This window comes from Ovis canadensis, chromosome 9 (genome assembly GCF_042477335.2).
Source record: "Ovis canadensis isolate MfBH-ARS-UI-01 breed Bighorn chromosome 9, ARS-UI_OviCan_v2, whole genome shotgun sequence".
NCBI classification, from domain to species: domain Eukaryota; kingdom Metazoa; phylum Chordata; class Mammalia; order Artiodactyla; family Bovidae; genus Ovis; species Ovis canadensis.
In genome coordinates, this window is record NC_091253.1 from 36,464,923 (window position 1) to 36,537,011 (window position 72,089).

Sequence of the window (72,089 nt, forward strand, 5' to 3'; positions counted from 1 at the left end):
TAATGAGTAGGTGTAGGGCCCTGGATCCATTTCCACAGGGACCTGTTTCAAAATCCCTGCTGATTGCTCTATGTTGAGTGTGTGTATGAAAGAGAAAGGCCCACACATGTTTCCCACTTGAACCTCCCGGCCTGAATTAGGTCATGCAATCATTGCATTTTTCACCATTTCACAAGCTGCTGTTATGGCACAAAGAATAAGGCAAGAGCAGGGAGTTGCTTAACCTTGCCCTGTATTTACACATACATGTTGGCAGGGAAACCATGACTCATTCCCCTCACTGGAATACAACGGGGAGGCCGGCTCTTAATGACTTTATTTTAAAAGACTACTTTCCCTCACCTTCAGCTAAACCCTCTACAGCTGAACTTAATCTCTGGAAGTACAGGGCATGTTAGGAAGAGTATTAACCTGTTCTACCCCCTAGGGTACCATTGGGTAACATTTAGGGAATACACAGGCAGTATCCAAGGAACCCTCCCTAAAACTGTGGGAAGTGAAATTGACAAAAGCTGATGATTCAAAGACTGGTGATTGGTGACAGTGTCCTATAGAAGTTTCTACATACTATGGGCCAGGTGCTTTGTCTACATTTTCTCTAATCCTCATGTCAACCCAGCTCATCTTGTAACTGATGCTCGGTCATGTTAGGTAATTTCTCCAAAGTACCAAGGTTAATAAGCAGCAGAGTTGGGACTCAAATCCAGATACATCCAGTGCCAAAGCTCCTGCACCTTGATCTGTGTGCCGCACCTCCTTGAAGTTGAAGTTGGGTGTTTTACTTCCCTATCACACATCTCCCTAGAACTGCCACTAGGCGTGGACATACCCCTCCTCTCTCTGCCACTTGTATTCTCTATTCTAACATTCTGGACTTTAGCAAAGTCATATTTGTACAGAAGGCAGTTGAAAGAACATCAGCTTTTAACACTCCTTTTAAGATTCTGTTTCCTTGGTTACTTTTCCTGAGGTCTGGTTGTTTCTTTGATCTGGAAATTACCAATACAGTACCAATGCAAGAAGTATTTTACTTCTATTTTTAATTTTTAACCTAAGTCAGCCTAAGACAGCTTCTGTTGCATGCAACCATGGTCCCTAATGGGTGGACACTTTGCCCACAGATAATAACTCGGCTGAATGCACAAGTTCTACATCTTAAGACAGTAGTTCTTAAGTTAGCAAGCCCTAGTATCACCTGAAAGGGTTCAGAACACTGACAGCTGGGTCCAGCTCCAAAGTTTCTGATTTCAAAGATCTGAAATAAGGCCTAAGAATTTTTACTTCCAAAAAGTTCCTGATGCTGACATGGCTGGTTCAGGACCACACTTTGAGAACCACTGACAAGACATACAAACAAGTGTGCTCTGATAGTCTAGTGACTAGAAGTAATTGACAAGCATAGTTATGTTTCCATAATATCAGTTTCTTGAAAACTCTCAATAAATATGTAATTCAGAATCTAACTTCCAGAACTCACATCCCCTCTATTCTCAAACTTATATATCCCTGGTATCTTTGAATATTTTGTCTTTTTTTGTAGAAGGCAAGATCCAAAGCTTTCTTTAAAAGTAGGATTTTTAAAATTGATACTTGACTTTTTCGAGCAGTATTAGGTTCATGGCAAAACTGAGAAGAAAGTACAGAGAGTTCCCATACGCTCACTGTTCCCACATATGCACAGCCTCCACCACTGTCAACATTTCTCACCAGAGCAGTACATTTGTTAAAAGCCATAAACCTACAATGACATGTCATTATTGTCCAAAGTCCACAGTTTACATGAGACTTCACTCTTGGTGTTGTACGTTTTATGAGTTTTGACAAGTATATAATAAAATATATCCATTATTACAATATTATATAGAATGCTGTTCTATAAGCCCTCTATGCTCTATTCACCCTTCCCTCCCTGTTAACCCAGTGAAACTACTGATCTTTATACTGTCTCCCTGGTTTTGCCTTTTCCAGAATGTAATTTAATTGGAATCATCCAGTAAACAGGCTCTTCACTTAGTAATATGCGTGTAAGTTTCCTCCGTGTCTTCTCGCAGCTTGATAGCTCTTTTAGCTCTGAATAATTTTCCATTGCCTGGATACATCAGTTTACTTACCCATTCACTTACTGAAGTACATCTTGGTTGCTTCCAGGTTCTGGCAATGATGAATGAAGCTGTTATAAACAGCTGAGGATTTTTGTATGGATAGAAGTGTTCAGTTCTTTTCGGTAAATATCAAGGTGAACCACTGCTGTATGGTAAGAGTACAGTTAGTTATGTAAAAAACTGCCGAACTATTTTTCAGAGTGGCTGCACAAACTATTGTGTTCCCACTGGAAATGAACGAGAGTTCTTATAGTCTCGTATCTTTGCCAGCATTCAAAGTTGCCAGTGTTTTGCGTTTCACTCATTCTTAGAGATATGTAGAGTTACCTCATTGCTGTTTTAACTTACAATACCGTAATGACATACAATGTTAAGCACCTTTTCTTATGCTTCCTTGTCATCTGTATGTCTTCTTTGGTGAGGTGCCTATTAGGATCTTTAGCCCATTTTTAAATTGTTTTTATTTTATTATTGTCAAATTTTAGAAGTTTTTGTATATTTTGGATAACAGTTATTTATTGATGTGTCTTTTACGAATATTTTCTCCCATTTGGTGTCTTCTGATTAGCTTAACTTTGTCTTTCATAGAGCAGAAGCTATGAATTTCAATGAATTCCAGCTTATCAATTATTTTTCTCATAGGTCATTTATTCAGTGTTGTATCTAAAAAGTCATCTAAATACCCAAGGTCAATTAGGTTTTCTCCTATATGCTGTATAAACTGAATACTTCTTTACCCTAAAAAAAATTTGTATATTGAAGTCCTGATCCCTAATATATTTGGAGTTTGGGCCTTTGGAAATTAATTAAGTTTAGATCAGGTCATGAGAGTTTGGACTCCTATACTGGGATTAGTGTCCTTATATGAAGAGGAAAAAGAGACCGTGTCTCCCTTTCTCTCTCTAACATGTGAGCAAACAGCAAGAAGGCAGCTGTCTGCAAGCCAGGAAGAAGACTCTCTCCAGGAACTGAATATGCTGGCAGCTAGTCATGGACATTCCAGCCTCCATGATAAATAACTGTCTTTTAAATCTACAATATTTTGTTCTAGCAGTCTGAGCTAATCTTCTAGAACTTCTATAATTTTGAATTTTACATTTGAATTTTGAATTTTACATTTAGGTCTACATTTGAGCTGATTTTTGTGAAATATATAAAGTCTGTCAAAATTATATTTCTTTATATATTTAACATAGATGTTAAGTTGTTCCAGAACTGTTTATTGAAAACAGTACTTTACTCCATTGTATTGCCTTTTATCCCTTGTCAAAGATCAGTTGACTGTATTTATGTGGGTCTGTTTTGGAGTTCTCATTCTGATACATTGATCTATTTCATCAATACCACACTGTTTTCATTACTATAGCTTTATAATTAGTCCTGAAGTCAGAGAGTATCAGTCTCCTGGGCTCTTCTTCAGTATTTAGTTAGGTTATTCTGGGTTTTTGCCTCTTCATGTAAACTTTAGAATCAATTAGTTGATATACACAAATAGTTCTCTGATATTTTAATTAGGATTTCTTTAAATATATAGTTCAGTTTAGGAAGAAATTACATCTTGACATTTTGAGTCTTCCTCTCCATGAACATGGAATATCTTTTCATTTATTATTTTTTCCTTAGTAGCTTTCATCAGAGTTTTGTAGTTTTCCTCATATGGATTTTGTACACATATTCTTAAATTTGTACTTAAATATTTCAATTTTGGGGGGTTGCTAATGTGAATTATAATGTGTTTTAGTTTCAAATTCCACTTTTCACAATGGCATATAGAAAAGTGATCAGCTTTTGTATACTAGCCCTGTATCCTGCAGCTTTCACATTATATAATCACTTATTAGCTACAAGTGGGTTTTTTGTCAATTCTTATAGATTTTCCACACAATCATGACAGAGTGCTCAAGAAATGGAACAACATAATGGTTGAAAACATTAATTCATGCTAAAAGTAAATTAACGCATTACAGAAAACTTGTAACATTTTTTTCCTTTTGAGTACTTGCTGTGTTCTGTGAACTACCACTTTATTAGTATCTTCCAACTGAACCCTGTTGACAACTCTCTGACATGTGGCTGCTATTGTCTTTGTTGTACATGTAATAACTTGATGAGACAATAATTAATATGCCTCAAGACACAGAATTAATAAGTGTAGTATCAAGAATCTTGTTGGGATAATCTGATTTCAGGGCTATACTTCTAACAGCTGTAAAATACTGACTTTCATCATACCCATACATCTTTCTACCCCCCCCCACTCCACCCCATAAAATAATTAACAATATGTTATTTATGTGCATGTCCTTAGTCATGTCCAACTCTTTTCAACCCATGGACTGTAGTCTACCAGCCTCCTCTGTCCATGAGATTTTCCAGATAAGAATACTGGAGTGGGTTGCCATTTCCTTCTCCAGCAATATGTTATGCTTCCTCTAAATCTTTGTTTTCCTGTAACCAATAAAAGAGATGATGAAGGAAAAGAGTACCTAAAATGCCATTAATAGCATTAATGGGCATGATGAAATCCTTTTATGTATTTAAAAATATATATTGAGCATCAACCTTGTGCCAGGCACTGTTGCAGGGATGAAGCAATAGACAAAAATCTCTTCCCTATTGGGCTTGCATGCTTAGTTCCTTTAGTCTTGTCCAATTCTTTGCAACCCCAGGACTGCAGCCCACCAGGCTCCTCTGTCCATGGAATTTTCCAGGTAAGAATACTTGAGTGGGTTCCCTATTTCCAGGGGATCTTCCCAACCCAGGGATCGAACCCACATCTCTTATGTCTCCTGAATTGACAGCGTGGGGGGCAGCTGTTGTTTTACTTTTGGTTTTTAACTTAGAAACATTAAAAAGTTGTAGCCTGGGTGGTTATCAAATTCATTTTGAAAATATACAGTTCAGTTCAGTTCAGTTCAGTCACTCAGTTGTGTCAGACTCTTTGCGACCCCAAGAATCACAGTACGCCAGGCCTCCCAGTCCATCACCAACTCCCGGAGTTCACTCAGACTCACGTCCATTGAGTCTGTGATGCCATCCAGCCATCTCATCCTCGGTCATCCCTTTCTCCTCCTGCCCCCAATCCCTCCCAGCATCACAGTCTTTTCCAATGAGTCAACTCTTCACGTGAGGTGGCCAAAGTACTGGAGCTTCAGCTTTAGCATCATTCCTTCCAAAGAAATCCCAGGGCTGATCTCCTTCAGAATGGACTGGTTGGATCTCCTTGCAGTCCAAGGGACTCTCAAGAGTCTTCTCCAATACCACAGTTCAAAAGCATCAATTCTTCAGCATTCAGCCTTCTTCACAGTCCAACTCTCACATCCATACATGACCACAGGAAAAACCATAGCTTTGACTAGATGGACTTTCGTCGGCAAAGTAATGTCTCTGCTTTTGAATATGCTATCTAGGTTGGTAATAACTTTTCTTCCAAGGAGTAAGCATCTTTTAATTTCATGGCTTCAGTCACCATCTGCAGTGATTTTGGAGCCCAAAAAAATAAAGTCTGACACTGTTTCCACTGTTTCCCCATCTATTTCCGTGATGGGACTGGATGCCATGATCTTTGTTTTCTGAATGTTGAGCTTTAAGCCAGCTTTTTCACTCTCCTCTTTCACTTTCATCAAGAGGCTTTTTAGTTCCTCTTCACTTTCTGCCATAAGGGTGGTGTCATCTGCATATCTGAGGTGATTGATATTTCTCCCAGCAATCTTGATTCCAGCTTGTGTTTCTTCCAGTCCAGCGTTTCTTCCAGCCTAGCGTTTCTCATGATGTACTCTGCATAGAAGTTAAATAAGCAGGGTGACAATATACAGCCTTGACGCTCTCCCTTTCATATTTGGAACCAGTCTGTTGTTCCATGTGCAGTTCTAACTGTTGCTTCCTGACCTGCATACAGATTTCTCAAGAGGCAGGTCGGGTGGTCTGGTATTCCCATCTCTTTCTGAATTTTCCACAGTTTATTGTGATCCACACAGTCAAAGGCTTTGGCATAGTCAATAAAGCAGAAGTAGATGTTTTTCTGGAACTCTCTTGCTTTTTCCATGATCCAGCAAATGTTGGCAATTTAATCTCTGGTTCCTCTGCCTTTTCTAAAACCAGCTTGAACATCAGGAAGTTCACGGTTCACGTATTGCTGAAGCCTGGCTTGGAGAATTTTGAGCATTACTTTACTAGCATGTGAGATGAGTGCAATTGTTGGGTAGTTTGAGCATTCTTTGGCATTGCCTTTTTTGGGGATTAGAATGAAAAGTGACCTTTTCCAGTCCTGTGGCTACTGCTGAGTATTTCAAATTTGCTGGCATATGGAGTGCAGCACTTTCACAGCATCATCTTTCAGGATTTGAAATAGCTCAACTGGAATTCCATCACCTCCACTAGCTTTGTTCATAGTGATGCTTTCTAAGGCCCACTTGACTTCACATTCCAGTATGTCTGGCTCTAGATGAGTGATCACACCATCGTGATTATCTGGGTTGTGAAGATCTTTTTTGTACAGTTCTTCCATGTATTCTTGCCACCTCTTCTTAATATCTTCCGCTTCTGTTAGGTCCATACCATTTCTGTCCTTTAATGTAATCCATAAAGGTAAATACTGTCACTGCCAACTTCTCATTCATACATTCAACAGTTATTTCTAAGGTTTGCTATGTGCTAAAGCACATCAGTTCAGTTCAGTCGCTCAGTCATGTCCAACTCTTTGCCACCCCATGAATCACAGCACACCAGGCCTCCCTGTCCATCGTCAACTCCCAGAGTCTACCCAAACCCATGTCCATCGAGTTAGTGATGCCATCCAGCCATCTCATCCTCTGTCATCCCCTTCTCCTCCTGCCTTCAATCCCTCCCATCATTAGGGTCTTTTCCAATGAGTCAACTCTTCGCATGAGGTGGCCAAAGTATTGGAGTTTCAGCTTCAACATCGGTCCTTCCAATGAACACCCAGGACTGATCTCCTTTAGGATGGACTAGTTGGATCTCCTTGCAGTCCAAGGGACTTTCAAGAGTCTTCTGCAACACCACAGTTCAAAAGCATCAATTATTTGGTGCTCAGCTTTCTTCACCATCCAACTCTCACATCCGTACATGACCACTGGAAAAACCGTAGCCTTGACTAGATGGACCTTTGTTGGAAAGGTAATGTCTCTGCTTTTTAATATGCTGTGTAGGTTGGTCATAACTTTCCTTCCAAGGAGTAAGTGTCTTTTAATTTCATGGCTGCAATCACCATCTGCAGTGATTTTGAAACCCAAAAAATTAAAGTCTGTCACTGTTTCCACTGTTTCCCCATCTATTTGCCATGAAGTGATAGGACCGGTTGCCATGATCTTCGTTTTCTGAATGTCGAGCTTTAAGCCAACTTTTTCAGTCTCCTCCTTCACTCTCATCAAGAGGCTTTTTAGTTCCTCTTCATTTTCTGCCATAAGGGTGATGTCATCTGCATATCTGAGGTTATTGATATTTCTCCCGGCAATCTTGATTCCAGCTTGTGTTTCTTCCAGCCCAACGTTTCTCATGATGTACTCTGCATATAAGTTAAATAAGCAGAGTGAGAATATACAGCCTTGATGTACTCCTTTTCCTATTTGGAACCAGTCTGTTGTTCCATGTTCAGTTGTGGCCCTAATTAAAAAAATAATAATAATAATACAAACTATGTACCCTCAGGCAGCTTACAGTGAATGTTAGGGACAAGTTAAATCAGCAGTAATTTATATAGTGCTGTCTTCTGGGAACAGATATGAGGATGAGATTGCTTGGAAAATACGTTGCTGAGAGAACTACAGAAGATGTGTTTAACCATGATGAGTTGATGTCAACCTTTAAAAATCTATAGAAAAATAAAAAAAATCTATTAAAAAAAGGACAAACAACTGACCACTTCAAATATCTCATACTTCATTACGTTTGCAGAGAGGGCCCCATTCTAATTTCTCAGTAACTATTCCTCCAATACCTAGTCTTACTGTTTGATCTCTCTAGCTTAGTCAGAGCCATCAAAGGATGTAATTCTAGACAACAAGTATATTTCAGACAACCAACAGAGCTGGGAAGATGACTTCAGCTTTAAGTTATCTTTGCACTCACCAAACATCCTGTTTCCTGGGGTAGAGCTTAAAAAGGTCTCCATAACTTAACAGTTATTTTTCTGTAACATTTTTTTATGTGGGTTTCCCACTAGTAAATTCAGTGGCACAGTGATCTGGGGAATGATATGGATTCTGCAGGAACATCACTGCTAATGATAACAACCAATCAAAATCAGCAAAGACAAAACACCAGTCACTCCAGATTACATCCTAAAAGTAAAGGTCAGGAAAGAAAGATGTCTCTGGATAGAGTAGAGTTTCCTGTATTGAAGGAAATACGTCCTCTGAGTTGAGTATATTATATTAAAAAGTTACCATTGTTATTGGCATTAAGACTGGCAAACCCAAGATCATTTCAAGGCATCTGTATGCTGGGGGAAGGAGGGCAAGAGGAGAATGTGAGTTATTTTTGTTTGTTTATTTTAATATCTGTGTATTAAAGTCAAGAACAGTAGGTGATATAAGTTTAAAAGATACATTAAAGTAATGAACCAACTATTGTATCCCAATCGATTCATGTTAAGGACATTATTCTATAGCAAGAAACAAAAAGAGTATTAAGTAGTCTGTTGTAGCATTATATATAATACCACAAACTGAAGGTTCTAAGTAGCTTACAAATTATGGTAGACTATGTAGTTTAAGGAAAATAGTCACGAAGACTATGAAATCGTGAGGAAATGTTTGCAACACAATGTTAAAATAGCAAATCATATATTGAAAATAAGTAAAATGGGATTACATTCCAACATTGAGATACAAATAAACAAAGACAGTAGCATTAAGATGGTGAGACAATGTCTTCTTGCTAAAAACATCTCCTTAATGCTATTGTTTTATATTTTAGAGACACATAAAGAGGGAGAAATAGAGACATACTGACTGAAACAAAGTCTTGGAGGGAGAATTCAAATTTCATTCTCCCCTAAAATGCACCACATGGAGCAAAATAAACTTTTCAGAGCTAAGGGGAAAAATGGCTGACCAACGTAAAAGTCACGTAATTGCTGGAGATGTTCAATTCTGGCATGATTAGTTCTGTATTGAGATGAGAAAACACTCTTCTGCCTGCCTCAGAAATTCAGACACTTAGTGTGGACAACTATTTCTCAAACCATATGGTTCTGAATGAGTCATCTTAGCCCAGGCCTTCAGCAGCCTTGGAGTAAAGTGATCTCATTGCAGCAAATGTCAAGGCCAGAGCGACTGAACAATTCACTTGTTTATGTCATGCTACATCATCCCTGGATTGCATTAGTTTCCTTCTCTCCACTTAGGGTCTTGAGATTAAGGTTCTACTCAGAAAAATAATGAGAAATGGGAATGGAGTATTCCAGATGGCACCATTGTTATTTTATTTTTCTTGATAGTGAAGCAAATAAAACAAAATGCTTGTTTCTGATGTGATTTTCTTAGTGGATCCAGATGTCAAGTGCCAATATTTCGGGTTACTGAGGTCCTCCTGTCCTTTATTGCCTTCAATAAAATCAGCTCAAGACTTGACATCTCACAGAGATAGAAAGTCAAAGTTCTCTCCACCCTTCCCCAACTATTTCTTGGACCATCAAGGGGTGATTAGGTCTTCAGAAATTACACCTCTAATCGCCTTAGTCCCATTTTCTGTGATTTTTTTTTTCTCTTCTACTCTGTGTCTTACCTCTTTCTAATGATGTCTCTTTTGGGTCCTGTAGAATTTAAATGCTCCTCCCTTTCAATAGGCTTAACTGAGATTTTAGTGCAGTAGACACAGAAGCAGGAAACATCTCACAGACACGACTGAGTGAGTGAACTGACTGAAACTCACTCGCTCAGTCGTGTCTGACTCTGTGAGCCCATGGACTGCAGCATGCCAGCCTTCCCTGTCCATCACCAACTCGCAAAGCTCACACAAACTCATGCTCATCGAGTCTGTGATGCCATCCAACCATCTCATCCTCTCTCATGCCCCTCTCCTGCCTTCAACCTTTCCCAGCATCAGAGTCTTTTCCAATGAGTCAGTTCTTCACATCAGGTGGCCAAAGTACTGGAGTTTCAGCTTCAGCATCAGTCCTTCCAATGAATATTCAGGACTGATTTCCTGTAGGATGGACTGGTTGGATCGCCTTGCAGTCCAAGGGACTCTCGAGAGTCTTCTCCAATACCACAGCTCAAAAGCATTAATTCTTCAGTGCTCAGCTTTCTTTATACTCCAACTCTCACATCCATACATGACTACTGGAAAAACCATAGCTTTGACAAGATGGACCTTTGTTGGCAAAGTAATGTCTCTGCTTTATAATATGCTGTCTAGATTGGTCATAACTTTTCTTCCAAGGAGCAAGAGTCTTTTAATTTCACGGCTGTAGTCACCATCTACAGTGATTGTGAAGCCCAAGAAAATAAATTCTGTCACTGTTTCCATTGTTTCCCCATCTATTTGCCATGAAGTGATGGGATCAAATGCCATGATCTTTGTTTTCTGAATGTTCAGCTTTAAGCCAACTTTTTCACTCTCCTCTTTCACTTTCATCAAGAGGCTCTTTAGATCTTCTTCACTTTCTGCCATAAGGGTGGTGTCATCTGCATATCTGAGATTATTGATATTTCTCCTGGCAATTTTGATTCCAGCTTGTGCTTCATCCAGTCCAGCATTTCACATGATGTACTCAGCATATAAGTTAAATAAGCAGGGTGACCTTATACAACCTTGATGTACTCCTTTCCTTATTTGGAACCAGTATTTGTTCCATGTCTAGTTCTAACTGTTGCTTCTGAACCTGCATACAGATTTCTCAGGAGGCTGGTCAGGTGGTCTGTTATTTCCATCTCTTGAAGAATTTTCTACAGTTTGTTATGATCCACACAGTCAAAGGCTTTGGCATAGTCAATAAAGCAGAAATAGATGTTTTTCTGGAGCTCTCTTGATTTTTCTTTGATCCAATAGATTTGATCTGTTTGATCTCTGGTTTATCTGCCTTTTCTAAATCTAGCTTGAACATCTGGATGTTCTCGGTTCACGTACTGTTGAAGCCTGACTTGGAGAATTTTGAGCATTACTTTGTTAGCATGTGAGATGAGTGCAATTGTGTAGTAGTTTGAACATTCTTTGGCATTGCCTTTCTTCAGGATTGTAATGAAAACTGACCACAAGAGACAGCTTAATGTAGGCTATTAGCTACCTCAGTTTCTCTGTCTCTGGGTCAATCCAGCCCTGGGGAACTTGTTACTGGCTACTACATCTCCTCAGTGCGCGACTTCCCACTGTTTTGCTTTTCTACCTTAGTTTCCACATTCCTCATCTTTCTGGGTCCCTTTAACTGATCTACTTGGAGTCTCTTGAAGTTAAAAATTCTTATGTCAACTTTACACAACAATTTGAATTTCTCTGTATTACTGTTCCACCCACTAGATCATTCCATAAGCTCTCTTACATAAGTAGACAGGCTGAGAAAGTCCCAAATCACCAAGTCCTGGAAACTGTTTCCTTAAGAGTCTTCCTGCAATCTCGCTCTCTCCTTTCCCCCACATTTTAATATGAACAGCAAGATAAAACAAAATTAAACTTTCAACATTTTGCTTGGAAACTTGATCAGCTAAATTTCCAAGTCAATTATTTGCAAGTTTTGTTTTCCATGTAACTTTAAGGCACAACTCTGCTATTAAACATGTTCTTATTTTATAGTTCTGAAGGTTAAAAATCTGAAATGGTCTTATTCAGCTAAAACCAAGATGTTGATGGTGATGCATAGTTTTTGGAGCTTTAGGAGACAATTGAGCTCTTTGCCTTTTCCAGTTTCTAGAGGCTGCCCATATTCCTTGGCTTATGGTCCCCTTCCATCTTCAAAGCCAGCAATGGCTGCTTGAGTCTTTCTCCAGCCCTCTGGCACTGCCTCTCCTGCCTACCTCTTTCACTTATGAGAACCCTTGTGATTATATTGGACCCACCCAGATAATACAAGACTCTCTTCCCATTCAAATCAAACATTTAACAACTTTAATTCTATCTGCAACCTTAAAACTTCCTTGCCATGTGACACAAGATCTCGACAGGTTCTAAACATGGATATTAAGGGAGACCAATATCCTGCTGACCACACTAGTCTCTGTATAATTTCTGGAAAAACAGTAATTATCTAATAATTGATGGTTATTGTCACTATTATTTGACAAATAATTATTGAATACCTACATAGAGCAAGCAATGAATTAGAAGCACAGCAGAGACTTATATTTTATTCTTGTCCTCCTGAAGTTTACAATCTAACAAAACATGTAGCTTATTGAATAAACAATTTAAATACAGGGTGGTTAGGACTGAAGGGTGGGGAGAACCATGGAAACACATAGGGAAAGTATCTCATCTATGCAGAGCTGCTAACAGTAGAGTTTCAAAAGGTGGAAATAAAAAGAATATACCTGAAGGTTAAGTTAGGTAAAAGAGGGCATGATATGTGGAGAGACAATAATCAAGACCAACTTAAGTAGAGAAAATTAAAGAAAAGTGGGGCTAACTTATAGCAAGAGGGTGTAGGAATGGTAGGGGAGAGGTAAGCATAAGCCATATCAGGAAGAGCCTTTAAATTTCATTAAATACTTTAGACTTCAATTTATAGGCAATAGGGAAACCTGTATGGAGTTTTAATCCTTGATGTGAATAGGTTTCCATTTCAAATTCATCAATTTATCGACAAACTAGGGGACCTCCTGAAGATTCTATTAAATAAGAAATAATAAAAATATAACTACAAAATCATATATGCATGAATATTTAGAAACCCACATTTAATTAACTCATAAATACTGATACTACTGATGTACTGAACTGATACGTCTACCAATAAAGATATTATACAACAAGACTTGTTGGATGCAGGTAAAGCAGCATTCAGAGGAAACTTCAGCCCAAAATGCTTGTATTAGAAAAAAGAAACAGTAGAAAATTAACAAGGTAGATATCTAATTCAAGAGTCTAGAAAGAAAATGAGAAAATTAAAGAAAGAAAATAATAAAGATGTGTCAATGAAGTGATGCTTCAAGGAAAGATACATTTTCTGGGAATATGGCTATCATCTTCTATGGCTACCTACACTGCAGAGATGTGCTTCACCCAAGGTCATGTACCTTCTTGGGCAGCTCACATCCAATGACTACAGAATACATAGACCCAGCCATTTTGGTCCAGTGGACTACTGAAGGACTCTGAAAGACCGCTTTATCTCCCTTTGGGGATGGTGGAGTCTCTGATGAAGCTGGAATTGCTTCTGACTGTCTCCCTTTGCCCAATCCTTCTTCTTTTCTCCTTGCACAGAAGTAGATTCCTAGGTTACTCCCTGGGAAATTTTGGCACAGTCAATTAGGAAATTTGTAAATAATAACAGGACTCAATGAAGTCAAAGGTGAGTCATTAAAAAAAAAAACTAATAAAATGAAGAAACGCCTAGCAAAAATTGGTCAACAGTGAATAGGGGAATGCATGTCCCCTCAAATTTATGTTAAAATTCTAATTTTCAAGGTGATGGCATTAAAAAGTGGGGCCTTTGAAGTGATCAGGTCATAAGGGCAGAACCCTTATAATTGAGATTAGTGCTCTTATGAAAGAGAACTCAGAGCGCTCCCTTGTCCCTTCTATGATATAAAGATACAATGAGAAGCCTGTGACCCAGAAGAGGCCCTCACCTGACCTTGCTGGCACCTTGATCAAATTCTCAGCATCAAAAACTGTGAGAAATAAATTTCATTTCTTTTATAAGCTACTCAATCTATAGTATTTTGTTATAGCAACCCAAATGGATTAAGACAAGAGGACACAAATGCAATTATTAAAGAGATATAAAAGATAATGGGAATATTAAGAGAAGCTATATATTAATAAACATTACAGTCTAGATAAAATAGACATATCCTTAAAATATGCATAGATAAAACCCCTATAATATATCCCTATAAATGCATAGATAAAAAAGACATATATCTACAGAGTTTATAAAACCTTATGCAACAAGCAGAAAAGTTAATTATTTCTATAAACATTAAAGAAACCAACCCAGTAGTTTCAAACCTCATTACAAAGAAAACATCAGGTCAGTTGCTTATGTGGATAAATTTTACCAAATATTCAAGGAACAAATACTTCTAATCTTAAACAGTTTCTTCAGAATAAATAAAAATAAAGGCCTAGAATAATGTTGATAATGACACAACAAAACTAAAAGAATAAAGAAAAATTACAAGCTATGTCATTCATGAACATAAGCGCAAAAACTAAACAAAATACACCAACCTAATTCAATAGTATGTAAATAAAAGAATATATCATGATGAACTAATTTTTTCCTCTGGAAATCAAAGTTGGTTTAACATTAGAAATTAATTAAATACTATATCATATGACTAGATTAAAGGGGAAAATCCTATGATTATCTTAATGGATGGAGAATACTTACTGATGTTTTAAAATCCATTCATGACAAACTTAAAAACACAAAAGAGAAGTTTCATATCTCAGTAAAGGGTATTTACCAAAAATGTAAGGCAAACATCAGGTCAGGAGCTGTTTCAATTATATACATAACATAGTTGCTGTCTTACATTAGGCTGATGGCTTGTGTTTGGGGTGGTGACAGAAAATGGGGAAAAAATGGACATAAGGAAATTTATCACCTCCTTATTGGAAAAGACTCATCCTGTATATTTTCTGAGTAGCACCTCACCCAGGGCTCTGCACATAATAAATTTCCAAGACATGACTATTGACTGATAGGTGAAAGAATGTCATAAGATACTATGATCATTTCAGAATGGTGTAGCTTAGGGATTGCTATACCTTCCAGCAGATTCTTGCTTGCAGTTGTATTATGGTCACAATCCAGCCAAAGTGCTCATGTATCAATCATTACACCTTTTACATTCAGCTGCCGAAAGAACTCATTTGTCCAAAAACTCAAACTAGCTTTCCCTAAATTTGTTCTGGATAATTGCATTGTTTGAATAGTACCCATAATAACAGATTGCTCTAAATGATATATTTTTTCCAGTGATTAAAAAATACTAGAAAAGCACTTGACTTTAATGGGCCTTATGAGATGGAGTAATCAAAGTACTAGATAAAGTCTGAAGGGGATGGGCTTTTATTCCTGCCCTGGTTATTAATAACCAGTAACGTGACTTTTGATGGGATTCAAAATTTTAGGTCCCTATATTCTATTCTGAAATGTACTACATGATTTACTTATTCATTCAACAAATTAAGAACTTATTACATTATATCAGGCATTATGTTCTTCCCTATGCTATTCAGATGATGGGAAAATCCATACTAATAGGATTTATGAAAAGTGCACTGTGAAAGTAACTTGCTACATAGAAAGCTGGTAGATTCGGGCAGTGAAAGAATCCAATAACTACTGACTGATCGAATAAGTCTCAGTCACTTCTTATGTATTTAGTATTTGCACAATACTAAGTTCTAGGGGGATGCTGCAAAAATAGAGTCAAGTACTAAATTCAATACAAGATCAGTCTTTCTTTTCAATACAGAAGAAGAATGGATCCTGGTCTGCCTTAACTTGAACAAATGTACAACCTTGAACAAATCACCCAATCATCTTCTTATGAGTTCCTGAAACAGATCTTATAACAAAAACCTGGAGCAGTGAGTTTATTTGGAATTTGATCCCAAATAACAGAGAGAATGGAGAAAGTGAGATAGGAGAAGAGAGACAAAGCAATAAAGAGTGTCCCAATGAGCCATTACCACTGTGGGCCTCTGGTGTTCAATCTTTCTGGAGACCATCTCAGTAATCCTGTAAAATGCAGCTCAGAAACAATCTGCCAAGAGACGAGGCAGCTGGGCTATTTATCTACAGGTTCTTTTCTCTCACTGTGTGAGAGCTGCCCCTGGCACTTTAAGGCTGCCTTGTCTGAGAATGGAAAAGTACCTGGAGTGAGAAGTTGTCAGCTTTGGGTGAGCTCAGTGGTAATGTGGAGTCGGAACTCAACAGTATCTTTTGTAGGAACCAATGTCAATTCTGATATTCTGGTTTATAAATAAAAATTTCTGAAGCATTACAGGACAGCTGTGGCATTAACATGGCCTATGTCCATCTGTTTTGAAGAAGGAATGTTTGCTCTAAATGCTTTGGGAAAAGGGTGATGGCTATGAAAAATATGCAGCAGTATGGTTCTCAGGAGTCATGAATCCTATGACCTGGGAAACAGGAGGTGTAAGCCTGTCTTGCCTTCATAATCTCCTTTGAGCACTGTCCAAGAGAAGATTTTGATAAGGACTTGATGAAAGAGGCCAAGTGGAAAAGTGTGGGTTCATTGCAAATGTTTATTTAACTCAGATACTTCAAAAGCTTTTATTGGAGAAACATTTGCAGATTCATGTCAGATGAATCAACATCCTTCACCCATATCAGAGTCATAGCCTGGGGGAGTGAATATAGTTAGTTAACCTGTAGTTCACATGGTATGAGACCTACTTGAAAAGCTTTGACAATCCAGAGTCAAGTTCCTGGGCTATAGTTCCCATTCTGATGCGGGAAGGGCAAACCTGAGCTGTGGTTGGTGAAGGGCAGTGGTTCTCAAATCTGAGTGTTCACCAGCATCACTTAGAGGGCACTTTACAACATAGATAACTGGGACTCACTCCCCAAATTTCTGATTTAGTGGGTATAGAGTGGGGCCTCCAAATCAGCATCTCTAATTAAAATTCCTGGGTGATGCTGATGGTACTGGTCCAGGGATCAGTTTGAGAACAAATGCTTCAGAAGAAATGAGTCATGAGTGAATGGGGCAAGGCAGGGGTGGAGGTCACCAAGGACCCTGCTGAGAACTCGATTATAAATCTGCAGCGCAAACTCATGACTTCTTCTTGGTCTCCAAAGATGTCACTGCATGTTCATAATCTCAAAGGACATTTCTATTTACTTTCCATTCTGCATTTTGCCCATTCCTAACCCATGACACTGTGGTGTTGGAGAAGACTCTTGAGAGTCCCTGGGACTGAAACCAGTCCATTCTAAAGGGGATCAGTCCTGGGTGTTCTTTGAAAGGACTGATGCTAAAGCTGAAACTCCAATACTTTGGCCACCTCATGCGAAGAGTTGACTCATTGGAAAAGACTCTGATGATGGGAGGGATTGGGTCAGGAGGAGAAGGGGAAAACAGAGGATGAGATGGCTGGATGGCATTACCAACTCGATGGACAAGAGTTTGGGTGAACTCTGGGAGCTGGTGATGGACAGGGAGGCCTGGCATGCTGCAGTTCATGGGGTCGCAAAGAGTCGGACACAACTGAGCGACTGAACTGAACTGAACCAATGACACACAACTTTACCACACCACAGGATTCATATTAGCTTTCTGAAGCAAGTCAGTGCTTGGCAGAAAAGGGTGGATTTCCCTGACAACCAGACTTTGCATGGAAGAAATATACAAGGGTTAAAAATGAAGAAAAGAGAGAAAGAAGAAGGGAAGGGAGGAGTAAAAAGGAAAGACAGGCAAGAAGGACATACTATGAATATACTTTATGTTCTAAGAGCTCTGCTTTGAAAATTCACATACTTCAGAACGTTAAAGCCTCACAAATAGTCTGCCATTTATTATTATTCCCAAGAGGAAAACAAGGTTTAAACAGATTGCAGGATTTTCCCAAGTAGATAAGACTTGTAAGAGGCACAAGCAAGACTGAAAGCTAGAGGCATTCAATTCCAAGTCTAGTGAGATGCCTACTGTCCTCCACCGTCAGAAAAGTTGGAGGAATCTTACATTATTTGGAATTGCAAAGGGAAGTCACACAGGTGCAGCAGTGATTGCCTCAAATGTTCTAAGGAGTGTTGTATTTAAAATCTTGGTGTCATCTATGGCCCTTCTTCCTGGCTCCTTGAACTTGAGATAAACCCTGGGCACCTTTCACAGTGTTGTTACAAAAATGACGTAGTAACTGTGAAACTCCCTGCCTTTGTATATGTTAATCTCACTACCTGGGAGGCTCTCTCCAATTCTAGGTATACGTTATTATGTTGCAGATACACTGGGAATAGTGCTCTTGTTCCAGGCAGAGATCCCTCACTGCGGGGCTTCTCAGAATGCCCAGGAAGATGAACTCGGGGACTCAGACCTACTAATGCTGAAGCCTAGGGAGACCTTAGCCTAGTCTGGATGGGGCCATGATATAACCCAATGGCTTGACAATTGTTGGCATGCAACCCAGAGAAACACCACCGTTCCATCAGAAAGTGCCTATCAAATGATGAAATGGTGATTTTAAGGTGGTTATTTTTCTGTTCCAATTTTAAAACTTCTACACAAACACCTCTACCTTCCTCTCTTTAAGACAGGCCACTGACAATATTTGTTGTTAGTTAATTTATCCTGGAAGTATGCAGAGTTCAAAAAGAAACACACAAGAGCGAGAACTACAAGGAGGACTGCTTTCACTGAAAGACAGGGGCAATTCCTAGCACTTGTCCTTACACAGACATAGGATGATCTTGCTAAGGCATCCGGATCCCCTTTGATGGCATTAAATCAGAGATGGGACAAATGGTTAAAGAGCATACTGTGGAGAACTGGGTAAGTGCATGGCTCTTTGCACCTTGTAGTCCAGGCTGAGTGTTTGGAAACACGGGATCCAGGGAGAGATGAGAGTCATAAGAGGGATCCATCACTAACCTCTTGGGATACCCTAGTCATTTACCTTCAGCTACACCCTATTTTGGCAGCCCACTCCAGTAATCTTGCCTGGAAAAATCCCATGGATAGAGGAGCCTGGTGGGCTGCAGTCCATGGAGTTGTGATGAGTAGGACATGACTGAGTGACTTCACTTTCATTTTTCACTTTCCTGCATTGTAGAAGGAAATGGCAACCCACTCCAGTGTTCTTGCCTGGAGCATCCCAGGGACAGAGGAGCCTGGTGGGCTGCCATCTGTGGGGTCGCACAGAGTCGGGCACAACTGAAGAGACTTAGCAACAGCAGCAGCAGCAACACCCTATTTTAGATGAGGAACAGGTACTAGTTCAATATCACCCAGACCCTGGAAAGAGACTAGACTGAAACAAGAAATAGCCTCTTTGAACTAGTAAGTAAACACATACTACAAAAGTGCACCTCTCCAGATTAGGCAGCTTTTCTAAGTATAAACCACAACCACATTTTAAACCTAACTCATAAATGATATTCAAATATGTGGTTCCTTACATGGTCCAAATGGGAATTAAGAAGAACATGAAAGGGGATAGGAAGGGTAGGGATTTGCAATACAATTTGTTTGAAGCTTATTTGCATAGAGAAAAAAGAGATTTGCCTGTGAAGTCCCTGACACATGTAAAGCAGAATGCCACTCTTATTAAAATTGGGTGCTCTGATCTATAAATTAAAACAATGATACCATTTTTTAAATATGATTCAACACAGATTTTTTTTTTCTTTTAACAATAAGCCTCAGTGATGGTAAACTTAAAATCCGGGTTCACCTTACTTATGTAAATTAGAATAATACTGCACACTGACAGGAATGTAGCATTTAATGAAGTTAAAAAAAAATCCAAAGCTCCTTCAGTGAAAGAATTCAGACGCTAAAACATTAAAAATTGAGTTCTAGGAGCAAGGAGACCCAGGATTATCTCAAGTCACCGGGAAAATGGTGGAAAATTCATTGCCAGAAAGAACGATTTATGGCTTTGTTTTTTCCTTAAGCTCCCAATCTGGCTTCACACTGTATTTTGTGTGGGCTTTCATTCCTACATCTTGGATAAACTCCTTAGACTTAACCTATCAGCCTCAAAAGTATTGAGCTGTTGCACTGCTTGGGTACCTCCTCATTACTGTAGTCATCAGTTCCGTTCAGTTCAGTTCAGTCGCTCAGTTGTGTCTGACTCTTTGCGACCCCATGGACTGCAGCACACCAGGCTTCCCTGTCCATCACTAACTCCCAGAGTTCACTCATATTCCATGTCCACTGAGTCAGTGATGCTATCCAACCGTCTCATCCTCTGTCGTCCCCTTCTTCTCCCACCTTCAATCTTTCCCAGCATCAGGGTCTTTTCAAATGAGTCAATTCTTCTCAGGTGGCCAAAGTACTGGAGTTTCAGCTTCAGCTTCAGTCCTTCCAATGAATATTCAGGAATCGGTCACATGTTCTTAATTGGAATAAACATGATGAGTATCTCTCTCCACTTAGTTCCATTCAAACAATCACAGGTAACTAGGCCAAAAATCAACAACAGAAGGAATACCAAGAAGAGGCCATTCCAGCACTGAGAGACATTCCTATTAGTGAAGTAAACCAAATGTTCTTTCTTGCAGTCAAAGAACTTTATACCAAACACTGAATTGTATGTGGAGCAATATTAAGCATTTATTACAAAATTTTATAGTTTTACTATAAAAATAGTTCCTAATGGACAGAATAAATAAAATATTGCATCACCATATGGCAAAAAAAAAATCGAGTTCCACATAAAAGGGGCTTACAATTTGAAGACCACACTCTCCTATCCTGGAAAGCATTCTAGAACAAAATGCTTGTCTTCTTATACATGAACATGTGTGTCTATGTGTGAAAAGCATATTTGTGGCGAAACTAGATGGCAGAGCAAAAAGGAGTCATTTTAGAATGACCCAAAGAGGTATTCACTAGGAGTCCCAAGCAAAAGTACAAGCAATAGAGTGAGAAGGATACAGAACCAGAAAACCAGAACCTGGGGAAATGGGGGAGATGACAGAGGGCATCTCTGTCAGCTGACAGCAGTGTTTAATGATGGGCTTGGTAGATGGGCATGCCTGGGTTCCCACTCACACCACTTGCTGGTCATACTGACTAAGAAAAGCTATTTCATTGCCCAGAACCTTGGCTGTTTTATTGGTAGAATAGGGAAAACAATAACCACATTATGGAGTTATTGTGAGATTTAACTGAAATAATATAGGTAAGGTATCTTGCACAACTCCCCGCACTTAAGTGGTTAATAAATACAGACTAGTGCTTATTGGGGATGGGTTGGAGAGGTGGGGCAGGTGGGAAACAGATGCCTACAGGGCAAATGCAAACAAAATCCATTTTTTGAACTTCGCTTTCAGTGCCATCAGTTCATGTGGGACAATGTAGGCTGATAACCCTAAGATAAGAGGCCCAGAGAGCATACTTTGAAGTTGAAATAAAATTACTCACACAAACACAATTATTTATATAAATGTCTGCCACATGGTAAACATGCAACAATTCAGAGCCCTTATTTTTACTAAGAAACTATTTCTCACCTTATGTTTATAACTGACATTAATTAGCATGTTGGAAAATGGTTTTATTGTGAATATACAAGTTCCAAGAAGGAAAGTTAAAAAAAATAATAATAATAAACATGAAAAAATATCCAACAAAAAACATAAAGCAATGATGCCATTTTTTACATGGTGCAACATAATTTTATTTTTCCTTTTAATGATAAGCCCTAGTGATGCTAAGTGGTCAAATAACAAATAAACTTAATTATTTGTTATTTGAGTATACCTTACTATCGGGAAAACAGATAAAAATGACCCTTTAGAAAGACATTTAGCAATATGTATTAATAATAAGAGCCTTCAAGTGTTCAAAACCTTTACCTGTAATTCCATTTCTTAAGAACTTACCTATGGAAATAACTAAAAATACAGGGAAATCTATATAAATGTGACTCTGTGACATCCTTTCCAAATGTAAATAATGGAAAACAACCTAAACAGTGACCAGAGGAAGAATAGTTAATGTATTAGACAGCTATTAAAAATAATGCCAATAAAAAGCTTAAAATATATTAAAAGCTTATAACCTGTACTGTCATGTTAAGGATAAAAGCAGAATATAAAAGTGTTTAAGTAACAGGTTCACAGTATATAAAACAATGTACTAATAACTAAAAGAAAATACACTAATTTGATCATGATTGAGTATGTTAGCAATTTTTCTTCCTGTTTTTATATATTGCAATGTTTTTCCATAACAAAAATAATTTTTGTATAATAGTGATAAAATTCCAATGAGACTTCTCTTTAACATTCTAGCAGCAAGATTCTCTAGTATAGGAGTCAGAGAACTATAGTCCTTGGGTCAAATTCAATATGACACTTGCTTTTGTAAATAAAGTTTTATTAGCACACAGTTTCACTATTTAATTGATGTATAGTCTACAGCAAAGAATGCTCAAACTGCCACACAATTGCACTCATCTCACATGCTAGTAAATTAATGCTCAAAATTCTCCAAGCCAGGCTTCAGCAATATGTGAACCGCAAAATTCCAGATGTTCAAGCTGGTTTTAGAAAAGGCAGAGGAACCAGATATGAAATTGCCAACATCTGCTGGATCATCAAAAAAGCAAGAGAGTGCCAGAAAAACATCTATTTCTGCTTTATTGACTATGCCAAAGCCTTTGACTGTGTGGATCGCAATAAACTGGAAAATTCTGAAAGAGATGGGAATACCAGACCATCTGACCTGCCTCTTGAGAAACCTATATGCAGGTCAGGAAGCAACAGTTAGAACTGGACAATAACAAATAGTTCCAAATAGGAAAAGGAGTTCATCAAGGCTGTATATTGTCAACCTGCTTATTTAACTTATATGCAGAGTACATCATGAGACATGTTGGGCTGGAAAAAGCACAAGCTGGAATCAAGATTGCTGGGAGAAATATCAATAATCTCAGATATGCAGATGACACCACCCTTATGGCAGAAAGTGAAGAGGAACTAAAAAGCCTGTTGATGAAAGTAAAAGAGGAGAGTGAAAATGTTGGTTTAAAGCTCAACATTCAGAAAACTAAGATCATGACATCTAGTCCCATCACTTCATGGCAAACAGATGGGGAAACAGTGGAAACAGTGTCAGACTTTATTTTTTTGGGCTCCAAAATCACCGCAGATGGTGATTGCAGCCATGAAATTAAAAGACACTTACTCCTTGGAAGGAAAGTTATGACCAACCTAGATAGCATATTAAAAAGCAGAAGAGATATTACTTTGCCAGGAAAGGTCCATCTAGTCAAGGCAATGGTTTTTCCAGTGGTCATGTAAGGATGTGAGAGTTAGACTATAAAGAAAGCTGAGTGCAGATGAATTGATGCTTTTGAACTGTGGTGTTGGAGAAGACTCTTGAGAGTCCCTTGGACTGTAAGGAGGTCCAACCAGTCCATCCTAAAGGAGATCAGTCCTGGGTGTTCATTGGAAGGACTGATACTGAAGCTGAAGCTCCAGTACTTTGGCCGCCTCATGTGAAGAGCTGACTCATTGGAAAAGACCCTGATGCTGAGAGAGGTTGGGGGCAGGAGGAGAAGGGGACAGTAGAGGATGAGATGGCTGGATGGCATTACCGACTCAATGGACGTGAGTCTGAGTGAAGTCCGGGAGTTGGTGATGGACAGGGAGGCCTGGTGTGCTGCAATTCATGGGGTCACAAGGAGTCGGACACGACTGAGAGACTGAACTGATAGTTTACAGCAGCTTTTGAAGAGCTGAGTAGGTGCAATAGGGACTATACACCACACACAATACCAAATACTGTTTGAATTTGACAGGGGAGAATCGCCCACTTCTAATTTTAAACATTGCATCCAGAGGATCTGACATAGCCCTATATACATGTTTTGGATACTCAATGATCCCTTAGAGTTCTGAGTTAGTAATGATTTTGGAGCAATGGGAAAATCCCACTTAACAATTTGTTACACAGTCATTGACTGGCTTGATCATGGTTAGCTAGTGTGTTTTCTAAGAAGTCCAGTCCCACGAAATGCTCCACCTAGAATTCCCCTCATGCAAAATCACTGTGAACATAAAGGGCTTTGACAAGTCCTATAGTTTAGCTTTATTAGAGTGAGCACTACTGCTGTGGCTTACTTTATAGTGTACAAAATGTTTCCCTTTATGTATTTATCTCATCCATTCACCCATTTACCTATTCAACCATCCTACTATTACTGAGTACCTAGTCTACCCAAAGTTGGCATTTAAATGCATCTTTTGGAAATCATTCATTCTTCACAACAGCCCTATGGAGACAGATGCAGAAGAAAATTTATTATCTTTGTATAACCAATGAGGGACCTGAAGGTCAGAAATATTGATTACTTTTTCCAAGATTACACAGGTGTTAAGAAAGGAAGATTGGAAGAGGAGAAGAAGCTGGGACTTCATCAATATTGTGACATCTAGACTACTCAAGAATGTTTAGAGACAGAGAACACCCACAGGAAAGGAAAGTATGGGAACAAATCCTGGATTCCTACACAAATCAGGCATTTGGGTTGAATGTCAGGGTCGCATCAGATTTCCAAATAATTGCTTGTTGCTTTAACACAACTGAGCAAACATGGATGGAGTCTCACTTCAAAATTCTTCAGTTCTTCTTTTTTTTTTTAATTTGATCATGTGATTTTAAATAGACTGCCTGTGAGCAGTTGAAGCCTAGCTGTGTCAGAATATTCTGGATTCAGTGAGAACCTCTGTTGGAGCATCTGTTGGCCACAGGAGAATTCCAAAAACTCCCTGTATTTGGAAGTGTAAGTATTGGAACTTCACAGCATGGGTTGCATATGTCTGGAACTGGAAAATAAAGTTTCACATAGGACTAAATATAACTTCCTGCCAGGCAGGTAGGGACTGCTTGCCAAATTATGATGGTTGTTCAGATCCAAAAACGATGAAGAAGGCCAATGTTTTGACAACTGAAATTTCTTTCAGGATGGGTAAATCTGCCCTATTTCAGGGGAGATAAGAGTTGCAGGAACTGGTTAATTACCTCTCACCTCCAAACGTTCCAAACTTCAAATATAGCAAGTTCATCATTTACTTTAGCATAAATAGAATTTAAAGTAAGATAATGAAATTACATCTTAGGCTCATAACTGACTTTTCCATGAAAAGACAACTTGGAAAATCTAATTGGCAAGACACCTTAATAAGAGGTAAATAGGAGTAGTCAGAGGAAAGCTCAGTTTCCTCAAGCAACATGGACTGGATGCTGCCTCTTAGAACTTCTACTGTTCTTGTTTTCTGTCGGCTAGAAAAAGGTCTGTCTTTTCCTTGCTGTATTCCCAGCTCCTGGGAATGTGCCATGCCCTGCACATGAATTAAAAGACTCTTGAGTCATATCTGATGGAGCCCATGAATAGGTACATCCTATTTTTGAAAATAGAAACATAGTTGGTATGGCTAAGATGTTTTTGCATTCACAGGGTAAATGTGTAGCACTGGGGATGAAGTTAAAGGGTTCTGCCTTTCTTCAGAATTGCAGCTTAGATCTCCCTAGAATGAAAGTAGGCAAGGGTTCTCAGAGTTTGGCAAAGCTGAACCTTGGCAAAATTGGGAGGCATTCACTTTGTCTATATTTTTTAAGCAGGCCTTGTGTCTCCAGGTACCTAACTGTGGTACAATGTCCTTCTATAGCTCACAGACTGGGAAATGCATGACCTCACTGTTTACTGGAAAAATCCTGCTTCTCTTTCCTTTCAGTTTAGTTCAGTTCAGTAGCTCATTTGTGTCTGACTCTTTACGACCCCATGAAACACAGCACACCAGGGGTCCCTGTCCATCACCAACTCCCGGAGTTCACTCAGACTCATGTCCATCGAGTCAGTGATGCCATCCTGCCATCTCATCCTCTGTCATCCCCTTCTCCTCCTGCCCCCTATCCCTCCCAGCATCAGGGTCTTTTCCAATGAGTCAACTCTTCGCATGAGGTGGCCAAAGTATTGGAGTTTCAGCTTTAGCATCAGTCCTTCCAATGAACACCCAGGACTGACCTCCTTTAGGATGGACTGGTTGGATCTCCTTGAAGTCCAAGGGACTCTCAAGAGTCTTCTCCAACACCACAGTTCAAAAGCATCAATTCTTCAGCGCTCAGCTTTCTTCACAGTCCAACTCTCACATCCATACATGACCACTGGAAAAACCATAGCCTGACTAGACGGACCTTTGTTGGCAAAGTAATGTCTCTGCTTTTGAATATGCTATCTAGGTTGGTCATAACTTTTCTTCCAAGAAGTAAGCATCTTTTAAGTTCATGGCTGCAGTCACCATCTGCAGTGATTTTGGAGCTCTTTCCTTTAGAGCCCTGCTAACTCATAGTCTCAAGTTCAAGAATGACATGGACTGGAAGAGATAATCAACATGAAAGACAACAGTGTCAAGGTAACAAAATTAGGTAGACAAATAAGCTGAAACATAGTGCACGACATGGATGATAATGCTCCCCATTTTGATTTAAAAGGTTCATTATTTGATTTCAGTGTAGAAGACCAGGGTGGTGTGGATTATTTAAAAAAAAAAAATTAGAAGGGGGAGAGGTAAGGCAAGTATTCTACTGCAAGTTGAAGCTGGGCCAAGAAGAGTAAGGTAACCTAGTAGACACAGGTGGGGATGAGGAGAGGGGTGGCTCTGGAAAGAAATACTCGGGACATTCAAAGAAATTGAATAGCCATAATGTCACTCCACAGGAACATCACAAGGAAGCATGCTATGCTACTTCCTGTGTCTCTTAATATCACTAAGCCTCAAGGCCTCCACTTCTATAATGGAAAGAATAAACCCCACCATGCCTCATTTTCAGTGTTATCATGAAGATTAAATGACATATGCAATTATAAGTTATTCTGATATTAGTGTCATTTTTAACAGTAACAATAACAAACTCAAAGTTTGAAGAATACTGGGGCATTTTGAAGAGTACTGGAAGAATGAAGATGGAGACAAGCGTTCCAGTTTCATAAAAGAACTTGATAGTTCAGTCGCTCAGTTATGTCTGAATCTGCGACCCCATGAGCCGCAGCACGCCAGGCCTCCCTGTCCATCACCATCTCCCGGACTTCACTCAAACTCACGTCCATCAAATCAGTGATGCCATCCTGCCATCTCATCCTCTGTAGTCCCCTTCTCCTCCTGCCCCCAATCCCTCCCAGCATCAGAGTCTTTTCCAATGAGTCAACTCTTCACATGAGGTGGCCAAAGTACTGGAGTTTCAGATTCAGCATCAGTCCTTCCAATGAACACCCAGGACTGACCTCCTTTAGGATGGACTGGTTGGATCTCCTTGCAGTTCAAGGGACTCTCAAGAGTTTTCTCCAATACCACAGTTCAAAAGCATCAATTCTTCGGCACTCAGCCTTCTTCACAGTCCAACTCTCACATCCTTACATGACCACTGGAAAAACCATAGCCTTGACTAGACGGACCTTAGTCGGCAAAGTAATGTCTCTGCTTTTGAATATGCCATCTAGGTTGGTCATAACTTGGTAGAATATGTAAATTATAGATACAAATGTACATAATACAAGGTGAAAATGTACATCAAGCTAGACTCTGTTTTTTGAACTAGAGCTCTCATCCTTTAACAATAATCTTTAATAATAAAGTCCTGGTTGGCAATAGAAATTTGTGGCTATATGGTCATTCAATTTAATTTTTATTTGTTTTTACCATAAAGCATATACTTCTCTGAAATACTATAACAGGATAAAGAAAACCATAAGATCATGCTATACCAAAATATTCAAAGTTGCATTAATAAAGTCATATACTTACCTAGACAGTTTGTTAATTACATACCTAATAGCCTCTCATAAAATCAAGGCAGGAGAAAGAATATGTTTACATTCTCCTGTGGTAGGAGGTGTTTTGTAATTCCTTCCAGAAAATGCTTCCTCAAGTTAAGCCAGACTTTTTGCTTGGATGGGATTTCACCTGGAACCCAAGATACTTCAGATGAAACTACAGCTCATCAATTTTGTTTTCATCTGTTTGCTGCTGAACAGTTGACCTTCCAACAGCCATGATGCCTCTTGTCTTCAGGCCTTTCCATTACCAGACCCCTCCCACTTGGAATGTTCTCCTATCCTTTTGTCAGTTTATCTGTTTGAACTCCTTACCCCCAAAGAGAAACTATATGTACATATTTTGTAATCAATAAAAGTCTATGTATTTTAGGCATGGAGGATGTGAGCTAACTGGTTGTAGGTTCCTCTGCTGGTGGGCTGCCGTCTATGGGGTCGCACAGAGTCGGACACGACTGAAGTGACTTAGCAGCAGCAGCAGCAGCAGAACTTCTATAAAGCAGAACTTTCAGGGTCTTAAACAATGAAGGTACCACTTCCCAGTGGTGTGTGGGAGCCTGAGGAAACTGACTCACCATTTCCTGCATGTAAAATGGCATATTATTCCAGGGAGAGCCCCAAGAGACAATCTTAAGAGCACCTTTCAGCCAGAAGCTTAGAAGCACTTTCAGAGCATGAATACACATATTCTTATTCATAAAACACATACACATCTATTGGTCCTGATCATAAAATCTTTTCTTAAGCATTCCTCTGTACCCACATTGCTGATGCATTTTCTCAGTGGAGTCTAGCCTCCCATGTGGCCTCCGTTTCTGGGCTGTAACTCAGTAACTTTACCTTTCAGACTGCTTTGACTGCCTTCAGGAACAGCAATGTCTCTGTTCAAATCAGGAGAGCATAATGAAACATTGTCTGCTCTAGTATCAAACATGAGAGGTTTCCGCTAAACTAATTGGTAGGGAAAACATTTTGCCTTCATCAAGTGGCAGGGCCTGAAGTCAAGAAAAAGGGTAATGGGCTGGGGGAGGATGGGGAGGGCAGGCAGATCAACTGAACGGACAGGAAGAAAAATTTGCTAGAAGCTGAAAAACTTTAGTTTGGGGCTTAAATGAAGATAGTGTTTTGGTTATCTCTATGGTCTAGGAAGGAGAAGCAGATTAGGGCTGAAAAGATTTGAAGTCTAAACAAGATTCTTCCATTAACAAACTTGACTCAGTTTACACTTTGGCAAAATTATAATATTGTTGTGTACAGAGATTCTTAAACATATTCTGCATAAAGCTCAGCTGAAGCACTAAAACAGATATGAAAATGTAACAAACTTTTAATGCAGCTGTTTTCAACCAGGATGGAAGTAGAATAAAATTGAATTTGCGTCAATATATTTACTAAAACAAATGGCTCCTTCACTTCCCTTTGCCTTGGCATTATAATTATTTGAAAACTGTATGCCTATGTAAGCAGAAAACAGCAATAGCAGCAACAACAATGCAACCACAAGACATTTATCGAGTGTGTTCTATGTGTTTGGCACTCTGCTAAATCATTCACATACTTTACATTACTTAATTCTCATCACAGCCTTCTGGGCTGTGTGCTACCATCATTTCCCCTCCACAAATGAAAAAGCTGAGCAAATGAGGACGTGTGTTTAGCTAACTGTCCCAGTTATACAGCGTCACTCTGCACGCTTTGAAAATTGGGAGGAAAAGGATCACATTCTTCATTTGGGAATCCCATGCCAGAACAACTATTCCAAGAGTAAAACTCACTGTCAAACATTTCCCCTGACTCTCCTCAGCTTCTTCTGTCAATTAAAACCACTAAGAAGTTTCCTTTACTGCAACCTCTTCTCAAGAATAGGTCTGATTTTGGCTAGTTTCACTGTACAGATAATTTTAACAAGTGTTTTAAGAGATGCAATCACAGTTCACTGGACTAGAAGTTCACAGACTCAAACTTGGCAACCCTCCTCTACAGACTATGCAAGCTTCAGTGGGTCACTTAATCTCCCCAAGCCTTGGGGATTTCCTTTTCTGTAATATAATGGGGCTCAGCTGGATATAAGCTTTCCCCCTACAATTAACATAACCTGTTGGCAGGTTTGTCTCCTTGATCTAGATGTTAGGAACTATTCTGGCCTTGTTAAAGAGGTAGTGAGATGGAGCTGGGGGTAACAAAGAAGTTAATACACATCTTCATCATCTTACAAAGTCAAGGTTTTCACATCTGCTTATGGGTCAGGAGATCATAATAAAGCAATCAAATACGAATGACAGGAAGATTCAGTCAAAGAATAAAATACAGAGGAACAATGTGATTTTAGTACATAGTCATCAAATCTCTATCATTTTCAAATTCATCTGTGAATCAAAGATAACTGCAGTACCTACCTCTTTGAGATTTTTCAAAGTAAGATAATATACCTAAGCTACCTAAGCTATGAAAATATGATGGGCAAAATAAAAATAATATGTCTGTGAAATCAGTCACACCCTCTTCCTCCAAGTTCTCTGAACCAATTATGTGAAAGAGACAATAGACCATTGCTAGTGAATCTGGACGGAGAAGGCAGTGGCAACCCACTCCAGTGTTCTTGCCTGGAGAATTCCCGGGACGGGGCAGCCTAGTGGGCTGCCGTCTCTGGGGTCGCACAGAGTCGGACACGACTGAAGCGACTTAGCAGCAGCCACAGCAGCAGTGACTCTGGAATGAAAACTCTGGTTAAGCACCAAGCCCAAACAGGTTCCCAGGCATGTCTCCCAGCTTTGGATGAATTCAAGATGGGCAAAGCCACCGATGAACAGCTGGCTTGTCTTACCATGGGAAGAAACTCACAATGTGCCATCGAGGAGAATTTGTGCACCTGAAGAGCTATCTGGATTAGAAAATAGAAGTGTTACCTGTGCTCAGAGCTTCTTTAACAATCTCTTCAATGACAATCTGATTATACATTCTGCATTTCTTGGAGAAGAATAAGTAGGTGGGGAAGAGAAAAAACAAAGCAAAACTAGAATTTTAGAATGTTCCTAATATTACTGGAAACAGATAAATGGAATACTTAACAAACAGTAGAACTCACCTCACTGAATGGGTCCTGACATTTTATGTACAGTACAGGGGAAGTTCTTTTAACTGACTTCCTAACTGACCTCCAGTATCACTCCTCACTCTCTAAGCCATTCTAACCCATCTGTAATAATCTAATACTGGTTTCCAGTAGGCCAATTTCAGGCAATCCCTTATACTTCTCTTATTAGCAGTTAAGTTTTACATGTGTCCAGAACCAGCTGTATTGACTTTCTCGTGGAATTAATTAATTAATAAAAAGCTATATAAACATATCAGATAAGATTTTTTAAAGAGGAAAAGGGTTTTCTTCTATAAAAAATGAGGGAATATATTGAAGAGGTGATTACAGTCAGCTTTGCCAAAGTGCATGTGCCGCACTGGGAAGAGATCAGGGAAAACTTAGCGTTCCAGGGGAGCTTGCCTTCAGATCGCTGTTCGTGCTCTTGACATTCTCCTCCCCACTCCACTGGAGCACAGATAGAAATCCTGTATACGTACTAATGGATTATGCGTGTAGCTTATGAAAGAGAGGTGACAAAGAAGTCTGATTTTATGGATTCTTACCTGAATGCAAAGCCTTAGCTCTTCATTGAAAGGCTGGTGAAAGTAATGTTGACCAAATGTTTGAAGTGTCAGGCACTTTGATGGTCACAAGAGTTAAAGAGGTGAATCATATATTCTCCCTTTCCTCAAGGAGTGTTTGAGTGACCTGGGGAAAGACAGGCATAAGGGACAGGCAGACACACAGAACAGAAGGTACCTGTCCCCTTGGGCACAACTCCCAGTTTGGACTGAATGTGATTACGCTCCCATTCTTGCCCCTTGCTGTGTATCCAGCCCCTCCTCTAAGCTAGCATTTCTCAGGCTCTCACAGGAGAGATTGTGCCTTTTGGGAGCTGGCTGAGGAGAGCATCAGCCACTCGAGAGCTCTCAGCTTTCACAAGGCCAACAGTGCCATCCTCCATCAGTGAGCTCTACAGGGGTCCACACAGCAGAAATGTGCTTTATATTTTCACCATCGTAAGTTCTCCTTCACCTTTTAAGGAAATGAAGTGGCAAAAAAGAGGACCAGAACTTGCTCAGGCTTATCGATTAAATCTTGGGCAAAAGGAAAAACTCTCATACATGTTTGCTGTTTATTTATAAGCAAACAAATGGAAAGATCCTGAATAGGACCACAAAATCAGTCTACACTGCTTCTGACTTAACAAATCTTAGAGAGAACTTCACTAAAATACTCTAAGCACTTTAGAATATTATCCACTTATAAATTGCAGCAATATTTTCTTAGATCAGGCTCCCAAGTCAAAAGTAATAAAAGCAAAATTAAACAAATGGGAGTTAATCAGACTTAAAAGTTTTTTCACAGCAAACAGAAACCATCAACAAAACAAAAAGACAGTGTACTGAATGGGAGAAAATATTTGCAAATGATGTGATGAACAAGGGATTAATTTCCAAGATATACAAATAGTTTAATAGCTCAATATTAAAAAAAAAAAAACAATGAAAACAATGAGCAGAATTCTTCCATTTCACCAAAGAAGACATACAGATGATCAACAGGCACATGAAAAGATGGTCAACATCACTAAATTATTAGAGAATTGTAAACCAAAACTGCAGTGAGGTATCACCTCATATCAGCCAGAATAGACATCATCAGTCTACAAATAATAAATACTGGAGAGGGGGCGGAGAAAAGAGAACCTTCCGACACTGTTGGTGTGAATGTAAATTGGTGCAACCACTATGAGAAACAGTATGGAGCTTCCTCACCGGGGCTTCCCAGGTGACTTAGTGGCAAAGAATCTGCCTGCCAATGCAGGAGCCACAGGAAATGCAGGTTCGATCCCTGGGTTGGGAAGATTCCCTGGAGGAGGCAATGACAACCCGCTCCAGTATTCTTGTCTGGGGAATCATCCCATGGAGAGAGGAGCCAGGCAGGCTACAGTCCATGAAGTCACAAAGAATAGGACATGACTGAGCATGCACCCTATAAAACTAAAAATAGAGCTACAATACAATAGAGCTGAAACTAGAGCTACATAATACCCCTCCTGTGTATATGTCTGGGAAACCTTAAAACTCTAATTTTAAAAGATACATGTATCCCATTGTTAATAGTAGGACTATTTATGATAGCCAAGATATGGAAACAACCCAAGTGCCCATTAACAAATGATTGGCTTAATATCTGATATATATATACAACGAAATATTGCTGCTGTTGTTTAATCACGAAGCCATGTCTGACTCTTTTGCGAATCCATGGACTATAGACCACCAGGCTACTCTCTCCATGGGATTTTCCAGGTTAGAATACAGGAGTGGGTTGCCATTGCCTCCTCCAGGGGATCTTCCCACCTGAAGGATAGAACCCGTGTCTGCTACATTACTGAGTGGATTATTTACCCCTGAGCCACCAGGGAAGTCCCAGTAAAGTATTACTCAGCCATAAAAAATAATGAAATATTGCCACTTGCAGCAACTTTGATGGACCTAGAAAATATTATACTTCATGAAGTAAGTCAGACAAAGAAAGTGAAAGTCACTCAGTCGTGTCCGACTCTTTGTGACCCCATGGACTGTATAGTCCCTGGAATTCTCCAGGCAGAATACTGGAGTGGGTAGCCTATCCCTTCTCCAGTGGACCTTCCCAACCCAGGAATCGAACTGGGGTCTCCTGCATTGCAGGCAGATTCTTTACCAACTCAGCTATGAGGGAAGCCCTGACAGACAGAGAAAGACAAATACTATATCACCTATATGTGGAATCTAAAACATGAATGAATCTTTATACAAAGCATCTCATGAACATGATTACCAAAGAGGAGAGGGAGGAGGTGAGGGACAAATTAAGAGTATGGGATTAACAGATGCAAACTACCATACATAAAATAGATAAGCAACAAGGACTTACTATATAGTACAGGAAATTATACTCAATATCTTATAATAACATATAATGGAAAATAATCTGGAATATATATATATATATATATATATATATATATATATATAATTGAATCATTTAGCTATACACCTGAAACTAACATGATATTATAAATCAACTCTTGTTGTTTAGTTGCTAAGCCATGTCTGACTCTTTTGCAACCCCATGGACTGCAGTCCATGAGGGTCCTCTGTCCGTGAGATTTACCAGGCAAGAATACTGAAGTGGGTTGCCGTTTCCTTCTCCAAGGGATCTTCCTGACCCAGGGGTCAGGAAGGACCCATGTTTCCTGCATCTCCTGCACTGGCAGGCGAATTCTTTATCACTGAGCCACCTGGGAAGTCTGGAATGAAAAAAGATGTTGCTCTTTATCAACTAAAAAGATCATAGTAAGTTGTTAAGTGTGAAAAGGTCAGATTACAAAGCAGACTGTGCAGTGTGATCCTAAACAAATACATATGCATGAGTGGATTAACAATGATTACTTTTAAAGGATAAATTACTGACCATTGTGTTTCTTTTCACCTTCTGTACAGACAGACTTTTTCACACTAAGTAAGCAATATCTTTATAATCAGAAGAAGCAATAAACCATTATTGTTTTGAAAATAAAATACCTTAATCACTTCTAAATATGTACTAAAAAAGAATAATGGTATACAAATAATAAAAAGTTTAATATCAAAAGCAAAAAAATGAGCATCATTTCTCTTTATATAACATTATAACATAATTTCATATAACTCACATTTTAATAGTATTAAGTATATAATAATGATGACATAGAGAGAAATGCCTACCTCAGTGAAAAATAATGCAATATCTATAGCATATTACTTCAAATTACCTAATGCTGCTTCTATGAAAGCTATTTCACAATGCTGAGTATTATAAGTAACTGAGAGCAAGGTAGTGATTCTGGTCCACAGACAGGCATTTGTCCATTATGTCCAACAAAAGTCAATTTCTCTGGCCCATTGTAGAAGAAACTGATTTTTCCTCCATTTACAGATTCTTTTTAACATTCCTGATCTACAAATGTGTCTGCCCTCTGGAATCTCCTTTGAACTGGTTTTTAATCCCCCACTAATTCCCTCATTAATGAGTTAAATGACATCTTTAACATAGATTTACTTTTATATCTGCGTGTCATGATTTTACCACTTTTTAAAAATTATCTTTTAACAATTATCATAATGTTAGCTAATATTTACTAAGAACTTTCCATGTGTCTAGCTCAATTCTGAGTTAGTCATATGACTTACTTCATTTTGTCTTCACCATCTCTGTGAACAGCTGATGCCAACTCCACTTTTCATATGAGCACCCAGTGTCTCCTAAAAGGTAATGAATTTGTCCAGGAAGTAAGAATACATGGTAAAGCAGAATCCAAATTATAGCTGAGTCCAGATATGTGCTTAAGCATATAATACCATTCCAATTTTTCCAGATGAGAAAACTGAATCTCAGCAAGGTTAAAATGCCTCTTGCTTTTCCACTTATTCAACAAATATTCTGAACACCTACTATGAGACAGACTCTGAACTAGTTTTGGTAGCACAGAAATCATAAAGGTAAGGAGACAAAACCCTTGCTTTTCATGTAGCCTAGAAGCTTGTGCTAATTGACTCAAGTCCAGTGCTGGTATAGCTAGATAACCTCTGTCTTTATTTATTTATTTTTTTAACTTCTTTTTTAAAAAATTTATTTATTTTAATTGGAGGCTAATTACTTTACAATATTGTAGTGGTTTTTGCCATACATTGACATGAATCAGCCAGGAGTGTACATGTGTTCCTCATCTTGAACCCCTTCCCACCTCGCTCCCCATCCTATCTGTCTTTAAAAAGGTTATATTCTTCCAGCTTCCTCTGTACTCACTTCCAGGCAACTGGGACCATTCAGGGGACTGGAACTTCTAGTAAAAGCACCTTGATGTCATCTTGTATCCTCATATCACTTGGAGAAGAATGTATTCAAATAAACCCAGAAAAGGAGACAATTAATGAATTCTTAGTAAGTCCCTAAGAGAAGCTTCCAATCTGACTTCCCATTGAAAATGCCGTGTCTTTTGTTTGAAATGCCCTTTCTCCCCTACCTAGTGGATCCCTGCCTAGTGAAGCCCTGCTCCATCTGACCCTTCTAACTCTGTTCAGTCTTCAGAGTCTTTCAGACGTCTTCTCAGACTTTCCCTTCTCCTCCCAAGTTTATGGCCTCGCTTCTCTTTTCGCTTCAGCATCCCCCGGCTTTTGGATGTTTCCATGTTGCATGTATCTTGTGTCATCACTTTTCTTTATGTCTGTTTCCTTCATAAAGGTATGAACCCCCCACAGAGAAGCACCGCAGCTTATTTATCTTCATTTCCTCAGCACCTGGCGTGTTAGAAGCTAGCAGTGGGGTGAATCAGTGATGTGCTGGTAAACAATTATTTCCATACAATTTATGAAAAACAACTCTTACTTCTTCCAGTGTACAGAGTTCTCTTGTCTCCACATCTTTATATTTACTGACACTATCTCCAAACCCCGTTCTCCCTCACTTCCTAAGGATTTCTTTTAAGATATCAGTTCTTCCCAAAGCACACTTTAACCTTGAATTGAATGCCCCTTCTTTGTTATCTTCTATCTCCTTAAATTTCCCCCTTATTACATGTTCACACCGCTATATTTAAAATGGATAACCAACTAGGGCAGGGGATTCTGCTTAATAATCTGCATTAACCTAAATGGGAAAAGAATTTGAAAAATAACATATGTATGTGCATAACTGAATCACTTTGCTGAACACCTGAACTAACACATTTTTAATCAACCATACTCCAGTATAAAATAAAACTTTAAAATAAACTATTAAATCATTTTTCATCCTGGAGTATATTTGCCTATTTTTATATCTGAATATATGCATATTCATTGGCAAAATCCATGAGGGCAGGAACTATATCTATTTATTTCACATCTATATATTCATATCCTAAACTAAGTACATATACTCATATGCTTATTTACATATAGGTAAATATATGTCAAATGAGGGAAAAAGCTCATTCGTTCATGTTTGCAGCTGTCCAGAAGAATTATTCTTAGGGTACAGTGTGATGGAATAGAAAGACCCACTTTGGAGCTAGAAACATAGATTCTATTCTTGGTATGTTCATTCATCAGCTGTGTGACTTTGAAGAAATCACATCAGTGTGTTTTACCTTAATTTCCTTAAGAGTAAAATGAGAATAAAATCTCTATTTTGCTCTATTGTTGTGAGGACTAAATGAGATACTGTGCGCTGAGAGTCTGATGCTAAGTAGCCATTTCCTTCCCTTTCTATTTGTGGCCAGTGCTAAATTATAAAGACAGCATTTGGGCACATAACAGGATATCCTACATGAGTTGGAATGGCTTCCCAGAGTAATAGACGGTGTTGCCAACAATAGTGAAGAGAATGAGAGGAAGTCGGCACATAAACGAACCTTCTCAAGGTTTCGCCCTTAAGGGTTCAATGTAAGGTTCAAAGGATGACTCTGAACATTAAACAGCATCGTGGAAAACCCAACAATGTTCGCAGCTGTGGCAATTAACCAAAACACATTCCTGCAGGCAAGGGGGCCCAGAAGAAAGACAGGAGACCTGGAGTCAGCACTGAGTGAAAGGTTAACACTGAGACATGGTATGCAAAGCATGTGCCAATGACAATATCAGATCCACCTCTTCCTGCACTACCCCTGCCCTGGAACAGGGACCATGAAGGGGTGGCGTAAGCTTCCTGCATGGCATTGTCACTGGTGCTCTTTCCTCCAGGGTTGTTTTAAGGCTTCCAAGTTTCTATCAAGTAGTTCCTGCTATAGCACCCTTGAAATAGAACCATATGTTGTAACTACAAGTTAAGTGGCAAGCAAAACTTCTCCAGACAAATATTAGAATCAGGACCAAAATGAAGGATGCATATAATGCAATGTTTTCTGGGCTGCTAAAAGCCCACCTTATATTTCCTGGTAGTCATCTGATCTTTCAGTTGTGTTGTTTTAAGGAAGACCCACTTTCATTCCATTGGCATGTGGTCAACTAAGTGAAACACTGAATTCATGCTGAAGAAGTCTACCTGCCTTTTCTAGTGACAAAAGATTAGAGACTTAAACTTCTTGCATTCAGGAAATAAGCCTGTTCCTAGAGACGTGCAATCCTACTTTTCAAATTTTATCCTTTCTGTGGCTGTTATCATAATAAACACAGCAAAGTGGAAATTCAGGCAACCGGAAAGTGGTAAAAGAGAAGTAGCATGGTACTGCCTTAGCAAGAGTGCTCCACTGGGAATGCAGAGATTTGGATGCTTTTTGTACCTGACTGTTCTGTTAACTTCGTGGTGAGCTTGGCAAAGATAATGACAAATATTCAGAGTCTACTTCACTCTTGGTCCAATGCCAGATCCCCTCATTATATAGCTTCTATTTTAATCTCTGGTCAACACTAATTATAAAAGCCATTGCAGATATGAAGAAACTGAGTTTCAAATTGGTTGATTACTACGTCTAAGGTCAAAACTAGTAGATTAGATTTTGAACCCAATTCCATGTCCTTTCTACTAGTTCAGTTCAGTCACTCAGTCATGTCTGACTCTTTGCGACCCCATGGACTGCAGCACACCAGGCCTCCCTGTCCATCACCAACTCCTGGAGTTTCCTCAAAATCATGTCCATTAAGTCAGTGATATCATCCAACCATCTCATCCTCTGTCGTCCCCATCTCCTCCTACCTTCAATCTTTCCCAGTATCAGGGTCTTTTCAAATGAGTCAGTTCTTCACATCAGGTGGCCAAAGCATTGGAGTTTCAGCTTCAGCATCAGTCCTTCCAATGAATATTCAGGACTGATTTTCTTCAGGATGGACTGGTTGGATCTCCTTGAGTCCAAGGGACTCTCAGGAGTCTTCTCCAACACCACAGTTCAAAAGCATCAGTTCTTCAGTGCTCAGCTTTCTTTATAGTCCAACTCTCACATCCATATATAACTACTGGAAAAACCATAGCCTTGACTAGATGGACCTTTGTTGGCACAGTAATGTCTCTGCTTTGTAATATGCTGTCTAGGTTGGTCATAACTTTTCTTCCTAGGAGCAAGTGTCTTTTAATTTCATGGCTGCAATCACCATCTGCAGTGATTTTGGAGCCCCCCAAAATAAAGTCTGACACTGTTTTCACTGTTTCCCCATCTATTTTCCATGAAGTGATGGGACCAGATGCCATGATCTTAGTTTTCTGAATGTTGAATTTTAAGCCAACTTTTTCACTCTGCTCTCTCACTGTCATCAAGAGGCTCTACTGGGTTGGCTGAAAGTTTGTTTGGGATTTTCTGTAACATCTTACAAAAACCTGAATGACCCAACATACCATGCTGCCTTACAAATACTTTATTGCACTTCTCCTTTTAAACATTAATGGCCAGGTTATGGTTAGCCTCAAGTAAAACCATTCCCATTGGATGGGCATGGATGAGATAATGGAAGGGCAGACACTGCACAGTTTTACCTGCTGGATGCCTTCACATGCATTTTCTCGTTTGACTTTGGAAAAATCAGTTGCCTGGTCTGGACATTGTTTTATGCTTTTGTGAAATATGGAATTTAATTTTTTATATTCCTTTCAACTCCCACATTCTAAAATGAAAAGTTACTGGTCCAGGGATATATTTCACATGTGCTTACACACCTAGGTTTAGTGTTTACCTCCGTTAGTTTTAAGGGGGATTGAAGTCCTTCTCCTGACTGGCCTTTGCTGCTGTTCATCTTGTTTTCACCATCCTTTCTTCATCCCACCTCTCCTAACTGGGAGAAGGGATTCTGACATCTGACTTCTCTTGTTACTTTATCCATATCTCACTTTTGGTGCTTACCACCCTCTGCTTCCTGTGGTGGTTATGGTGGGTTTATCTTATCTCCCCTAGAACCTTGTAAGTGAGCTTCCTCTATTTCCTTGCAAAGGCCGGTATTCCCTAGGACAGCTAGCCCACTGTCAGCCCAGGGGGTATGGTATTGATATGCTCTATTTTTGTTGAAATAGAAATCTGAAGTATCAGAAGATTTCAAATTTAAACTCAAGTTCCACAGACACTATTTTGACAATAATCCAAGTTGTTAGTTAGCAGAGAGTTTGGATGACAAATAATGGGTCTGTGTTGTTTTACAGCAAGACTTTTCTTATTATCTGGTTTGAACAATTCCATTTTTAAAATTAATTACCACTCTATCATGGTTCAGTGCTTTTGTAAAGTGTAATGGAATGAATTACTGGAAAAATTGAATTAAAAAGATAGGAAAATATGGATTCAAAATGTGTATTACTAGGTTCAACAAAAGCAAAACCCCTCTGTCAAATTGCTATAAATTTTAGAAACATTTACTCTCAATGTCAATGCTTATCTCATGGACTAGCAATAAATGGCTACTATGACACCAAACCTGCACCTGCATGCTTTGGAGACACTGACTGTTTTATCGTTTATACAGCAGTTTTAGAATCCTAGTAGAAGCTGGTGAGAATCTTAGCAGTCAAATGAGAGGAAACCGCTAGAGGCCAGAGGTACATCTTCAGGCTTTTCTTCCGGTCTTTGAAAAGGAAGACCAAGATAAAGTTTGAAAAGTCAAAGTATCCTGGAAAATAGGATCAGAAATCATTTTCGATAGCATCCAGCTCTTGGTGGGGCAAGTGTTTAACTGTCAATGTCTGTTCCGTATTCTTAATTTAGGAAAGAACATTTGTTGTCTATTCATGTGCATGCTCAGTTGCTTCAGTCGTGTCTGACTCTTTCAGACCCTAAGGACTATAGCCCACAAGGTTCCTCTAGGCCTTGGGATCCTCTAGGCAAGAATACTGGAGTGGGTTGCCATGCCCTCCTCCAGGGCATCTTCCCAACCAAGGGATTGAACTCACATCTCCTGCATTGTAGGCAGATTCTTTACTGTTGAGCCACTAGGGAAGCCCTTATTATCTACTTAGGTGAAGGCAATGGTAACCTACTCCAGTACTCTTGCCTGGAGGATTCCATGGATCGAGGAGCCTGGTGGGCTGCAGTCCATGGGGTCTCTAAGAGTCAGACACGACTGAGCGACTTCACTTTCGCTTTTCACTTTCATGTATTGGAGAAGGAAATGGCAACCCACTCCAGTGTTCTTGCCTGGAGAATCTCAGGGATGGTAGCTGCCGTTTATGGGGTCGCAAAGAGTCGGACACGACTGAAGTGACTTAGCAGCAGCAGCAGCAGCAGCAGCAGCAGCAGCAGCAGCAAATGTATCCTGCACTGCCATCTCATCTGTAAACTTTCCTCTGTTACTAACTTATTTGTATTTCTATTTTTCTAACTCTTCAAGGTACATTGACAAACATTTTGTTTAATTCTTCCCAAACCCAAGGAGACAGTGATGAGTACTGTCCTTATCCTGCAGGTGAGAAATCTGGCCCCAAGATGTTAAATGACGTTCCCTGGTCACTCACTTATTAGGTGGTTGAACTGAAATTCGTACTCAAACCTGAATCTAAAGCTGAGTCTAAAGTCTGAGTCTAAAGCTCCTTCTCTGTTAACAAACTTCATTGCCTTTCTTGTACATTCTGTGTTATTAATACTTACAAAATCTAAATATACAGGAAGCTGTAAGGAATTATGCTTTTTTTCAGTAAGCAGAAAAAAATAAATCTCCCCACAAATCCCTGGGATAAAAATCATAGACATAAATATGCCTTGTGAATGTTACATGGTCATACAACCACTGTATTTATCTTATGATTTTAACCTCCACAGAGTCTAATCAGATATGTAACTATCATAAATGCATTCTTAATAATTAAGCTATAAGTGCTACTCTTGCAATCTCTGATTTATAGGATCAAATCATTATTAATGAATAGTTGAATATTTGATGTGATTGTCTAAAACAATTGCAAAACAAACCCATTCATTATAATGATTCAGTTGGTGCATATTAAAGAAACATCTACAACAGCATTTTAACTTTCTTGAAATTAACCATGTTGTCGTAATATACTGCAGGAAATATCCATCAAGAGATAAGAGATAGTTTTATGAGCTACTCATGTAGCAAATCATGACTGATTTGCTCTCTTTCTCACCCATATACGTTTTCAAAGAATGGGGCAAAAGTGTTTCACATAAATCTTCAGTTCAGTTCAGTCGCTCAGTTGTGTCCGACTCTTTGCAACCCCATGAATCGCAGCATACCAGGCCTCCCTGTCCATCACCAGCTCCCGGAGTTCACTCAGACTCACGTCCATCGAGTCGGTGATGCCATCCAGCCATCTCATCCTCTACTGTCCCTTTCTCCTCCTGCCCCCAATCCCTCCCAGCATCAGAGTCTTTTCCAATGAGTCAACTCTTCACATGAGGTGGCCAAAGTACTGGAGTTTCAGCTTTAGCATCAGTCCTTCCAAAGAACACCCAGGGCTGATCTCCTTTAGGATGGACTGGTTGGACCTCCTTACAGTCCAAGGGACTCTCAAGAGTCTTCTCCAACACCACAGTTCAAAAGCATCAATTCTTCGGTGCTCAGCTTTCTTCACAGTCCAACTCTCACATCCATACATGACCACTGGAAAAACCAAAGCCTTGACTAGATGGACATTTGTTGGCAAAGTAATGTCTCTGCTTTTCAATATGCTGTCTAGGTTGGTCATAACTTTTCTTCCAAGGAGTAAGCGTTTTTTAATTTAATGGCTGCAGTCACCATCTGCAGTGATTTTGGAGCCCCAAAAAATAAAGTCTGACACTGTTTCCACAGTTTCCCCATCTATATCCCATGAAGTGATGGGACCAGATGCCATGATCTTCATTTTCTGTGGCTCAGATCATGAGCTCCTTATTGCCAAATTCAGACTTAAATTGAAGAAAGTAGGGAACACCACTAGACCATTTAGGTATGACCTAAATCAAATCCCTTATGATTATACAGTGGAAGTGAGAAATAGATTTAAGGGACTAGATCTGATAGATAGAATGCCTGATGAACTATGGACTGAGGTTCGTGACATTGTATAGGAGACAGGGATCAAGACCATCCCCATGGAAAAGAAATGCAAAAAAGCAAAATGGCTGTCTGGGGAGACCTTACAAATAGCTGTGAAAAGAAGAGAAGCAAAAAGCAAAGGAGGAAAGGAAAGATATAAGCATCTGAGTGCAGAATTCCAAAGAATAGCAAGAAGAGATAAGAAAGCCTTCCTCAGCGATCAATGCAAAGAAATAGAGGAAAACAACACAATGGGAAACACTAGAGATCTCTTCAAGAAAATTAGAGATACCAAGGGAACATTTCATGCAAAGATGGGCAAAATAAAGGACAGAAATGGTATGGACCTAACAGAAGCGGAAGATATTAAGAGAGCTGGCAAGAATACACGGAAGAACTGTACAAAAAAAGATCTTCAAGACCAAGATAATCACGATGGTGTGATCACTCACCTAGAGCCAGACATCCTGGAATGTGAAGTCAAGTGGGCCTTAGAAAGCATCACTACAAACAAAGCTAGTGGAGGTGATGGAATTCCAGTTGAGCTATTTCAAATCCTGAAAGATGATGCTGTGAAAGTGCTGCACTCAATATGCCAGCGAATTTGGAAAACTCAGCAGTGGCCACAGGACTGGAAAAGGTCAGTTTTCATTCCAATCCCAAAGAAAGGCAATGTCAAAGAATACTCAGACTACCGTACAACTGCACTCATCTCACATGCTAGTAAAGTAATGCTCAAAATTCTCCAAGCCAGGCTTCAGCAGTACGTGAACTTCCAGATGTTCAAGCTGGTTTTCAAAAAGGCAGAGGAACCAGAGATCAAATTGTCAACATCCACTGGATCATGGAAAAAGCAAGAGAGTTCCAGAAAAACATCTATTTCTGCTTTATTGACTATGCCAAAGCCTTTGACTGTGTGGATCACAATATACTGTGAAAAATTCTGAAAGAGATGGGAATACCAGACCACCTGACTTGCCTCTTGAGAAACCTATATGCAGGTCAGGAAGCAACAGTTAGAACTGGACATGGAACATAAATCTTAGGGTAAGGGAATTCCCTGGTGGTCCTGTGGTTAGGACTCCACACTTTCACTGCCATGGGCCTGGGTTCAATCCCTGGTCAGGAAACTAGGATCCCTCAAGCCTTGCAGCACAGACAAATAAAAGTCTTAGGATGAGGATTTCTTTGCAAAGTGTCTCATGAAATGAGGATTCTTTAAAGGAGATGCGCTTCCATGATACTCAGAGAAACAATTACCTGCATACATGCTCCTTCAAGAGCGTGAATTAGCTGCTATTACCTCAGACTCTTTCAATCCAGACTTTGAGGTCTCAGTTCCATCTTTAGAAGACATTTTTCCAACAGAAGAAACTGCAAATTCTAAGACACATGAAGATCAACAGAAGTACAAAATATTTGGGCTCAGATGGGCTCCATTGATAGATGAGGAAATTGAAGCCCAAAGGGGTGAACTGATTTGCCCAAAATCAAACAAGTAGCACTGAAGGTGACTGGAACTCAATCTGAATCCACCTGCTTGGAAGAAGCCAAATTTAACTTAAAACCTAAACTGACTGTACTTGCCTCTCTTCTTACTTCTGTTGGCATAGACTGTGTCTTCTTTCTCATTTCTCTACTCCCTGCATCATGGTGCCTGATACTAAATAGATGCTCAGTAAATGTCTGTTACACTGAATTAAATTAGCCAAAGTACCAAGGCATAACTGTGGGAAGTCATTGTACGTGCATACTTGTAGGCTTTGAGTGCTGACAAGATGGGGTAGGAGCATGTCTAATTCCCCTCGCCTCTTATAATCTTTGCTGTGAAGGAAATGTAATAGCTCTCAGGTTTCCTATTACTGCTGTCAGAGGGATGAATGACTCAAAGACCTATAAAGCTTAATATACAATTAATATCATGCCTCGCATTTGTCACAGGCTCATTGTTCTCCATTTTGACTGTCTAGACAGGTATCTCAACTTTGACCTTCTGAGCTAATGAGACTACAAAAGAAAGAAAGAAAATGCACAGAAAAAAAAATCAAAATTATCATGGTAAATTTAAAAGCCCAAATGCAACAGTCTATTACTGCTCTGTCACTGAAAGAAGCCAAAAGCATCCTTTCTTCTGTTCCTCAGAAGTGAAATGCAGGCAACACTGAGCCATTGCACACATCACATGGAATTGCTGACGGTGGGGATTTTAAATCAAGGTGATATTTAACCAAAGCAGCCACAAGGCTTGTCCAGACCCTGTTAGCTCCGCATAAAATAGGGTACATTTACATGAAGGCACTTTACCTTTCTGGCTTTCCAAGGGACTGTAGATAGACAGACAAACACACACATGCAGAAACTGAAAGAGTATTGATGGGAAATACTTCCAGTGAGTCCAAAACTTTCAACCGAAGTGACAGTTAAGGAGGCATTTGATTTCTGCCTGTTACTACAGATACATTAAATTAAGTCTTTTCCCCTGTTCTTAGAAACATCATAGGACCATATGCTGGGCCAACAAGAAATATATCATGAGGCAAAGTTGTAGGAAGCACGAACAAATTCATGTTTTCTGAGACTTGTAGAGGGTTTCAGGTAACTCTGTATATACTCAAGAGAGGAACTACATATTCATCCATCCATCCATCCAACATTTTTGACCCTCCATCTATATGTCAGTCATTGCGCCAGACACAGAGATAGAATGATGGACAAAGCAGATGTGGTCTTTGGCCTCCAGGAAAGACAGGCATATACAGAGATAAAACAAGATTAGACTGTGGGCTTGATAAATAGAGGCTTATTGTGGGAGCATATGAGATGTTTCTGGAGGAAATGACGTTTGATTACAGATGAGCAGGCGTTGGGCAAAACGGAACAATACAAAACAAACAAAACACAAGAAGGAGGAATGTATCTGGGATTCTAGGATTAGTTCCTGTTTCATGTGAAAGGAAAAAGCCCTGAGAAACCACGTTTGGGGAGCCACGAAGAGTTCCATCTGGAAAGAGGGGAGGAAGTGGTGAACTACAATGCGGAGGAGACTACTGGCACTGTGCCATTGAAGGACCTGGGAAGGAACTTTCGGAAGTTTCCTTCCTTCCCCAGGCCTTGGCTTCCTCATCTGTCAATTGTAAAGGCTTGCTTAGATGACACCTCACATCCTTTCCTGTTCCTCTCTTATGAAATCTCTTACTAGCAATGAACTTCTTAACACAGCTAGCCCCTAAATGAACCAGAAAGTTGGCAAGCAAAAGACTCAAGTGAGCCTCTGAACACTACCGTACTCAGACTCACTAGTTCCACCTGCCTCCTTTACACACAAAACTTTTCTTAGGGAAGAAGTAGCTCTCTTAAAACGTTTCTTATTTCAGAACTGTCTTGAGCCACTGTTGTGAGGCAGGGGTGGTTGAGAGTGAGGGGATGGGTGCAATGGAAAGGGATGCTTAACTTCTTTAGATGAGAAAAACTCCAGAATCAATGGTCTGGTAGGGGTGGTATTGGGGACATGAATCTGATTCAAGTGTTCCTTTTTTGCGTTTAGAGTCTCCCCTCTAAAATCACAGGGGTATTTCTATTTCACTCTTCAACATCCTCTGGAGGGCTTTGGATGACACACCTTATTAGCCTTAGCTTCTCACCCATAGACAGCAGAACCCGCCTCAGAGAGTTGTCGTGAGGATTGAAGGAGGTGGTTCAGGCAAAGAATTTACCGGAGTGATTCATTCTTCTAAGTACCTTCCATGATTAATTATTTTAATCTTCACAGTAGCCTTGAGAGATATTGTACTTTTTATTCTCATGTTTTAAGTGGGGACATGGAGGCTCAGAGGTTAAATTACCTGATCAGGATCACATGGCTTCTACAGAGTGGGGGAAGGATTCCCTCCAGATGGCTCACCTCAGAGTCTATGCCTGTAAATATAATGCTAAGATGTCTCTTACTAAATGCTGGGATCATCTTCCCTTTACTTATCAGCTTAAGATAATTTGTCCTTTGTCCTAATATAATACAGGGATGTCATGTGTTACTTGTCAATGACAGGATTTTGCAGTCTTCCCAGGTGGTGCTAGCGCTAAAGAACCCGCCTGCCAATGCAGGAGATGTGAGAGATGCAGGTTCAATCCCTGGGTCTGGAAGACCCCCTGGAGCAGGATATGGCAGCCCACTCCAGTATTCTTGCCTGGGAGATGTCATGTACAGAGAAGCATATCATGGAATATTTTTAAGTTTCCCTGGTGGCTCAGACAGTAAAGAAATTGCCTGCAATGCAGGAGACTTGGATTTGAACCCTGGGTCAAGATCCCTGGAGAAAGAAATGGTTACCCACTCCAGTATTCTTGCCTGGAGAATTCCATGGACAGAGGAACCTGGCAGGCTACAGTCTATGGGGTCACTAAGAGTTGGACATGACTGAGTGACTAACACAATCACACTTTCTTTCATTGGATAATGATCCCCATAGACCACCATCACCAAAAATAAGACTTTTAGCTAGGACTGGAGGATCACTCCCTTCCATGGAGTATAACAATAGGCTGTCCTTCTGGTCATAATGATTGGCTGCAACATAACTAACCCTGATGCCTAAATATGGAATCAATGCAGCACTTGCTAAGATCATTTCAACACTTTATCTTTCTCCCTCCTGAATGGCTTCTGTGCTAATTGTGTTTGCTTCCTTCTTTGCATCACAACGGTAGTTTCTATTTTGGAATTTTATTGTTTGTTGCAGCTTGGAGAAATTCTTATTCCTGCTCTGATCTGGCCTTGGCTATGTTTCAAAGGTTCTAAAACCTCTAGACAAGTTGGCTTCATTTATCTTCTGGCACTGGCATATGTCTTTCCAAGAGAGGAAAACAGGCTCTCTAACCATCCCTTAAAAATAAGCATATTAGGAGAATAAAAAAAAGCCTCCTTAGATTATACTAGGAGCAAAGTTGGCTAGGAATAAAACAAAATGCAAAATCCAATTCCTGTCTGGTAAAATTAGCTCAAATGATTATCTTCAGATTTCTTTTATCTCCAAAATTAGAAGTGTTAATCTTTGGTGTTATTCTGTAAAAACATTTCAGAGTTTGCAATTAAAACAATAATATTGTTTGCTCCATAGCAGAGTTCATTGGGGATTCTTAGCATCCTCTCTACATTATATAAAGAACACCGCAGCTGCTCTCTCTCAGCTGCCTGCCTGGGGCCCAGGAAAGACCCCACATCCTAATACCTTTCCTAATAATGGTACTTGATAAGACTGCATGGATTTTAATACCTCATTTAGTGAAAAAGTTGGCTTAAAGCTCAACATTCAGAAAACGAAGATCATGGCATCCGGTCCCATCACTTCATGGGAAATAGATGGGGAAACAGTGGAAACAGTCTCAGACTTTATTTTTTTGGGCTCCAAAATCACTGCAGATGGTGACTGCAGCCATGAAATTAAAAGACACTTACTCCTTGGAAGAAAAGTTATGACCAAGCTAGATAGCATATTCAAAAGCAGAGACATTACTTTGCCAACTAAGGTCCATCTAGTCAAGTCTATGGTTTTTCCTGTGGTCATGTATGGATGTGAGAGTTGGACTGTGAAGAAGGCTGAGCGCTGAAGAATTGATGCTTTTGAACTGTGGTATTGGAGAAGACTCTTGAGAGTCCCTTGGACTTCAAGGAGATCCAACCAGTCCATTCTGAAGATCAGCCCTGGGATTTCTTTGGAAGGAATGATGTTAAATCTGAAACTCCAGTGCTTTGGCCACCTCATACGAAGAGTTGACTCATTGGAAAAGACTGTGATGCTGGGAGGGATTGGGGGCAGGAGGAGAAGGTGACGACAGAGGATGAGATGGCTGGATGGCATCACTGACTTGATGGACATGAGTCTGAGTGAACTCTGGGAGCTGGTGAAGGACAGGGAAGCCTGGTGTGCTGCGATTCATGGGGTCGCAAAGAGTTGGACAAGACTGGGCAACTGAACTGAACTGATAACTTTTGTGGAATATTCTCATTATTTCCATTATGCAGATATATAAAATCAAGGCTCAGAAAATCAAACTATGTTACTCAAGTGTTACTTGCTCAGTCATGCTCAACTCTTTGGGACCCCATGGACTGGGACCTGCCAGGCTCCTCTGTCCATGGGATTTCCCAGGCAAGAATACCGGAGTGGGTTGCCATTTCCTTCTCCAGGGGATATTCCCAATGCAAGGATCAAACTTAGGTCTCCTGAACTACAGGCAGATTCTTTACCAACTGAGTCACCAGGGAAGCCCATGTTACTCAAGGCCCCCGAGCTAATCAATGGTAAATTTGGTCCCTCTAGGGCTCAAACCCTCAAGCTCTTTCTGGTAGCCTGTGCTGCTGCTTCTTTGGTACTCCTAAGTGAGGGTTCTAATTAAAATAAAATGCTAAATAATATTGGTGAGCACTTACTATCTGCCAAGCACTCTACTAAGAATTTTAATATGTTATGATCACTCTTTTTTTTTTGAAGTGAAGAAATGATTTTTGAATTAGCAATACTCATTTACACAGGCAGAAACACTTCACTTCCAAAGAAAATATGAAATGCCATAAAAGCATTTTCATAAAGGCTTTTCAAACTTGATAAAAACTTCTGAAAATTTATATAACATGTTGATGAGTTAAGAAGCTGAAAAGATTCCAACAATCTATCAATAACAAAAACAAATTGCTATCAATAATGATAGAAATAAGACTAAGTTATTTTTAATTTTCTCTTTATGCAGCTAAAAAATTTTAAGAAGAAATACTACAGAGTTGTGTCAAGCTATTAACAAATAAAACCAAATATTATTTTTCTGAATTGTGTGACTGCGGCATTAGTCAAGATTTTGAATTCGTTTTAATTCTTCTCTTGATTCTAAATATTTACTCTTGAATCAAATTTATATTCATACTGCTACTGCTAAGTCACTTCAGTCATGTCCGACTCTGTGCGACCCCATAGACGGCAGCCCACGAGGCACCCCCGTCCCTGGGATTCTCCAGGCAAGAACACTGGAGTGGGTTGCCATTTCCTTCTCCAATGCATGAAAGTGAAAAGGGAAAGTGAAGTCGCTCAGTCGTGTCTGACCCTTAGCGACCCCATGGACTGCAGCCTACCAGGCTCCTCCATCCATGGGATTTTCCAGACAAGAGTACTGGAGTGGGGTGCCATTGCCTTCTCCTTATATTCATAATGCTGTATTTAAAATAATTGTTAAAGCTCAGGCCCCATAAAACATGGATCTACTGATGCAAATGAATTCCAAGTCAATAACCTAAGAGACTAAAAAGATAATAGTAAAGATATATTTTCAGAGGAGAAAAATATATTTCAGTGTTGTACATGGTGACTGTAGAAGCATGCGGGGTACTGACATGGTACAGTGGATTTAAGAGCGAGGATAGAAATGATAAAAATATGTGTTGGAGGGGGTCAACCATATGGTGTTTATAGTCAAAACAATGAAGTATTAATGGATAAAATTTCAAAGATGAGTCCTTAGAGATGGGAAAATGAGCGGGGATAAAAATCTTCCTAGGATTATACCTTGCATTATAAACACAGTCCTGTCAAATACCTCTAAGACACTCTTAGGTAATGTATGAGATAGATGTACATGAGATCTGGAAAATTCAGTCAAATATGTAAATGTGTGTCCATAAAAGCAAAATAAACCATTAAAAAAAAATCTGGATGACTTTTCAGTCTCTCTTTTGACCTCAAGTAGTGTGTGTACCTCTCTGCCTGTCCTTGTGATTTGGATCAAAAGTCATTCAACAAGATGAATCCCGCAGCTTAGTGCAATGGAAAATACATAGGATTTGGAGCTGTGGAGAACCAGTCCCTATTCTTCTCCTTAGTAATCCTGCTGGCAAGTGGCAAAGACAATGCACCATGGTCAGCAAATCTGCGTCCCTGTCCTCCTAGGCACACAAGGAGACTACACTTCCCAGACTCCCTTGCAGTGAGATGAGGGCATGTGTGACTCAGTTCTGATGAATGGAATGTGTGCAGGAGTGATGTGGGCCAGCTACTTCCAGCCTGCCTGACCTGGGACTTCCCGGGAGACTCTTAAAGCTCTCTCCTCTCTGTAGACCGAATGCAGATGATTCTCTGCAGGCTTTTGAGTTCATAAGATGATGGAGCTATTAAATAAGAGGAAGTTGGGTCCCTGAACCTCTACTTGCAAGTCCATTACCAAATATTCCATCAGATTATAATGTAAGAGATACTTTACTGTGTTGAAATACTGCGTTTCTGGAGCAGTTTGTCACACAAGTCAGCTCATCCTGCCAGTAAAGCAAGTTTTTCAGTTTCCTTGAGCCTCAGTTTCCTCATCTGTATAACACTTCATAGGGCTCCTTTGATTAAAATATATTGCAAGTCTACATACATATATGAGGCTTTCCTGGTGGCTCAGTGGTAAAGAATCCATCTGCCAAAGCAGGAGGAGTGAGATTGATCTCTGGGTAGGGAAGATCCCCTGGAGAAGGAGATGGCAACCCATTCCAGTATTCTTGCCTGGATAATCCCAAGGACAGAGGAGCCTTGCAGGTGACAGGCTCAAAGAGATGGACACAACTTAGCGAGTAAACAACAACATATGTGTATATTCCGTGCTGATGCCCATTCCCTTTTATTCCATGTTCACGATCAGACAGAGTTAGGACTAGCCCACTGAACACCTCCAGAGGGCACTATCTCATTCTATTTGCTTAACATACATGTAGAGTACAATATGGATCATGTCCACTAGAGCTGTGCAGCTCAGCAAAGTTCATTTGAGGAGAAGAAAAAGCACATTTCCTTCCAAAGTGTCCATAACAAAAGAACTGAGTACTACCATCTTAGATTAAAAAAAAGAAACAGAAAGATTAAAGCAACAATAATTTTAAAGATAGAATAATTTATAGCTTTTCTATCAATGGCTTTACAACCTCTTCATGCCATAAATAGGGGATTTAATCTTTTTTTTTTTTACATATTTTTCCTTTCTTTTGCTATAAAAAGACAGACTCTACATGTCTCAGCTGATATAAAGTAGGCAAAAGAAAACCTTCTGATCAATATTCAGCTTTGGTACTTGTGTACATTTTATGTTGATTGAAACTTAAACTCCTACCAGCAACTCTTGCTGCCAAAATCACATTTTCTCTTGAAAGGTTGGAATTGAGTATATACCAACTGGAACTGATTGCTTGAAACTTGAACAGTTGAGAGTTTAATTTCTCTAGTTTGGGTAAATACTACCTATCACCAAGCTGTCCACATTTTCAAGTGTTCAGAGTCACACAAGATCCAATATTTTAGGCAATGCACAAAAGAGGTATTGCCGCAGTGCTGTAAAGTTGTGAAAGACAGTTACACTCCAGTAAGCCCTCAGAGAGTAGGTAAAGCCCCAGGAACAAACTGGTAGATGCAGTGTTATCAGGCGGTGGTTTCTGCAGCCATTTGCTTTCCATTTGTATGAATATCTGAACAGAAAAAAAGAAAATATGACATTACAAGATTCTGACATCTGGACATTGTGAGACATACAGTTTTTACACTAATTTAATGCATATTCTCACATTACAGTCATGTTTAACAGTTATCCGTGTGTCACTCAAAAAGATGCATTGTATGAAAAGAATTTTGGCAACACAGAAGCTCTGAGCTGCAGCATGAGGTAATAATAAATGAAACACTTGTGCAAAGACTGTCTACTTAGCACTTATTCATAGCTAGCCTCATAGAATGGTAGGATGGAAAAAGAACCCAGTTATTTCTGCTCCTGTTGATTAAAAGATGAAGAAACTGAGATTCTTCGAGGGGAAGTGACTAGGCAAGGAGCAAAGAGAAATGAATAGGAGTAGAAAGTTCCTGCCCAGTCTGACATGTGTTCTGTAATACCATCTCGGGTCTTTTCACAACTGCAGATTCACATGCCAGAGCTGCATTTCCCTTTGCACCTGGACCAGACAAAGAACAAAAGCAGAGGGTAACCTCAGGTCATCGGGCTAGTTCGTAATTCTTACCTGATCAGGCAAATGCCGGGCAGAAGGTTACATTGGCCTTCCGTCAATCAGCACTGGCCCATCTGTTGCATAGGATCGTAATTTTACATTTTTAAGATAGTTTTTAGCATCCATATGCTGTGATTCTTGTTTTTCTCTAAATGTCTACTTACCTGAGAGGTGAACAGAGGTGCTGTGCCAGAAGCCAGGAGTCTTGGTTCTGAGAAAGAGCTACTAACTAACCAGGTGTCTGGGCGCAAGTTCCAACCTCCCAGGGCCATTTTTCTTACCTATAAAGTGAAAAGGAAGAAATGCTAGTAGAGCAAACATCCTGAGAGATTTAACAGTTCACAGTTGAAAAGATTTCATCTTATGCCAATTCCACACCCCACTTTTCCAAAGTAAATGCAGTAATGAAGGTGTCCCAGCGCTCTGCTAGGAGCAGTAGAAAAGAAAGAAAGAAGCAAAACCCTTGTTGTTGGAGTAAGTCATGGTTTAGTGGGGCAAGACAACACAGTCTTATGAAGAAACGATACCTGATCATATGCCTAAGAGAATGTCTTTGGAGCAATCTTCCTGGTGACTGGACTTTCTTAGAACTAAGCGAGGCAGACTAACTTAGTTAGAAAAATTAAAAAGTAGAAATTATCTTCACTGAGTTATTACCTGCTAGGTACTATTTTAAGCATAAAACATATATAAACTCGTTTAATCCTCATAATTGTATGAACTACATATTATTATCCTCATTATGTCTGTGAGGAAACAATAGCAGAAAAAGGAGAACTAATTAGCCCAAGGTTACAGCTGGTTGAGCCAGGATTCAAATCCAGAAAATTCAGTGTTAAAGTCTAAGCTCTTAATCACTCTGCAAAGTTCTTATAACAAGGAAGAGACAAAGAGGCAGAAGAGTGAGGCCTGGACAGCCATCTGGACCGAAGCAGAAATCCAGCTGCCAGGAACACATGGCCTTGTGCGTTGAGCACCTACTTTGTACCATGCACTGTGTTAAGTATCTTGCCAGCATTATCATTCATTCCCCACCTGATCATTCATTCAACATTTATTAAGGGCCTACAGTTCAGTAGCCACTTGTGCAGGGAACTGTGATGAAATTTCTGTAATTATTCACATTTTATTGACGAGGGAACTTCAGCTCAGTGACATTTTGTAACTTATCCAAGGCCAAGATCTACCCCCAAAGCCTGGGTCTCTGTCGCAGGTGAAAGTCTTTGGGACAGCTTTCCACTCCAGGAAATCACTTACAGCCTGAGGCTTTGTGATTAATTTAACATAAAGTATTAGTCACTCAGTTGTGTATGACTCTGTGAGCCCATGGACAGTAACTGACCAATCTCCTCTGTCCTTGAAATTCTCCAGGCAAGAATATCGCAGTGGGTAGCCATTCTCTTTTCCAGGGGATTATCCCAACTCAGGGACTGAACCCACATCTCCTGCATTGCTGGCAGATCCTTCATCATCTGAGCCACCAGGAAAGCCCAATTTGATACAAATGCCTCCTCTACTCAAGCACTAAAGATACCTTTTAGTTTTGGGGGGTGTGTGTGTGTGTGTGTTTGGGTATGAAGAGATAAGGCCACACAGGAAGTCAGAGTTGCTAGACACATGGACAGAAGAGGAATTGGTCCAACCCTCTATCACTCGGCAAGTTAACTGCTATTTGCTGTCACTGCCTTGCTGTCACTGCCAAAGTAAGAGGCAAGAAGCTTGAGTGGCAGCGTAAACAGGTGCTGACGTGCTGGGGTCAAGCAGAGAGAGTGCCTTTAAGGCTACAGTGTGACTGACCAAAACAGTGAGTGGCAAGGTACCTGGCCTCCAGGAAAAAGAAAGACCCTTGGGTCATGGTGAGTGGCAAGTTCATCAGGAGTCAATCATTCTCATTGGTTCGTTGACAGTCTAGAAAGTTCTATGTGTTTGAGACCAACCCAGAACTGACTTGTAGTAGAAAAGGCCTTTTGTACCACAGCAAGTCAATGAAGAAGCCTAAAAACTGTAATTGAGGTTAATGAATAGGTCCTTTGGAAGAAGTGGCCATTCCCTGTATAGTTCCATATAGTTTCATAGTCTTTTCATATCTATGATCTTAGACAACCCTGCCAGGAAGATAGCAGCATACTTTTCTCTCAATCATACTGATGAGAGAACAGAAATTCAGAAAGTTTGGGTGATTTGCATGAGCTTATAGCACTGGGTCTTGAGCCAGAATATAACAATTTACCTGAAAGATGGAATGAATCACCCTTTGATATAATTGACCACTAACAATACAGTATCTTGAGGAGAATCCCCAGTGAGTCCTTAAAAATGTGGCTGGCCTGGCTGGTGCACTTCCCCTCGGTAATCAAGCAGGTAGGTCCCAAGTGGTGTCATTGGAGGGCAAGTTCTTGATAGCATCAGTAAGCGCCACTCTGCCCTTCGTCCGTGTCCAATTCCTCGAAGTTAATGGAGCAAACAGCTATGGCCTGAGATGAGAATAAAAGCTGGCGGCTGGGCACAGCCGTTGCCTCCACTTCATTCCTCTTTTGTATTCTCAGAATTCCCTCTCACTAGCTTTTGGTAGGGACAGTTAACTATGTGGAATAAGGGGGAGTGAACTGTAAAAAGAAAGAGTGAGAAAGTAAGCATTTTTTGGTCCTAAACACCAGCCTTGGAAAGTATCTGAAGCTTTGTCGCTTGCTTCGGACGTCCACCTGCACATGAATCAAAGGACGGGAAGGAAATAGAATTCAGCTGGGGCAGCAAATAGATGTGCAAGGACATCTCAATATCTTCACCACTGCAAGCTCAATGGCTTCTTATTGCCTGTCATGCACAGTTAGGAGGGCTTTCAGCCATGCACATTTATAAGAATTTCTCAGGATAGTTGGTTTTTTGAAATATTACTTGATGCCATATTCTCACCTTCCCAGCACTACTGGAAATATCTGAAACAGATGACAGATATTTATAATTTTCTGTTAAGTTAGATGACTTAATTTAACAGGAAATGCTATGTCATAGCAATCACAAACATTAAATGACTTTTAAATCCATAGATATTAGGACTTCCCAAAGGACCTCAGTGCGTAAAGTCCTTCTGCCTCACTTGCAACCACTGATCTTCACTCATTTAATAAAGGGGGATTGAAGCTTTGAAACCCCCTGTTTCTGTCTTCGGTGCCCCCCTCTCCTATTCTTCCAACTTCTCCAAAGCACTGATCATGCTCTGAATTTTGAAAATAATCAAGAATTCCTCCTGAGCTCAGGGGTTGGAACATAAAGGGATGCTCTAAAATTACTCATTGAAGAAATTTCCCTTTTGTTTCTAAGGCACTAAATATTTTATGTTAACCCTTAATAAAATTTGCATTTTATTTGAAAAGTCATAGAGAGAAGGTCAGTGGAATAGAGAAGACTGCAATTAGTGGAATTTCAGGATAACATGAAAAGACCTGCCTGATATTATATTTGTCAAAATACACAATGAAGTGACTGGTGACGTGGTCCAGATGTTGGACTGGCATTGCCTACTGGGCTTACCAGTGAAATGGATGAGTTTACACTGACTATTTTATTTGTTTATTGGTATGGATAAAGAGGAGTAGAATTCCCACCTTTAATTCATTTCCAACTTAGAGGTACCTAGTATAATGCCAAATTTTGTGCTATACACTTTCACATACCCTATTACTTAATTTTCATTATAGTCTTGTGAGAGAGATAAATTATCACCCCAGAATTACAGATGAAGAAAGCTAAGGTCCAAATAAGTTCAGTAACTTTCCCAAAATCATATGGCTAGTAGCTCAGAGTCAGATTCAATCCGGTCCATTGCTTCTAAGTCTAATAATGTTTCTCACAGAAGACCCCAGTTGCCTCCCTAAAAAAATGACTTGTGTCTGTAACCATCTTTTCCATTCATCAATGTCATCATCATCTGCTTCTTCTTTATCCTCAGCTATTATTTATTATTATTTATTAGTTCCTGACAGTGCACTAGCATATTTCATACTTTTCCTGTGGGACAGGTTATTTCATTGTCATCTCCATTGCGCAGATAAGTAAATTGTGGCTTTTTACATTTGAGTAGTTACAACTTTATTCTGACATATAAGGATCAATAAACATTCTTGGTCTATTCCCTCATCTGTATAACATCAACAGGCATATAGGGTGGATGGCTACACATAACCTAAAGTTTTTCTACATATGGTATGCCTTTTTGTATGCCTTTGAATAACCAATTTATCATCTGTCAGTTCTTTTTTACTTTTAACTGAATTCTCTCCTGCTATAATAGAAGACCACTGCATCTTGTTTGCACCCTTCCACTCTTATTCAAATGATAAACTTCACATGTGTTATTGCGTGACATTTCAGCTGCACAACCCTTCACAATCATTATAGCCACCAGGCAAATTCAGACTGTGATTAAATATAATACGAGAGGAAGAAAGTTTTAGGTAAGAAGCAGAGCATCTTCTCTGGGGTCATTTTCTAGAAATCTGTTTTGCTGTTGCACCAATCAAGAACATATAATCATTTGTCTGCACCCATAGTGGCACTGCTGATGAATGCGTGGCTATGTCCCTGCTCACAGTAGACCAGAACAGAAACTCTGCATCTTCGACCCTCCATGAAGGTATTCAACAGGGTTCTTAGAGGAAGCGAAAAAGAAGAACCAGATTATTCTTCAAATTGCAGGTGTCCATGACACCCTTGCAATTTTCTCCCACATTCTGAATGCAGAAGCTGGATAGGATTATAGGGAAATAGATGGGAAAACAGTAGAAACAGTGTCAGACTTTATTTTGGGGGGCTCTAAAATCACTGCAGATGGTGATTGCAGCCATGAAATTAAAAGATGCTTACTCCTTGGAAGGAAAGTTATGGCCAACCTAGACAGCATATTCAAAAGCAGAGACATTACTTTGCCAACAAAGGTCTGTCTAGTCAAGGCTATGGTTTTTCCAGTAGTCATGTATGGATGTGAGACTTGGACTGTGAAGAAAGCTGAGCACCGAAGAATTGATGCTTTTGAACTGTAGTGTTGGAGAAGACTCTTGAGAATCCCTTGGACTTCAAGGAGATCCAACCAGTCCATTGTAAAGGAGATCAGTCTTGGGTATTCTTTGGAAGGACTGATGCTAAAGCTGAAACTCCAATACTTTGGCCACCTCATGCAAAGAGTTAACTCATTGGAAAAGACTCTGATGCTGGGAGGGATTGGGGGTAGGAGGAGAAGGGGATGACAGAGGATGAGATGGCTGGATAGCATCACCGACTCGATGGACATGAGTCTGAGTGAACTCCGGGAGTTGGTGATGGACAGGGAGGCCTGGCGTGCTGTGATTCATGGGGTCGCAAAGAGTCGGACACGCCTGAGCGACTGAACTGAACTGAACTGAACTGAACTGAACTGAATCCAAAAATGAAAAGACATGAATCCCATTCTCCCATTGCTCTGCATCTAATAATTCAAGTCAGTTCCACAAACATGTATTAGGTGCCTATGCTGTGTCATTCACCATGCTTGCTTCTCAAGGTAGGTAGATGAACAAGACTTGACACCTGCTCTGAAGGAGAGAGAGGATATGTGCATGCAATAACAAAAATGCAGGGCAGAAAATGACAAATATCAGAGAAAATCTAGATCATGAATGGCTGCCATTCAGCAAGGAGATGACTAATCCAGTTTGTGGAGGAGGAGGAATTTGAAAGACAAAAAAAATGTTCTTCTAGGTGGAGGAAAACAGCAAGAACAAAACCCTAGAGAAATGAAAGTGTGAGACACAGCGGGTTGTGTGATACGGCTGAAGCATCCAGTCCTGAAAGGGCAGAGTAGAACAGCAGCTATGAATGCAGGGTTGGGGCTTGGACTTTATTTTATAGGTAATATAGAAGCCATTATCGTCAGTGTGCAGGGAGATAAACAGATATATGAATACATTTTATATACAATCTATCTACTTAACACCAATATATTTATATATATCCAACACAGGAACCACTGGGATCATTGAGGAAGGGACCAGCATAATAATGAACTTAATTCACTTAATCCACTTAATTCATAAATCCTAGTAACTCCTTAAAGCACATGATATCAACCATATAATAATATCAACCCTATAATAAATACAAAAGATACCTCTTTTTTAATAAATGGTAACATTAAAACCTACAGGTCAAGGGGCTTGTATCTAGGAAACACTAGGCCCTTTGCATCATGTATGTTTGACTGTGAACACATCTTCTCTTTCTTCAAATTTGTCCTGTACCAAATGGCTAGTGTGTGGTTCATAGATTAGAAGGAAATCCAGGCAGAGGTCAGAGAAAGGGAAGAAGGGGGGGACACTGATGCACAGTATGGGCAATGGATACAGGAAAGAACAAAACAAGGGAGCCAGAGAGGAGAGAACACATTGAAATGATTTCCTCAGGCAGTGTGGGCTTTGCTGATGGCTCAGCTGGTCAAGAATCCGCCTGCAATGCAGGAGACCCCGGTTGGATCCCTGGATTGGGAAGATCTGCTGGAGAAGGGATAGGCTACCCACTCCAGTATTCCTGGGCTTCCCTTTTGGCTTAGCTGGTAAACAATCTGCCTGCAATGCAGGAGACCTGAGTTCGATCCCTGGGTTGGGAAGATCCCCTGGAGAAGGGAAAGGCTACCCACTCCAGTATTCTGGCCTGGAGAATTCCATAGACTATATAGTTCGCGGGGTCGCAAAGAGTCTGACACTACTGAGCAACTTTCATTCACTCACTCACTCACATTCCTCAAGTGGTGCTGAATAGCTGGCACCTGATTAGTCATGGGAGAGTGAAGGGGAAGGAGAAATTAATACTATTTTAAAGCCTGGGAAAGAGAGGTCTTGAGGGTTTTAGACACCTCATGAGGTCCCTGCATTCCAAAGTTATAGGTCCCTGGAATTTGGGGACCACCTGGCAGGGCTTCCTTTGACGTCAGGCTGCCGGACTGGACAACTCTCCTTGCAGGCACTGCCATAGAAGAGTCAGAGTCACCAGCATCTCTCCACAAGGTTACAGAAATCTGTCAGGGTTTTGAAGAAAGTGATCTCTTTTCTCTGCCAGCTCCTCCAAAGCCTGGAAGCTGGGGCATCTTGCTGTCACCACGCCCGCCTGTGCACATGCAAATGCCAAGGAACTCTGGTCAGCTAGGGGAGTCTGCGTCCCTCTGCTCTGGGCACCCAGTGACTGGGCGTCTAGAGTACTGAGACTAACCCCTGACCAGCTAACCCAGGACCACTTCACCTCCTGGAAGCATAGAGAAGTAAGTGAGGGAAATCGCCCCTGCTATGCTCACAGCTAGCTCAGGGGCTCTCAGGGCCCAGGCCAAAGAAACTATCTAATAATTACGGACATCGCTTCAGAGATGGAATGGCCTCTGGCTAGCTCACTAGGGTTTGGAAGTGAGATCATTTATAAGCTTGCTGTGTACAGCACTTTTAGAGTCTCACAAGGCAAACCCTAAAAACATGATTGAATCTTTATCCTCCCTGACTAATGTGGAAGAAAATGCAGCAAGAAGATGTGGAGCTCTGGATTCTCAGCCTCTGAATGACCACACCGACCACAAGTTATCTCTGAGCTGCCCGGGACTTCTGCTTCTATACATTGGTGAAGAATTTTGCGGCCACATGGTTAAAGGTTGGATTTTTTTTTCCCTCCTTAAGGGATTATAATAAGGAAATCATATGGTAAAGAGGCAAATGTGACTCACAATTTAAATGAAGTACCTCATCAGAGTTGGTGATAGAGTAAATAAACACAGTCCTTGAAGGGCTTCCCTGGTGGCTCAGATGGTAAAGAATATGCCTGCAATGTGGGAGACTTGGGTTTGATCCATGGGTTGTGAAGGTCCCCTAGAGAAGGGAACGGCTACCCAGTCCAGTATTCCAGCTTGGAGAATTCTGTGGACAGGAAAGCCTGGCAGGCCACAGTCCATAGGGTCACAAAGAGTCGTATAAGACTGAGCAGCTCTCACTTTCATTTTTCATATGAAGAAAACAGACAAGTAGACAGTATTTACCTTGAGGCTTGGCAGGACTGGGATGGAGTGACGGGAAACTGCATACTTGCAAGGCATAGAGCCCAGCACAGGAAAAACCAAGTTTGTCTGAGGATGGTTCCACAGAGGGGGTGATATTTAACCTTGACAAATGAATGATGGCTGGAAAAGGTGTCCCAGGGAGGGGGAACAGCTTGTGCAAAGGCTTGCCTGGTCTCTTTTCGCAGCGAGCAGCTGACTCATTACCACCCCTTCCATCACACAGCACGTAGAATCGGAGGTCCCGCTCCACACTCAGTGGTCTGATTTTTGGCAACTCGCTCAACCTCTCCCAGGCTCCACTTCCAGATTTGAGTTGTTCTTTCCACTTCAAAATTTCTTAACCCTTAGAATTTTTCAAATGGTGTATATATAAACTACTTAACAAGATGCTGATACATGAGTTTAATTATGTTATGACCAACCTAGACAATATATTCAAAAGCAGAGACATTATTTTGCCAACAAAGGTCTGTCTAGTCAAGGCTATGGTTTTTCCAGTGGTCATGTATGGATGTGAGAGTTAGACCATGAAGGAAGCTGAGTGCTGAAGAATTGATGCTTTTGAACTGTGGTGTTGGAGAAGACTCTTGAGAGTCCCTTGGACTGCAAGGAGATCCAACCAGTCCATCCTAAAGGAGATCAGTCCTGGGTGTTCATTGGAAGGACTGATGTTGAAGCTGAAACTCCAATACTTTGGCCACCTGATGTGAAGAGCTGACTTATTAGAAAAGACCCTGATGCTGGGAAAGATTGAGGGAGGAAGGAGACGGGGACGACAGAGGATGAGATGGTTGGATGGCGTCACTCACTCAATGGACATGGGTTTGGGTGGACTCCCAGAGTTGGGGATGGACAGGGAGGCCTAGTATGCTGAAGTTCATGAGGTCGCAAAGAGTCAGACATGACTGAGCGACTGAACTGAACTGATAAGGAGATGAGTCTACAGTGATTTGTTCAGAAAAGGAGATATTTATGGGATGCTTGTATACACAAGACAGTATGGAAATAAGATACAAAGTAAAAGACGTCATCATCAAATAACTTAAAATCTAGGTGTAGAAACAGCCATAAACATATTAAGCATAAAGAGATTTAAAGAAGAAAGCAGGCCATAGTGAGGTTTGGCTAATGTAGCTGATGAATTCCTAAATGAACTAGACTGACAATTATGATAGGAAAAAAGAATAAGCTGTTATATAAAAGGGAGTAACACTTAAACCAGAGTTTCAATATTTAATAAACATATTTTTCCTCTAAGTAATAAGCCATTAATTACTGGAGAATAGGGGACATTGCTAATAAGGAGATGATGGAATACTGTCTTACCAGGAGTAGAATGGGGGAGCGGTAAAGGTTACATTCTAAAATTGATACAAAGGTAGAAAACTCATGTGTGTGTGTGTGTGTGTGTGTGTGTATACTCAGTTGGGTCCGACTCTTTGCAACCCATGGACTGTAGCCCATCAGGCTCCCCTGTCCATGGGATTTTCCAGGCAAGAATACTGGAGGGGTTGCCATTTCCACCTCCAGGGGATCTTTCCAACCCAGAGATTGAACCCAGGTATCTTGGGTCTTCTGCACTGGCACCTGGGAAGCCCCTGCAGAAAACTGTTCAGCATTACTTCTCCTTGGAAATCCATTACCTATTCCAAAGTAATTTTTGGAACAAGTACACATACAATTGTCAATTCTGGTATATAGCTTTCAGTTTTTAAGGAGATTGTTGTTTCTGGTTGAGCAATGAAGCACTAACCTTATATTGACAGGAAAAAAAAAAAAATTAAGACACCAGAACTGTACCAAGAGGCAGAAGGTGGTCAGTGAGAGACACCATGGGCCTTAAGGTTTGAAATTATCAAAAGAAAGCGCAGACTCCAAACCACAGCTATGCTTACTCTAAGATATGCTGTGGAGTTAAATCAGGATGCTATTCCCATTTTAAATTATCATTTTTTTTCTTTTTTTGACAGATGCTGAATCAACATGATTGCATTCATGTAATTTATAATACTTATAAGAGGCAATTCTCCAGTGTCTCAATGCAGTTATAGAAGGAGTACTAGGCTTTCAGCTAGAAAACAGGGATATAAAGTCTCATCCTGAGCAAGCAAATGATTCTGGACACATTGCCTAAACACTGAACTTCAGATTCGTCATCCACAAATCAATAGACTGCGATGAAATTATTCCTATGCAGTCTTTGATCCCTAGTATTTAATGGTTTTCTCATATTGTTAGAAAAGTTTCTAGTCATCAAGTCTTTGGTTTGGGTGCTATATTAAACGAGTAAATACACTGGGGCTCATATGGCACATTTCTTTCTGGAGGATTCTAGGAATCTTTTGGGGCCCTAAACTCTATTTGGGCTTCAAATCTACTGGCACTGAAAAAGAGAAATTGCTGAAACTCTGAAGGGCAGATGTTAGATAACTGACTCCTACAGGCATGCTAGAAAGCAGTTATTTTAAGAGCACCACACACCAACAGCCTATAAAAAGTGATGATAGTAATCTCATCATTTAATTATTCCAAACTAGATTTCAGAGAAAGCTACAGGCTTGAAGTACAGCTGCAGGACAGAGGACAGAGTTCAGAATCCAGAATTCAAGTTCTGCAATCTTCATGTCCTGGTTGGAGACCCAGTTCTATACATCCAACTGCATAATACACGGCAATTTACTGAATCTCTCTCAGCCCTAATTTTCTGCTCTATAAAACAGACTTAACAATGATCAGGATCATGCTGTAATAAGAGCAAATGACTCTTAGGGTTGTGGTGACCATTGTACAAAAAGAGGTACATGAACAGTCATTATAGCTATCAGACATTGGAGAGCTTTGAAGGCAACATCCCCGCCAGTTCCAGCACCTAATAAATGGTCATCACAAGCTTACTGACGGATGGCCTGGTAAACAAGCATGACAAAAGTTGCTCTTCTCACTTCCTTAAACCTAGCAAAAGACTGGGGGCAAGAGACAAATATAATTCATGAACGGAAGGAAACAAAAGGGTTTAGAGGGACATGGAGTGACAAATTTCTAACTTCCCTCCAACATGTTTAAATGATGTGTCCCTAACGGAGTGACGGTGCCCCTGATTCTGCTGTTTCTATTTTCAGCTGCCATCACCTAGCTATCGGGAGAAGAGATAACTAGGGAAGCATGAAGACAGGAAACAGGACTTCGATGGCTTTAGATAAAGGGTCATTGTGTCTGTCAGGACCCCATCTCCACAGCACAGACATCACAATGGGTGTTTTTGGTCAGCCCAGACATGAAGTCATTCGAGTGGGATGCTGAGCCAGTGTCCTCTCTTCACAGAGTTCACACAGAGTTAATTCCGCTTGTTACTAAGGGTTCCAGGGCCAAGATTCCATCAAATCCAGATTAAAGTGTCCCCAGAACACGACAACATTGTTTGGCCAGTACCATATCCCCAACCAAAGTGCCAGAAGGGCTGTTTCAGGAAATCATTCGAAAGAGATTTCATACCCCTTACGTACCTCTCTGAGTCGAAGCCACTGAGAGCTGTTTAAAGGAGAGTCCTCGTGTCCTGCAGCATCTAGTCACCCCACTCCCACGTTTCCCACTTTCTTTCCCTGCATTGCATGCTCCACTCCATATCTGCAGCTGTATTACAAAATGCTTATCATTCCTTCTCACAGAAGGAAAAAAAGAACATCGATAGCAAAGAAATGGGCACAGCCTAGGTCAGGAGCCAGTGACTGTTTCCTATAAGAGTGACTGTTTCAGGCCTTGAGGGGAATGTGCGGTCTCATCTCCACCTCCCCTCCTTATTTCCCCCTCCTCCTCCTTCTTCTCCTTTCCCTTCTGCAACTCTTAGAAATGGAAGAACAACTCTTAGCTTACAGGCTACAGAAGTATAAAGCTCATGGCTTGCTGACCACTGTCTGCCAACGCCTAACCCAGGTGCTAACATATAAAACAATAACAACAGTGGCAATGTGGGATTATAGGATTTCAGTTAGGACAAAAAAGTTGTAAGAATTCGTCATTCTCACTGTAGCAACAAGAACAAGCTGTATAAACTATAAAATCATAGCTGCTGTCATCAGGAAACACACTAGATATAAAACCTAAGTGAAAATGAAAGTCACTCAGTCATGTAACCGTCCATAGAATTCTTCAGGCCAGAATACTGGAGTGGGTAGCCGTTCCCTCCTCCAGGGAGTCTTCCCAACCCAGGGATTGAACCCAGGTCTCCCGCATTGCAGGCAGTTTGTTTACCAGCTGAGCCACCAGGGAAGCCCAATAAAACCTAGGTAAACCCAATTCCATATAGCAACAAGTCCTTCTAAAAGAAAGAGTGCTTTCGTTGCTTTCATCAGTGATATAAGAGGAAGAAGAATGCAGCATTGATAAATAAGGAGGAAACAACTGGATGTTTAATGAAGTTTTAATAGCAAAGTGAGCCAATGAGAAGATTTGGAACCTTAGCCAGAGAACTGGTCTGCACATACTGACCAACATGCAGGGTGAGAACTGAGAAACCCCTCTGAGGCACTTCAATCCCGTACTGAGTGTGAGACAATGGATGGCAAAGCTGGAGCCAGCGGACAGTGTAAGGCAGGAGGTGCCAAAGGCTGGAGACAGGGTGGGAGACTGAGAGAAGTTTCTGGAATCTTCTCTGAGGCTTCAGAGCATGAACACATCTCTAAAGGCTGGAATAGGCAGTGGAGAGAGCTTAGTATCCCTCAAAAGCAGAAATCAAGGAACTTGAAAGAAAGCCCCAAATGTGGTAGCTTGCCTGCGTGCATGCTCAGTCATGTCCAACTCTTTGGATTCCATGGACAGTAACCCACCAGGTTCCTCTGTCCATGGGATTTTCCAGGCAAGAATACTGGAGTGGGGTGCCATTTCCTCCTCCAGGGGATTTTCCCAAGCCAGGGATCGAGCCCACGTCTCCTGTATCTCCTGCATTGCAGGCAGATTCTTTACCTGCCTGTAGACTGTAAAGTAAAGAGTTTGAAAGGCCAGTTGACGGGCTGCAAACCACAAGGAGATGTCCCAAATCAAAGTGCTCAGACTCCCAGACAGCTGAAGAAAAATTCCTAATCCTAATCTTAAATCATTAGAAGCCAGTGGTGTTTAGTGTTCAGAATTGAAATAAAATAAACATAAATCCCAGGCCTAGTTCGGCTACAGGCTAGATTAGCTCAAGCTTCCATATTAGCAGCCTGAGAGAAAAAGGTCGGACCTTTTCTTGGAAAAACATTATTTTAGTCTCTACAGTTATTTACATATAATATCTGAAATAAAATAACAACTAGGAGATACGTAAAGAATCAAGAAAATGTGAGGTCAAGATAATAAAGAATCAAGATAAAAAAGAAACATGTTCAAAGATGTCCCGGATGGTGGTATATCATGAAGAGAAATATTTAAGGAATCTAGTGGAAAGCTGGAGGCACACTTGAAGAAGGGAAATAGAGTTTTTAAAAGGGACTATAAAAGTAAAAATGAAAAATCTGATATGATATTAAAGGTGAAGAATCTATTTAAAGTGATTATCAGAAGACAGAATTAGCACAGGAAAAAAGTTAAATCAATTGAAATTACTTAAACTAAAAGACAAAGAGCAAAGGGGTGGAAAAACTCAAGAGAATGAACCATCGTCTGGATAGCAAAGGGTCTAACGTACATGAATTAGGGCTGCCGAAAGAGAGGGGGGAAAACTAGGAGAGAAAATGTATTTGGTGAAATTATGGACATCAATTTTCCAAAATTAATGAAATGTATCAACTCACAATTTCAAGAAGCTTAATAAGCAGGATATAAACAAAGCAAAACCACACCTAGACACATCACATTGAAGCTAATGAGAACCTAAAGAGAAACATTTTAGAAGTAGCAAAAGAGAATAAGAGACATGTTATACACTGGTACACAAAGATAAGATTGTTGGCTTGTTTCCTTATTAGCAAAATAATGTTTTGTTTCCATGAAACAATGGAAGAACTTAAAGGAAAAAAAATAAAAAATAAAAAAACTATCAACCCAAAAGTTTATATACAGGAAAAATAGTTTCCAAAATAAAGGTGAAATAAAGTCATTTTAAGAGAGAAGTTGGAAGTAATAATCCAGTGTATCTATGTACCACATCTTCCTTGCCCACTAGAAGACACACACAGAATTGATATGTTTTCTTGGCAGGTTGACCCCTTGATCATTTTGAAATGTTTCTCTTTACAGGTGGCAATATCTCTTGCTTTGAAGTTTACTTTGTCTCCTTATAGCCACTTGAACTTTCTTCTGATTAGTGTTAATTATAGTAAGAGGAACATATTTCAAGTCAATCCTTCAATTACTATGTGCAAGAGACAAAAAGCCTTCATTTTCCCACTATTAAGCATTTAGAAAATAGATCTTATTACTTCCAAATAATTGTACACCGTAAAATTATGTAAGAAAATCCCAAATGATGGTAAGACACCCATTATGTCCCTTCTCACTCTTCTGTAGGAAATCAGACTTGTAGCTTGCCCCTTTTGAGAAGTGACCAAGGGATGCCTCTGCTGTGCTGGGTAGAGAAAGGCAGAAACCAATTCCAATTTTCAGACTATCACAGTATGTTTAGCTCTATAGGAAGACCTGTGTTTAGATAAAACATAGGTGTCAAGGAAATATATTGTCAAATAATCTTCAATTGGAAAGTAATCTGGTACAAAATGTCACTTCAATACAGAAGTTACCTTAATATCACCTCAAAAACATAATCTTGCTAGTCAGAAGGGTAAAGAAATCTACCACATGAGGCTAGTCTTTTCTCCAAAATGATTTAATTACATTGACAGATAACTTTTATTAGCACTTCCTCTATGTTATGCGTTTTACATACATCATTATTGATTACTCCTCAGAATAATCCCATAAGATAAGTAACTATTGCACTGTTATTTCTTTTTTGCAAATTAGAAAATTGAGGTGTAGAGATAGTAAATAACTTTTCTGAATTTACCCATATAGTAAGAGGTTTTTTTCAAAAACTCTAGCTGGTAGCTATTGGGCTCTAATATTATCAATACAGTTAATGTTTGTATAGATTTAGAGTTGGAGTATGTATGTATCAGTGTGTGTGTATTGGGGTGGTTATCAGCAAAATGCGCACTGCTAGTTCATACTGACTTTGCAAATTGCAATTCACTAATATCTGTGCATGATCTGTGTTTAAGACACAACATGCTAATTGTATGTATCCATTCACATCTACTTATTTTTTAACTTAAATGCAAAGTTTTATAATTATCTCTATCAATTTTAAATAAGTCCTTGAATCATCCCACCTTTTTTTTTGCCTTACTGAGCCCTAATTTAATAATTTTCTTCCAGTTTTCTCTTTCATGAAGTTTGCATTTTAAAAAAAATACAGAAAAGACAAAAATTCTAGCTTGAAAAGATAATGCACCCCGGTGTTCATAGCTGCACTACTTACAATAGCCAAGACATGCAAGGAACCTAAATGTCCACAGAGGAACTGATAAAGAAGGGGTATATATATACATATGGAATATTACTCAGTCATTAAAAATGAAATAATGCCATTTGTAGCAACATGGATGGGCCTAGAGATTACCATACAGAGTGAACTAAGTCAGATACAGAATGCCAAATATCATAAGACATCACTTACAAGTGGAATCTAAAAAAAAAAAGTGATACAAATTAATGTATTTACAAGAGAAACAGGCTAATAGACATATACAAGTGTATGGTTACCAAAGGGGAAAAGTGCATGGGGAGGGAAAAATTGAGAGTTTGGGATTAACAAATACACACTACTATGTATACAAAATAGACAAGCAACAGCATTTACTGTATAGCACAGGGAACCACGATCAATATGTTGTAAGATGCTCAGTTATCCCGAGTCTTAAGTCCAATGTCCCATATCTTTGTCTTTATAAGTATATGACAAATATCTGTTTTCCACTGACTTGAAGCCCGCTTCGTCATTGCCACCATTGCCTACCATATCTTTAACTGCTTCTAAGGATGTTAATATTTTACTTAATGCATTACTGTATACTTCATCCTTGGATTGTAATAATAATCATTAATACTAAACAACAAAATGCCAGTTTATTGAAGGCTACACACCAGCTACTGTGCTAAATATTTGTATGTATCATTGCATTTAACCCTAATAATATACATGAATTAGATGCTATTATTTCTAAAGGAGAAAAAAATGGGGATTAGCAAAGGCTAATTAATTTGTAATCCATCATCTTTTAGTCTTGGAATCATGACTCCCTAGGACTATCTGTTTTTAGCCTCAAATTACTTTTTCATCTTTTGAATTCATGACTTTCTACCAAAGCTGGGAAACAAGCCCTAGGCCACTCAAAGCTCAGATTCAAGTAGGAAAGTTTCAAGTAAGATCCAGGCAGCTGGCCAAAAGACATTAGTAAGAGCCCAGCTCTCCTCTCTATGCACTTTTATTTGAGTTTTCACAAGGATGGGTCTGTGTCTGGATGGTGAAGTTGGGGCATTGTACATGAGAAATTGTCTCTCCAGGCCAGGAGAAAGGTGGGATGAAGATCAAACAAGCATGCACACACCCCTCAGGTGCAAGAACAAAGGAGCAACACGCCTTCAGTGCCAAAGAGGAGAGACAGTGCGCAGAAGGGTACCTTCCAAATCTGAGAAAAGGAAAAGTGAACTCAAGCTTGAGACCATGGAGATAGATACACAGTGCTGGTTTAAACCAGGGTTGAAGAGTCAGACGATGCAAGAGACTTCAAAGGCAGTGCGGAGGGATTCACATAAAATAGCAGACTACTCAGCTGTCTAGGACTTCACTGGAGTTAGTCGGCCACTCATTCACTCAACAGTCCTTTGCTGAATGATCTACTGTGTGTAAGGTACTATGCACCTATTGCTGGGTTGTCTGTCATTGTTCCCATCAGAAACAGGGGTCACTATTGATATGATAATCTTGGTCACCCATGTGTTGACTGATGGAAACTACATCCTGTTGAGGCTACTTAGGTCCAAGTTTCAGAATCTAAAAGCTAAATGTATAACCTGGTCACTTTGTCCTCCAGTTAACCCACATGGCCCTTAGGCATATAGACACCCCATGCTTTACATTATGGTGCACTCTCCAGGTTTCCCTTCTGTATTTAAAGACTTATTACACAACTGTATCTGTCAATTCCTTTTGAGAGCATCCCTGCTGAAAGGAGTTGCCTTGCCAGAGGCCATGCCCTTTCCTGGGGTGGCCTACATACAAGGGCTACTTGATGCTTCGGGATAAAGGCCTATAACCTTATGATCCAATTCAGGACATCTCTGAAGAGTCATCTCATCTTCGGACTTCTTCATAGGGCTAGCTGATGGCATTGAATCGTGACTTCTCCCACTTCCCAATCCTATTTACTTCCCTTATTTTCCACATGTACTGATTCCAAAAATATCCCATAAACATTTGCATGCTAATATCCATATCTGATTGTTCCCTAGGGAACCCAGCCTATCATACATTTTCTTCTTTGGATCATCATTCAAGTACCCAGCCTGTTCTTCTTCCTTGTCCTTTTTTTCCATATGTTGGCTTAGTCATTGAGGTGTCTATGTCTGATTATCTTAACTGTTCTCTTTAGCCTTTCTTTCCTACTGTCTTTATACAAGGCTCATATTAACTTATTCCTTCTCAGAAATCCATCTCTCTTTCATCATCTTTTCATCTTTTTACCCATCAAGTCAGCTAGAAAATCTACATTTCACATGTCAGGGCTTATAAGAATATACATTTTTTCTCAGTCTCAGAAGACTCCCAAGGTCTTCATCAATGGCTTTTATGGAAGAAATGAGACAGAATCTCTAGAACATTCTGCTTAAAAGCACTCAAACAGCTCTAAAAAGCCAGATAACTGTTGAAAATAAAAGCTACATGAGGCAACAAATAATAAAATTTGTAAAAAGAAGATAACTTGGTTTGGAATTTGAAAGAAGAATTTCCAACTGAAGGATGATAAAAAATTTTCTCATGGAATGGTCAATATATTAGTTGAATTTCAAAACCTAAGAATGATTTATACATGAAATTGTGATAAGGAACTGCTTCAGGTGATGAGAAGAAAAGGCAAAAGACAAAGTTACAAAGAGACAAAGAAAGGGAGAAATATATGGAGTATGTAAAGGATGCTAGCATGATGACTGGGGTGTAAAGTGTTTATAGAGAAATGGTGAAAAATAAAATTGAAAAGAATAACTAGAATATTAGTATTCCAAAGTTAAAACAAAAAGAGTGGCTAGAGTGGGACAATTCTTGGTACTTGAAAATACGATACCATACGAAAATACAAAAATAAACAAAAGTGGGAGAGGCATAAGTTATCCCCCTTTAACAAATAAATAGAATAGCACATATTTCTAATGTTCTTTTCATCAGTTCCAAAGATTTACATTTCCAAATGTTATGTCTGTTTTGCTCTTAAGAGGATCACTTGGAGGTACTCAGAGAGAGGTGAAGGCAAAACAAGTTGACCTCTCACTAGAAGAGTACTGGATTGTTTTTCTGAAGACCACAACTCTTGTCATATCCAACAGTACTTGATGGTAGTATCACCATTCACTGACTCACTTCACCTAAACTCAAACTAACCTAATCCCTTCCTCCTCTGAATCTGGCATATAAATCTCTTGACTGCAAGACTTCAGTTCCTTGAAGGCAGGACTTATGTCTGAATCACCTGCATAATCCTAATGTATAGCAATACTAAACGAAAGGACTGACAGGACCTGCTTCGTAGTGAAAATCTCCATGATACAAGATTCTCCCTGGGGGAGCTCTGTTGAGCCTGCAAGTTTATGAATCTGGTTGTTGGCAAGTCACAGAAAGCAAATTTTGCTCTTCAGATGAAAAGATCATTTATTGAAAAGATAATGGAATAGTCAAAGCTTCAAGTGAAAAAGTAAACTCTTGAAGTTCTGGAAAATAACTAAGGAAACTACTTACTGGGAGTTCAGCATTAGGAGTCTGTGAGCCTTTTCTGCTAAACTGATGCCACAAACCTGACTCTTCCCCTACTAATCTCAATTCTTGTGTCTCTCATTTTAACGTCAAATTCCTAAGTGGGAGAATTTGTTCCAGCTTTGGTCAACAAGTCCCTCTTCTCAGTTCAACATAGCTGGGGGTCACCAGGCAGAGGACATCACCATTAGGTGGCTCATCTGGACACCAGCAGCCACCCCA

General features: G+C 39.9%; 1 pseudogene; it reads left to right on the forward strand.

Moving 5' to 3' along the window:
- Positions 1 to 19,816: 19,816 nt before the first annotated feature.
- On the forward strand, positions 19,817 to 20,507 carry LOC138446066 (phosphatidylinositol N-acetylglucosaminyltransferase subunit P-like; annotated as a pseudogene).
- Positions 20,508 to 72,089: the final 51,582 nt, after the last annotated feature.